General features: G+C 39.5%; 4 protein-coding genes across 5 annotated transcripts in view; 2 read left to right on the plus strand and 2 right to left on the minus strand.

The window, feature by feature from the left end:
* The first annotated feature begins 1,937 nt into the window (after positions 1-1,937).
* Positions 1,938-19,671, plus strand: cfap77 (cilia and flagella associated protein 77). Its single transcript, XM_058375105.1, has 7 exons — positions 1,938-2,111; positions 2,224-2,311; positions 11,048-11,147; positions 12,311-12,545; positions 15,200-15,305; positions 16,707-16,808; positions 19,305-19,671. Exons 2-7 carry the CDS (start codon positions 2,249-2,251, stop codon positions 19,425-19,427), a joined length of 729 nt encoding a protein of 242 aa, XP_058231088.1. The 5' UTR covers positions 1,938-2,111; positions 2,224-2,248; the 3' UTR covers positions 19,428-19,671.
* A 753-nt stretch (positions 19,672-20,424) lies between these two features.
* Positions 20,425-24,151, plus strand: barhl1a (BarH-like homeobox 1a). Its single transcript, XM_058375104.1, has 3 exons — positions 20,425-21,320; positions 22,353-22,575; positions 23,074-24,151. Exons 1-3 carry the CDS (start codon positions 20,948-20,950, stop codon positions 23,375-23,377), a joined length of 900 nt encoding a protein of 299 aa, XP_058231087.1. The 5' UTR covers positions 20,425-20,947; the 3' UTR covers positions 23,378-24,151.
* Positions 24,152-25,095: 944 nt separating this feature from the next.
* ddx31 (DEAD (Asp-Glu-Ala-Asp) box polypeptide 31) lies at positions 25,096-49,242 on the minus strand. Its single transcript, XM_058375103.1, has 21 exons — positions 49,115-49,242; positions 48,854-48,980; positions 47,130-47,371; positions 46,966-47,041; positions 46,843-46,886; positions 46,689-46,759; positions 45,633-45,697; positions 44,114-44,158; positions 43,979-44,020; positions 43,085-43,149; positions 42,885-43,004; positions 42,693-42,799; positions 42,062-42,282; positions 41,767-41,928; positions 36,234-36,293; positions 34,058-34,108; positions 33,760-33,899; positions 33,424-33,508; positions 32,625-32,736; positions 32,178-32,376; positions 25,096-25,568 (listed from the first exon to the last, which is right to left on the minus strand). Exons 2-21 carry the CDS (start codon positions 48,956-48,958, stop codon positions 25,424-25,426), a joined length of 2,157 nt encoding a protein of 718 aa, XP_058231086.1. The 5' UTR covers positions 48,959-48,980; positions 49,115-49,242; the 3' UTR covers positions 25,096-25,423.
* Positions 49,243-51,988: 2,746 nt separating this feature from the next.
* Positions 51,989-72,089, minus strand: part of ak8 (adenylate kinase 8) — a 28,005-nt gene continuing 7,904 nt past the window's right edge. For both annotated transcript variants that reach the window (XM_058375110.1, XM_058375109.1), the window contains exons 7-14: positions 69,294-69,375; positions 68,363-68,434; positions 66,841-67,044; positions 63,848-63,979; positions 62,860-62,949; positions 58,376-58,517; positions 53,523-53,603; positions 51,989-52,956 (exon numbers count right to left, since the gene is read on the minus strand). In XM_058375110.1, the coding sequence (XP_058231093.1) occupies positions 52,680-52,956; positions 53,523-53,603; positions 58,376-58,517; positions 62,860-62,949; positions 63,848-63,979; positions 66,841-67,044; positions 68,363-68,434; positions 69,294-69,375 (1,080 nt within the window). In that variant the 3' untranslated portion in view covers positions 51,989-52,679. The remainder of the gene's footprint in view (positions 52,957-53,522; positions 53,604-58,375; positions 58,518-62,859; positions 62,950-63,847; positions 63,980-66,840; positions 67,045-68,362; positions 68,435-69,293; positions 69,376-72,089) is intronic.

Consider the following 72,089-nt stretch of genomic DNA (forward strand, 5'->3'; position numbering starts at 1 on the left):
AAGAATGCTTATTTTGCTGATTGAAAACTGTTTGTCTATATGCTTGGATTTGGGGAGGCCTAGTCAAGAAATAGAGGAAACCATGAGAAAAAGTGGGCGGGGATATGGGTGGGGATAAACTATAAAATAACCATTTAGTTTTAAGTCTAAAATAAACTGCTTGTGGCTGTCAATCACAGCTTGGACTACTTTTGATAGATACTGACCACTGCAGACCGGGAACACCCCACAAGAGCTGCAGTTTTGGAGACACTCTGATCCAGTGGTCTAGCCATCACAATTTGGCCCTTCATCAAACTTGCTCAAATCCTTACACTTGTCCATTTTTCCTGCTTCTAACATCAACTTTGAAGACAAAATGTTCACTTGCTGCCTAATATATCCCACCCACTAACAGGTGCCATGATGAGGAGATCATCAGTCTTATTCACGTCACCTCTCACTGTTCATAATGTTATGCCTGATTGGTGTGTGTAAGCACTTACCAACTCTTTGGGGCACGTGTATAGACTTGTCGCTAGGGGTCAGTGAATGCTTGATTGGTTTCTCCAGAAGCCAAAGATAAGAAGTTAAATTTCATTGGTGTTTGGAGTGAAAAACAGGAAACAACCCTGAAAAACAAGTTTTCCATAAGGCTATACGTTTATGTCTTAAACAATAAAACAATATTATACATATTTATGAAGCATATATAAAAATTTATATACAAGATTTTTTTCAAAATATCTTTTTGAGGGAGCGTGAAAGGATATAAAGGATAAAATCCATGAATAGATAAATAGAATAGATATATTTATTTGGTGGACTGGGAAATATAGACTTATGTAGTCATTTTACTTTGCTTTGTTCATAAAATATTAGAATATACTGATAATATTTAAATGATACCATGAAGAAGTACACTATATTGCCAAAGGTTTTGGGACGTCTGCCTTTACATGTACATGAATGTAATATGGATTTGACCCGCCCTTTGCAGATATAACAGATTCCACAAGGCTTTCGACAAGGTGTAGGAGTGTGTTTATGGGAAATTTGACCATTCCTCTAGAAGTGCATTTATGAGGTCAAGAACTGATGTTGGACGAGAAGGCCTGGCTTGCAGTCTCCGCTCTAATTCATCCCAAAGGTGTTCTATCAGGTTGAGGAACAGGACTCTCTGCAGGCCAGTCAAGTTCATCCACACTAAACTCAATCATCCATGTCTTTATGGACCTTGCTTTGTGCACTGGTGTGCAGTCATGTAGGAACAGGAAGGGGTCATCCCCAAACTGTTCCCACAAAGCATGAAATTGTCCAAAATGTCTTGGTATGAAGCTGAAGCATTAAGAGTTCCTTTCACTGGAACTAAGGGGCCGAGCCGAACCCCTGAAAAACAACACCTGAATTCAATAATTTGGAGGGGTGTCCAAAAACTTTTGGCAATAAGGTGTATGTTACTAATAAATAAACTACATGTGTCACTGATAATGAAAGTGATAAAACTAAAGGACTACATCAAGGATAATCTGTCCAACAGTACCACAGTTTTCATTAGAACTTGACGAAAGGGTGAAACCATGGCTCTTTAAAATATGAATTAAATTTTATTTCTGCACATTTACAATATTAACAGATAACAGATCGAAATTCAAAAACTGAAGTCAGAAATCACTCATTATATTATTATTATTATTATTGTTGTTGTTACTATTATTATTATTATTATTATTATTATTATTATTTTGATCACCCTTCAGTCCTGGATGTATTTCATACAGGAAAACATTCTTATAAAACATTCTTATTCTTATAAACAGTGTAGTTAAATAATAGTTAGTTGTGTTTTGACTGAAAGAAACAAAACAAAACAACAACGCTAAAGTTAAAGCATGCAGCGTGTCACCAGGAGCGTCATGTCTCCATGACAACAGAGAAAGCACGCGGAAACGGCCTAGGATCCGGAGCAGTGTGCTGTGTTAGCTCGACTATTCAGTTTCTCATCTAGTCCTGAGAAATAAGTCTCTAAACACAATTATCTACCATCTTCATCACTAATAGGTTTATTTTCTAAATTCAATAGATTAAGTGATTATTTTCAGCTTTTAGGATTTTCCCCGCTGCTCCTCCAGGTAACTTAGTTAGCTTGTTAACGTCATGCTAGGTGATGTATTTCTTTGGTTTGCTCTTAGATTTAAAATAAGTAAGTAATTAAAATAAAAATTAACTTTGCGTTTTTGTAAGGGTATCGAAATCTCGTTGCGTGGAGATGAACTCTGCACAGGTCGGAGTGGTCAGAGACTCAATGGCCAATAATCCACTTATAATGAAGGTAAGAGTTTAAATATTAAATACACACACACATACATATATATATATATATATATATATATATATATATATATATATATATATATATATATATATATATATATATATATACACCGATCAGGCATAACATTATGAGCACCGAGAGGTGAAGTGAATAAGACTGATGATCTCCTCATCATGGCACCTGTTAGTGGGTGGGATATATTAGACAGCAAGTGAACATTTTGTCCTCAGAGTTGATGTGATAGAAGCAGGAAAAATGGACAAGCGTAAGGATTTGAGCGAGTTTGATGAAGGGCCGAATTGTGATGGCGGATAGACGACTGGATCAGAGCATCTCCAAAACTGCAGCTCTTGTGGGGTGTTCCCGGTCTGCAGTGGTCAGTATCTATCAAAAGTGGTCCAAGGAAGGAACAGTGATGAACCGGCGACAGGGTCATGGACGGTCAAGGCCCATTGATGCACGTGGGGAGTGAAGGCTGGACCATGTGATCCGATCCAACAGACGAGCTACTGTTGCTCAAACTGCTGAAGAAGTTAATGCTGGTTCTGATAGAAAGGTGTCAGAATACACAGTGCATCACAGTTTGTTGCATATGGGGCTGCATAGCTGCAGACCAGTCAGGGTGCCCAAAGCAAAAATGGTTCAGGAATGGTTTGATGAGCACAGCAACGAGTTTAAGGTGTTGACTTTGCCTCTAAATTCCCCAAATCTTAATCTAATCAAGCTTCTATGGGGTGTGCTGGACAAACAAATCCCATCCATGGAGGCCCCATCTCACAACTTACAGGACTTAAAGGATCTGCTGCTAACATCTTGGTGGCAGATGTAGTGGGGGATGTAGTGGAGTCTGTTTAGGCAGCAAAAAGGGTTATTAGGCAGGTGGTCATAATGTTATGCCTGATCTGTGTATATGATAAGACATGATAAATCTATCTGGGTTTATACCTGAGTCTTGTCGTATTTAATAGAACCACCAGATGGCAGTATATTTCCTCAAATAATAGGAGTTCAATAATTGTCTACAAATGATTTTCAAGCTCATGTTCCTCAAAGTCCACCTACTGTACCACCTACTGGTTTAGCTTAACTTGAAAACTGTTGACCTCCAACTATTCAAAATGATTCACATAGCTCCTTTTAATCCCCCATTTTCTCTTCTCGTTCCACTGCTGCGGTTCACGACATATCCTTCATCCAATTCTCCTTCAACTTCATCAACTCTTCCAGTGGAGCAGAAGGGAGGATGAAACAAATCCTTTATTTCTCCATTCCTTATCAGCATAACTTAAATATAATGTCCTGACACAGCCAAGCCCTCCCACCCCACCTCATTCCCATCCTTTTACAAGCCATTCTGATCTTAGCCTGGTCGCACCCCTCCTCTGCCTCTCACCGTTCTCCAGGGTTATTTGATATGCCCCTTTTGACTGATGCAGAAAATAGGATTACTGTATTTAAATGACTATGATAATGAACCGTGTGCGTGTTGCTATAGTCCCACAAGATCAAGGATTTCTCGTTCGTTTCCATTGTGAGCCGTTTTAGCTACAGCTTTTGGCCTTGCTCCGGAACAATGGAGGAGTCATCTGTGAGGATTAAGGCTTTTGTCATTTTGGCATTGCCTGATGTTTCTCTGTTTCTCCTCTCTTGTGACTTGGGTTTGAGCTGTAATGCAGAACATTCACCCTCAGACCTCCTAAGACTATTTGTGTTTTGTGAAAACTACAAGCATGTTTCCTCTGGACAGAGGTTGCGGGAACTCATTCGCAACTAGAGACAGGAATTTACAGAGGCAGAAGATCTAGCTTCAGGAGTGGCTTTTCTCCCAAACTTCTTTATTTCATGACTCCATATAGCTTATTTTATGGTGAAATGTGTATTAAGCAACAGATAATGTTTGATATAATGGCGGAAAGTGATCCAAACAACACCATGGGTGCCAATACTTTTAGAGAAAGCGGACAGAATGTCATGTGACTATAAAATATCACAAAAACACAAACCATTTGGTCAAACTATTTTTGTTGCTAAACCTGAAATGGGGTTTTCTTGTGCATGTAGAGCACTAAGTGAGGTGTTTGTCTTTAATATTATACTCATATAATAAGCAGCCAGTGTGAAGAAAACTGAATAAGAATCCATTTGGCTTATTTGTTAGATTTCACATAGCTCACAGGTAAAGAATTGACCATTTTAAAATATTAGCGACAAGAAACAATACTTTGAGTAAACAAAGAATTAGATACTAATATGAAATATTAGACTTAATGGCAGAATTCTGTGGAAAAAAACTCTCATGGCAGTAATGAAGCTAGTAAAGATCGCTGGGCCGTGCTGTCTGGTAGCAAAGAGACATTCTCAGGATGTACTGTGACAGGTCACATACTGTAAGAGAATTTTGCACTTACATACAGTAGCTGCTGTGGGATTCCTACTATACTGTGAAAGAGCAGTTTATCATAAGTGAAGTTTTGTGTGCTTCAGGCACTTTTGATGTATGGCTGTCCCGCCGGGAAAGGGGACATATATCACAGTAATATACACCAGTGCTAATGGTTCTCAGGGTGTACATGAGATGGATTGGACTAAGTTGTATGGAGTAGCGCATGTATCTAGACCAGAGCTTTGGCTTTGTGTCTAAGCAAGCTCATTTTATTGCTACATGATGAAACGGGTTGTGTTTTTGTGAGCTGAACAAGAAGAATGTTATTCTCCTGTCCTGTCCTGTCCTGTCCTGTCCCCTGTCCTGTCCTGTCCTGTCCTGTCCTGTCCTGTCCTGTCCTCTCCTCTCCTCTCCTCTCCTCTCTCCACACTTAATTCCCTTTTGATGAGGCATGGCCAATAAATCCCATTTTCATGCCTGCGTTCCCTGATGACCAGTAAATGAGAGATCAGGGGGGCAGCTTTGGGGCTTCTGTTGTTCTCAGGGACATGAATGGGACCTGCTGGGCAGCAGGCCGGCTGGGTCCCATTCGCAGCCTCCTATTCATACTCATTAGCATTAGCTTAAGCACACTGTGTTCTGTAGCATGTGTGAGGAGAAAGCAGACAATGTGCGCATTACATCTGTACAGTATGTAAGCAAAATGTACCGCAGTAATCAGAACACAAATCCATCAGTAACTTACGCCGATTTGCGAGGATGCCAGAAGAAGGTTATCCCAATGCGACCTGATGTCTAAAGCTTTCACAGACAGCTACATTTGTATTAAGGGCAACTGAAATATACGTCTTATAAACGCGGAGTACGTCAGGAATGGATTTAGGTTCACAAGCTCACTAACTCTTAGGCCAAACTATTTCATCTTCCATAAGGACGCCGTAGCAGTGCACTGGCTCATTATTTATGGTATCCAGCTGGGCCCAGTGTAGGTGCAAACCCAGCGACACAGATACATAAGCACAAAGCCCAATGCATAAACCATAAAGCGCTCACATAATAAATAACCCCATGCAAATGAGCAGTGTAAAGTGACCATTGCCCATGTGTAGTCTATCATAGCTAAGGGAGTGCAGGAGCATATACGTCACATTGCTTGGGAGACATAATGAGTGTGTACCTGATGAATCAATGTAATGAGGAAGTAATGAAAGGTACGCACATACATCATTGTGATTTACCAACTTACCAACAACTAAGGGGTGTGTGATATTCGTACAATTATACATTTAGGATTTTAATCCAACTATTTTTAGAGATGCCATCAAACACATATATACATACAAACCTATATCTTTAATATTTATTCAACAGGGTCTTTCACTTAAACAGAGAAACTTAAGGACAGATATTATGCATTATATACTCATTTTTACTGCAAGAGGTATCCCAGACACATGATGCCAATTAGCTGCTCTTGTATTTGGAAGCACCTCATCAATTATGCCCAGAACTGCAGGATTAGCCACTCATAATAGGAAGGGTGTGCATTTTAAAGGAGAAAGAAGGTCTGTGCATGTGTGTGTGTTTTTTGGGGGGGTTGCTGGGGTTGAATAGAATCGATATGAAGACTTTAGAGATTTTGCTTGTGGTGATAATGGAAAACCATGATAGTTTCATCTGGGCCTATGTAAAAAATTAAAACAATTTGGCTCATTATGCCAAGCTGATTAATACTGTTTACAGAGAAATTAAGATTTAAATGCTTTTGTGCTGTCGTGTGTGAACAGATTAAAATCTCTAATCATGTACTTTCACTATATACTTGTATGTTTGTGCTGATGTTTGTCTAGACCGTAAAAGTGAAGCAAATAGACATCTCCGTACAGTGATGAATCCGAATATAAAGAGAGGATTTATTATTTGTAATGCACACACAGAGTATTCCCCTTTTACAGAGTGAGAGCTGGAGATTAGTTTTAAGCCTGCTGTGCTCTGGCCAGGCACCAGATGGCGCTGATCTGAATGAGCGCAGACAGATCGGGACGCATTACTCGCCATTATCTTCTAATCATCACCATCGACTCCTCATCTCAGTGTGGGACTCTGGAAACGAAATTCCTGGTGCCTGTCTGTCAGGGAGGAGTCAGACGAGATGAGAGGCTTCAGGGGCAATAACTGAACGGATTAAACCAAACTTTGCGACTGCAGAAACTAGGCACATTTTGGAGGCCTTCTTTCCAAAAACCACATAATCTAGACGTTGGCTCGTGGCTCACTGTGTGTCGAATCTTAGGATGATCATCTCTGTTTTCCGTCCTCTTTCTTTCTCTTTTTATTTATTTATTTAGCTATTTATTTACTTACTGGGTAGAATTGCTACCTCACAGCTCCAGGGTCTTGGGTTTGATTCTGAACTCTGGTTACTGTCTTCTCCATGTGGGTTTCCTCCAGGTTTTTTCCCCACTTCCTCAACGCCTGTTGATAGGCAGATTGGCTACACTTAATTGATCCTGTATGTTAATGACTGTGTGAAGGTGTGTACATGATGCCCCAACATGGACTGACATCATTTCCAGTGTGCATTCTCTTACATTGTGCCCAGATTTAGTGGGATTAGTTTTGGATCAGATGGGCACAACCCTGGCTAGGATTATGCAATTACGTGCTCTAGATAAATCAGTGAATGATTCAATTCATTTATTTACATTATATTGCCAAAAGTTTTGGGACACTCCTCCAAAACATTGAATTCAGGTGTTGTTTTTCAGAGGGTTGGACTCGGCCCCTTAGTTCCAGTGAAAGGAACTCTTAATGCTTCAACATACCAAGACATTTTGGACAATTTCATGCTCCCAACTTTGTGGGAACAGTTTGGGGATGACCCCTTCCTGTTCCAACATGACTGCTGCACACCAGTGCACAAAGCAAGGTCCATAAAGACATGTATGAGTGAGTTTGGTGTGGAGGAACTTCTGACCTCAACCCCATAGAACACCTTTGGGATGCATTAGAGCGGAGACTGTGAGCCAGGCCTTCTCATCCAGCATCAGTGTCTGACCTCTGAACACACTTCTAGTGGAATGGTCAAAAATTCCCATAAACACACTCCTAAACCTTGTGGAAAGCCTTCCCAGAAGAGTTGAAGCTGTTATAGCTGCAAAGGGCAGGACAACTCCATATTACATCCATGTACGTGTCAAGGCAAATGTCCCAAAACTTTTGGCAATATAGTGTATATTTAAGGTATTTATATTTAAGTTCTTTTTAAAATCTTAATCTCTATGTACAGCGCCTATATTGTAATTTTGATATTCCCTGAACTGAGAAAAGTATGTCCTGTGTACTACTCATTAATTCATAGACTGGAGAATTCACACCTATCAAACACACACACACACACACACATGGATCTAATAGTTTTTATGAAATTATTACAATACAAATATGAGCTTATGAAACCTATTTCTAGAATTTTTTATTAATTTCAAGTTTAAACCCATCTTTTATCTATTGGCAATTCGACATTTACAGTATTTCTAATAAAAAGCAAATTGATCAGCCAAAAGACTCACATAGATTTAGCAAATATCTACATGCATAGATATCTTTTTGACAGTAATAAGATCAAGTCCTCCAGAAAATAAAAATATACCAGCCATTCATTTTATTTACAGAAGTTAATTAAACTAATGAACTGTTTAACTGTAAAGGGTCCACTCGTTTGAAATGTGTAACAAAATTTGCCAGATTAATAAAAGGGAAATTAGTTCATAAGTGAAAGTAAATGAGATTACCGTCTGAGGCTGACACACAGCAGTCTGGAGTCTGCACACTGCTTAATTATGACTGTCTAAATGTCTAAATCTTGCTTAGACAGTCACAGATGTCATCTGAAAGAGACAGCCTGTGTAAAGAGGAGGACCTGTGTGTGTGTTTGTGTGTGTGGGTGTGGGTGTGTAAGAGAGAGAGAGAGAGAGAGAGAGAGAGAGAATGAGAGAGTGATGTGACCAGAGACTGCACAGATAAACTCTTAGGGTCAGCGCTAAGCTAAGCTCAGCTGAGCCAAATCCTAAAAGCATACATGAGCAAGACTGGGACAAAGGCGTGGCGAAATTAAAACCAGCGAGAGGGAATAGACTGAAGACAGACAGAAGGGGTGTCTTCACTAAGGGATGATTATGTGCCCTATTCTCTGTCCCTTTAAGACTGTGTGAATAATATGCTCCCACTGACCCCACTTGTGGAGCAGTTCCATTCTCCCCTCTTTTTCAGCAGGTCCATGCCTGGTTAATCAAAACACAATAAAGGGACAGATCACCAGTAAATGAGAATATAAAAGGAGCTTTTGCTTAACATAATCCCCCTCCTGATTTGCCTTTTTTGTTGTCCCCTTCCCTTTCAAGGCCTTTATTGGTCCTGAAAGGGGACAATAATGTTCGGAGGGGTCCGATTAGCCATTTTGCGCCAGCAGTCAACACGTTCCTTCAAGCATCTCTAAATGATCCCTTCAAAACAATCTGCAGATTGAAATTGCTGAGAGGATTAAAGGGATGGCCGAGCACAACACAGTGGCGCAGATCCACAAGATTGGCCTTTAAAGATTGGAGAAAGATTTAAATGTGTTGCGGCAAAGATGTTAACTAAAGGTTCTGGACAGGTCAGGCTGGGCGTGAATCGGAAAAGGGCTACGGGTTTTGGTCGGTACCCGGAGGACACATTATCTTTATGTGATCCACAGTAGGCGTGTTCTCAGAAGCGAGGATCATTAGTGGGGGGTCCAATGATATTTAATCCATTTTCACACATAGGTAGTTAAACTGAAAACATTTGGGTATACAGCAGTTTTCAGGATAATTGACATTCCTTAAACTTTTTTGTACGTTTTTCTTTTTTGTTTAGCACCGATTGATGAACCCTTTTAGACTTTTAGAGTCACATATCACAGAGCTTTGTCTTCCACATGAGCATACTCACCTCCACAACTCTGATCTGTGATTGATGTGTTTGCATGCTACGTTTTATTCTAGCTTGTTCATGTTACAGTATAAGAAAGAAACGCCGGAGCAAAGCTGTTTTCTTTTACTGCGAAACTCAGAAAACATCAGTTACTCTGCGCTCACTCACCAGCAGTTTACTTGTCATCCTTACAAGAGTTTCAAATTTTAATCTATAGTGCATCACTCTTAAAACAAGCCCTTAAGGTGTTTTGCTTTGAATGTCAACAGAACAGCCAGTGGCTCTGCCAAGCAATCAGCCCCTGCAGATCCTCACTTACAGCCTCACGCTGTTCCTTTCTCCTGCTGTATACTTGTCAGCCACCTCGTAGTTACAAATCCTGTGTTGTAAATTGCGCAGTACATAATGTTAATGGGGATGTGGTAGCTTAGTGGTTAAGGGGTTGGACTACTGCTTGGAAGGTTGTGAGCTCAAATCCCAGGTCTACCAAGCTGCCACTGCTGGGCCTGTGAGCAAGGCCCTAAACTCTCAGTTGCTCAGAGAAATGAGATAAAATTGTAAGTTGCTTTGGGTAAGGGCGTCTGCTAAATGCCTGAAATGTGATATAAATGTACAACCTGTTAGGAAGGCAGAATGAGGCCTGCATGTTCTTGACTGAAGATCTATCATAATCACCCACTTTCTCTTACATGTTCCAAAAGTATATGATTTTGTGTGTTTATTGATAGATATTTTGTGAGATAGATAGATAGATAGATAGATAGATAGATAGATAGATAGATAGATAGATAGATAGATGGACGGACGGACGGATAAATAGATAGATAGATAGATAGATAGATAGATAGATAGATAGATAGATAGATAGATAGATAGATAGATAGATAGATAGATAGATAGATAGATAGATAGAAGCTTCCCTTTTTTATATGATAGCTACCAAGGGAGGGTGAAGGACACATGCTTTCTCTCACTGCTTCTCATCTTATGTCACAGGGCAGCCTAACACAGAGAGCACTATCTGTTCTCTTCCGCATACATGAGCTCACAGATGCCCATGATTGGCTAGTGTTACTGTGATTGACATGGAAGAGAATGTACTATAGAACACGGCTCCATAGGATCCTATACAACAGGGCTGTAGGACCGTTTGCTGGTAGTTTGGTAACAAACCTATATATTGCGATATACAACACTATATATCAAGTAACTTGAGTAATTATGATATTTTTGCCATTTTGCCACTTCCTAGTATTTATGTTTATTAACGTAGTAGATGCTTTCAACCAAAGCAACTTGAAATGGAAATGACATTGGCGGTACCTGGATTTAGACTTGTAACCTTCTAGTAACACCTAAAGAAAAATGTTTCTTCTTATCTTTCTGATCTATAGCCTAAACTTGGTAAGATCAAATCCAGAGGACTCTCCTGTCCAGGACCAGATTTTGTTTATGGTGCAGTGACCACCTTCCAAGATGGTGGAGCAGCAGAGGGTAAGTGAACAAACAAACCCTGAGCATCTTTACCTTTCTCTTTTTAAACTTTCTTTAAAACAAATCCACAATACTGCCTGAACTCCAAAATGCAGATACTGTATATAGCAGGAAGTGATATTCCTTTTTTTTTGGTGTTTTTTTTTAAACCTTAAAGAATTAAGTGAAAATGTGATTTTCTTTTTACTTTTGTAGTTGATTTGTGATAAAAACTCTCCCAAATATTACAAAGGGTTTAAAATGACTGACTTTGTCCATATAGAGGTTCATATGAATATTTACCATGATTGGTTTATGAGTGTATTTATATAAAATGCAGTTTAAGAGTAGAAATCACTGGAAATGTGTTTCATAAACACCCAGGATACAATAATAACAAAATATAGGCCTTTAAATTTAATTTAATCCAGTACATGCTTTATTGATGGATCCTGGGACTTTCGGGAACATTGAAAATACATCCTGTATTTATTACAGTGGTCAATATACTAGTGTAGAAGCAACTTAACTGTATATTTCTGGGAGTTGTAAAGTTTTTTGGTTTGTCAGTGGCTAGAAAGGGTGTATGTAAGTATCATGTAGCCTTAAAACACTCACATCAAAGGTGCAATAGTCACCTTTTCAACCAAACTGATTTCATTTTTTAAGAATACAAATAATATGGAAAATTATGTTGAAATGATAGTAATCATTGAAGTAATAGTTTTAAACTATTTTATTAGATCAAGTGTATAACACAGACAAAACAGTTTGGAAACCCGCCTTCTGGTCTGGGATGTTGTCGGTCATTTGATAGACACGCCCCCAAACACCACTTCACATCCTCTTGAATGATTATGAGATGTTAAAGGTTTATAGAGTTGTAACTTGAATGTCTGAGAGTGCTTGAAAGAGATGTCATGACAATGCTTGCTAATGGTAACCCTAGTTAGCATGCTGATCGTAGTTGAAACAAGTCTTGGAGGTGGGGTTTTATGTACATGGGTGGAAATTAGGCTCAGTGAGGGAAAAAATAAAAATCATTCTAATGTTATTTAACTTCACTCATTAAACTGTTAGCGGCCTTGGTATCCAGTCTGTGCCTCCAGCCTGTGAGCATAGATGGATGATGTATCTGTCACCTTGTGTATTTTCTCTCCCTGATCTCTGGCTTGTGCTCTCAGCCCTTTCCAACTGGCACACTCCTTCACTGTCCATTTCCAAGTCTGCGCAGTACAGGAAGGCAGAGCGGGACTTTGTGGCACTGAATCGTGAAGGTGTAAAGTCCGGCCTGGTCACGGCTAAAGAGCTGCATCAGTTCCGCGCCACTCACGACATCAGACGCCCAGTCGCTTCCAAAACCTACAAGTCTGCTCCAGTACAAATACCACAGGACATCACATTCGGCCTTCCTACACGGTAAGTGTGTGTTTGAAATTGTGAATTATTACACATTGTTCAACTGCTTCTGCAGAAATCAGTAAAGTCTATCCTTCACCTTTTCCTTTTCTCATTCATTTCAACTTAATTTAAATCAATTCCTTCAACTTAAGAAGAATTTATTTGAATAGAGACTTTGCAGGTATCTTTCTGTAGAGCTGAGACCTTGTAGTATCTGCATTATGTACAGTAAAGGAAGGAAAAATGAACATAACATTTTAAACTGTCTGGAAAGACGTCCTGTAACGTCCATGCAGTGCATTAATGAAAATCTACAAGGGTACCATGCTTATATGCTATGTAGTATGCAAACAGTGAATATGATGCTGTCAGGGGTTATGCTTAAACAAGATGGATTTCACTGAATCAACTGAAAAAGTACTGAAATACTGAATTGTGTGATAATTGTAATTTCACCTGATAAAGTAGACAGAAAGGGGGATTTAATAAACTTTGGCAGATGGTAAATGGCACACTAGTTAGTGAAAAAGGTGGCCATAGACATGCCAGAGTGAAAATCTATATTTATTTGTCTTTGCACTTTATCCTGAAAAGAAAAGTGGATCCTGGGAAAAGTGGATCCTGGGAATCCCAGACACAAGGCGAGAATACAGCCTGGCTAAAACACCAGTCCATAAGGGCACCATAAGCACAAAACTCCAAAAATGTCTTTTTTTTTCTCTTGTCCTTACACACGCAGACTATTTTCAGCTCTGAGCATAAGTGGGCAGATGGTTATCTTGGGAACAGCTTCACTATGCAAATGATCAGTATCCTGTCTGCAGACCCAGGGCAAATGGGTGTTCGTAGTGTGTAAAAGTGCTCCTGGGATGTCTTCTGAGTCGGGTGACTGAAAAAGAGAGAAGGAAAGAGGAGAGAGAACAAAAATGAAAAACGGGAAGACGTCTGACTGGGAACGCGTGCAGAGATACACTACGAGGGTTGTAGTTAGAGCAAAAGCAGGATTATCACAGCAGCAAGCAGAGTGAACGCTGCCCGGAGCTCCCTCTCTCTAGAAATCTACACTTACTTTTTCCTCCTTTAACACATAGGTGTTGCAGTGGAGCTGAATTATTCAAAATAATAACGCACATGAACTCTCTCTCTCTCTCTGTTACACACACACACACACGCAGACATTACTCTGTGTCAGATTTATTCCACGCTTGATGCATGGGGTGTGTGAGAGGCCGGCGTGTGTCTGTTCAGTCTGGAGAAAGGGATGGAGCAATAAAAGATAAGATCATGGCTCCTCAGGGACTTGTTTGGTCCTGTTCTCTATCCATCAAATGCTACTCACCAATGCCAAGGTCAGCCCTAATGAGGCAGCGCTACAATGCTAGCAGAGTGTCGTCCCGACCATATTTACTTGCACGCTCTACATGTATAATGCAGAATACACACTATACATGCTGTATATATACATGTATAATGCAAAACCACACACACAAGGCTAATTTACTGACATCCTCAATGTAAAATTCAGATTACCACTGGAGGTTGACCTTTGAACTACTTAAATATTTAAAGAAATTCTTAAACTAGGGCTGGGCATCATGGTGATAAACAAATTTAGGATTCTGATAATGCATTCTTCTGAGTATATCCCAGATATTGTTAAATCTTTGCTTTGCTTCATAAAGTGATATATATCTCAATATAGGTGTAACTACAAAAAAAGAAAAGAAATGTGAAAATGAAAGAAAAGTATCATTTAAAAATGTTCGTCTTGCTGTTTTGCCGGACATTGTTGGAAATTTAATAATGCTGTGCGTCTGATATCTTACTAAAATATCTTCGGTTTTCAAAAATATTAAAATAATGTAATACAAAAATTTAATAATTTCAGCAGTAACATTTAGTTCATAGGGATTTGTGTGGTTGATGATCTAAGTAATCTCTAACTAATAATAAACTGAACGTGGATAGCTGTTAATGATGGAAGTGACTACAGGAAATAAGCGTTTAGTGGATGTTCCAGTACATTAATGTCAGATCAAATGGAATAAAATGCTTCAGTAAAATGATGTTATAGGAAAGTATTTCATCATTTTGTCATTGAATACTTTCCCATATCATGCAGCATGTCATTTCAGAGAATGTTTTATTTTTTAGATATCGCCCACTCAAGTGCTTCCCTGCTCTCCTGAACCCTGCATGTCCTTCCTATCAAATATATCAAATATTCACCATATCAAATGTAGGGTCATGTAGCAGTAGAAAGCCATTTTCCCAATGTTTCACCTGTTCCTAACATCAGACACCAAAGGGTTGAGGGTAACAAAAAGGTAGCAGTAAACAAGCACACCCTTCTTAGCCAGTGTTTGGCAATATTTTCCACCTTTGGATGAAACTGTGGCCTAGAGCTTTCTTTGCTGTTTCTGTCCAAAGTCATCAGGATGTTTATCTAGCACTCCCTGAGACATGTGGTGTGTACTAATGATGCAATAAAATGAACAGCAGGGGGTGGAGCTGAGATCGGCATCTTACCAGAGATCATAATTAAGATATACCACAGGCCCCAGTTACTCAGCTGTGGCGTGGCGCTTATGGATAGATGAGCGTAAAGAATAAAAAAATTGTCGAGGGGGACGCTACGGTGAACTCAGAGCACATTTATTTATCCTCTGCAGGCCGTCCACTCCGATATCGGCGCTGTTGGAGTATAAGTACGGCCAGAAGTGGCTGGAGGAGCAACAGGCCAAAGACAGAGCACTGCTGGAGCAGCAGAATAAGAAGGTAAGATTATAGAATACTTTTTTATCTTTACAGGGATATTATACAATATCAGAACCAAACCCTGACTGTTTCAGAATATTCTCCTAGACTTGTTTGGAGTTGATAATGTTGTTTACTTAGTATCTGATCACTTGACACTTTATGTGACATTTGATGGCACCAGAATTAATTTAGTTAATTAATTTTTCCCTTTATTTCAGTATTATGGGTTATTTTGTGTAGATTCATGACTTAAAATCCCAAGAGGGTGTGAATACTTATTAGGGATTAGATTCATAGTAAGTAAGGCAAGGCAAGTTTATTTACATGGCTCATTTTATATACTGAGCTCATTTGAAGAGCTTTAGAAATAGAATGCTTAGGTTAATAACATAATAGTAAAGTCTTGAAAAAAGCATATAGATTAAAAAGAGATAAAAGCAAAGGGGGAAAAAGTATACACTGATTAGGGACAGCATTAAAACCATTGACAGGTGAAGTGAATAACATTGACTGCAGTGGTAAATGTAGGATATGTTAGGCAGCAAGAGAACTATGAGTTCTCAAAGTTGTTGTGTTGGAAGCAGGAAAAATGGACAAGTGTAAGGATCTCAGCTACTTTGACAAGAGACAAAATTGTGACGGTTAGACGGCTGAGAGTCTCTAAACCTGCCGGTCTTGTGGGGTATTGATACTGATATCTCGGGGATTAGCAATAGTGGTCCAGTGAAGGATACCCAGTGAAGCAGCGACAGGCTCATGGGTGTTCAAGGCTCACTGATGCGCACGGGGAGAGAAGGCTAGTCCGTCTGGTCAGATCCTACTCAAAAGCAATTGTAACAGATTGCTAAAAAATTTCATGCTGGCTATGATAGAAAGGTGTGAGAACACAGGAGACTTGCTGTGTATGGAGCAATATAGCTGCAGACCAGTCAGAGAGCCCATGCTGACCTCTGTCTATCACCAAAAGCATTTACAAGGTGCATGTGAGGATCAGAACTGGTGCAATGGAAGAAGACGGATTGCTCAGGAATCATGTTTTCTTATACATCATGTGGTGTGTGTGAGGTGTGTTCTTGGGGAAGAGATGACAATAGGATGCACTATGGGAAGAAGGCAAACCGGATAGGCAGTGTGATGCTCTGAGCAACGATCTGCTGGGTCTTGACATACATGTGACACCTAGCACCTACCTAAACGTTGCTGTAGACCAAGTACACCTCTTAATCGCAATGGTATTCCCTAACAGCAATGGGAAGAGTCCCGTCATTTTTAAAAATAAAAAAAGGAACAAAGCAGATTGCTCAGTCAGCTGTTAAGTGTGTGAGCTATCATGTTACCTTGCCCAACTTTCTCTTTATGAATTCAGTATTCTGATTTATCAGGTCGTATATATCTCTCTACCTTGTTTCTTTCTCACAGGTTCAGCTTAGGAAAATTCAGGACACTCGTACCACCCTTCTCCGTAAGAGTCGCCCTCTAGAGGAACCACCATCCATGTGGAAACTGCCCCGCTTCCAGCAGGTGAGACCCTCTGCACTCTTCCTTCTTTGAACAGCAGTTCAGGAGTCCTTTAACTCTACAATTTCTTTGTTTTTGAGGTGCGCTGATCTCTGACAGTCCAGAAAATATTGATATCTAATCTTATTTGATCTGTTTGCCCAGAGGGGAGTGTATCAGTGATGGTGATGAGAAGTTTAGATACTCTCAAAGCCAGGATAAATGCATGACTTTATCGCCTGTGTATGTGTGTGTGTGTGTGTGTGTTTGACAAGACATCTTGGGGTCAGAGGACGCATGGGAGGAAAATCAGCATTGAAAGTAATGATTTCTTTCCAGATTCCGTTACAACACACACACACACACACACACAGTGTAGTAGTCCAGCTCTCTCACCCTCCCTATCATCGGCCCGGCTCAAGCCACCAATTAAATCAAAAGTGTTCTTCTTCCATTGGTCTTTTGCGCTGTCGTGCGGCCGATCATCCTGACAGCTCTGGCTGCCGGTGAAGCTTGAAAATCCTCTATTGACAATACCCAGTGCTTCCAATTATGAGGGAATCAGACTCCTGCTGAGCTTCCCGGCTCCCGCACACACACACACACACACACACATGCTAAGCACACACATGCTTACAAAACATACACACTCCTTTTTTTTCCTCCCGCATACATATGCATGCACACACTATCTCTTGTCTGCCACCCTACACCTCTATTCTCCATTGCTTTCATTTTACCTTCATCCCGTCCTGTCTGCATGCGTCTTCTCTGAAATTTACCCACACATCCCGTAGCTGGGTGCACGCGGTCTCCCTCGTCCTGTCGTCCAGCCTCGGTCGGCTCTAATGAGTGTGTTGGGGATTGAGGAGGGGTGGGGTGGAGGGGGGTATCTTGCATCTTGTTTTCACCGCGCTAAATTCTGCCTTGTATGACAGCTGACGGTGAGGAGGGAACGTTAACCTTATAAAAGATTTACCTCCGCTCATTATGGCCTGTCAGCTCATGCTCCCGATGGCTCGGGGTTCGACGTTTGCATCTCCTGTGTGCTTTTTTTTTTTTTCTGCTTCCCCCTCCATCATCTGTTTGTTTGTGTTGCGGTTCTCCTTCACGCCTCTCTCGTTCTGCCTTTGGTGGGCCCCGTGTTCTTGCTCTGTAATTCAGAAAAAAAAAAAAAAAAACCTCGCACTGAAGTGCCAAAAGTGTTTGAGAGAGAGAGAGACGAAGGGAATTCGTACAAAATAAAGCTGGAAGAAACAACAAACAAGGAAATTATATAAATAAACCGTAGTGATGCAGTGACGTTTTTTGAACAAGCTGTTCCCTTAGATTTGATAAGAAAGCTTAGTGAAGCAATGTTTGCAGCGTTTGAAGCATCTATCAAGCATTTCAGATGTGTTACAAATATAAGCTAGCTTTTAACATGCAGAAGAAAAAAAAATAGAATAATATGCTCTGGACTGACAGGTTTGGTGTTTCTCAACTAAATGTGTTCCACTAGCAAGCAGTTTCCTGTTGCCTTCCTGACAGTATTCAGGCTGCTTTACTGGAATAAATGTTTGTGAGGAGCTTTTTACACCTTTTATGACTTGTTCCTATCGTCCTAAATATTTTTATTAAGAACCTTGAGCGGCATCCAATTCAGACAGTTATTATATTACAGTCCAGTAAGCTCACAGGTAAAGTGTTCTTCAGCTGTCTAGTTTTGCTGATCCTGTGGCCACTCTAGCCTCCCGGTTTGGTGATGCTTTTCTGCTCATCATGGATATAACAAATGGTTATTTAAGTTAGTGTGGCCTTCCTGTCAGCTCAATTTGGTCATTTTTTTTCCTGACCTCTCTCATCAACAAGGCGTTTCTGTCTGCACACTGGTTGCTTTTTTGTTTTTTTGCGACATTATTTTTAGAGATCTTCCTGGAGATCAGCCTTTCTGCGACAATCAAATCATCGACATTACATCTTCCTCAAACTCCTTCTGGTTTGATGTGAATATTAACTGAAGCTCTTGATCTGTATATGATTGATTTTATGCACTGTACTGCCATATGATTGGCTGATTGAATAATTACATGAATGAGTGTGGGTGCTCCTATTAATGTGGCCGGTGAGTGTATGTATTTATATTGTACCTTTTTGTCTTATACTCAGCACCACCCAAACCACCATGACTGCAGCTCATCAGCCTCTTGTGGTGTCCCACCTGCCACACACACACACACACACACACACACACTGTACAAAGAACACGTTTCAGCCAAGTCTTCCCCTGAACCTGTCTGCTGTTATAAAAGTAGCAGCCTGCACTATACTGAACATCTACACAGAAAAAAGTTTGTTATCCCCTGACAAGCCAAGAGACTTGTTTTTCACGAGAATCCTTACTGACACTCTAATTTAGTGTACCATGTCTAGGACAACCAGACAGCCAGCTGGTACAGTAACATGTTGCATGGACCTCACTCTGCTACACTGGGTTTATACTCACGTGGCATGTGATTATTTCTTTTCTACCTTCTGCAGATCGGACCAGCTCTGGACACCTTCCGAGATCCTGAAGCACGAAAGAAGGCCATGGCCGCACACTGCATGGACTCGGTAGCCAGACGAGGACTGCTAGGACAGGGCACTTACACTGTGGACTAACAGGCTGATTATTATCCATATAATCTCCCAGTTTATCCTTCAGATCTGGTTCTTTTTTGGTCTAACAGTCTGGACACGGAGACAGTGTTAGTGATATCAGCTCATATTGTCACTATTGATGTATGACATGAGATTTCGGTCCTGAGTCAATGCCACAGCTGTTAGTGCATTATTTGTGTAATAAAGTGTTGCTTAAATTGTTTGCTCGTTTTGTTTTTCACTTCAGTATTCCCTCGTTCATCACAAAGCTTCATTTTTCAAACATTTACACTGCTTAATTTCTTTGAGGTTACGGTTAGGGCCTGATCTTAGGAGTCCTGCTTTTTCCAAAATGTTTCAATTTATTATTAATTTGTATAAAATTATTTTTGCTTTATTCTGTAACACTTTTAAAGATCTCAATCTACTGTTAAATTTTTAAATTGCAAATAAATTTCACATTTTATCAGTCATCACTGTCTGGAAATTAGGAAAGTCATGATGTGTCTTCCACGTGAGTGTATTTTTTAATTTTTCTTTGACCAGGCAAAGTCAGTGTTTTTTTCTGTTTATAATCAATGAATATGAAGGGAGTGAATCCATTTTTAATTTATAAATAGTACGCTGCATGGGTGTTTTAAACTGGGCTTGACGTCTCTTATTGCTTAAAAAATATTTTAATATTTTCTACTTAAATTATTTTGGCCGTGTCATTTTTAAGAAGGCTTCCAACCTCCTGTTTTTACTTTACTTTCAATTAGATGAGTCAGTCCTTTACAAAGCATTCGCACCCTCTGTGTGTGTGTGTGTGTGTGTGTGTGTGTTTGTGTTTCTCTTAAAGGGAAAACTACCCCTCCCTCAGCATGTATATTATCATTTACCCCCACACCCTCTCAAAAAAAGAAAGAAAAAAGAAAAAAAGAAAGAAACAGCCAATCGGGACGTGGCGCTCCGGACACGCGCGTAACGGACACCCTTAAACTCATCCTTCTCTTCTGCCATTGGCTGTTCTCTTTAAGAAAGGATGGCACCGGAGGTCCTGTGAGATCGCTGCCGTTTCCTGTGCGTTATTACACTGGTTCAGTCTGCGCAGAAGTTTGAACTTCCCTCGCTACACGACTTGCTTGACACTGACATATCTCGGGGATTTGGTTCAGTCGATTTGAGGCATCAGCGCGCGCCGGTGCGGTACCTGGGTACCGGTCCGTGGTGCTGAAAGAATCATGCTGTTTCGGTTCGGGCTCGCGCATCTCGGTTTGTGGAACTGCGCCTGACTTTATTCATAATCGGCACCTGTATTACCGGATCAGAACAATTTAGGAGAAAATCGTTAACCTTGTTTTAATTTAATTGGGATTTTGGAAACTAATTTTTTTATATATAAAAGAAAGATTTCTCAAGAAGAGGATAAATCCATTCAGCTCATTTCCTCCATTAAAAGTCGATCCAGACGCAGGACACTTTGTTCATCACCTGATGCACAAATGCTCGTGTGAAAGCTCTGCTCTGTTTCTCTCTCTCCTCGCTGTGTTTACTGTACAATGGAAGTGCCAACAAACGGCTCAAGTTTTGGGATCGACTCTTTGCTCTCACACAGACCCACAAGTCCGCGCGTCTCCACAGCACGCGCCTTAACGGGAGACTGTCGCTCTCCGGCCTCAAGCCCGCGTTCGGAAATGGACAGTGACTGCTCGTCTCCACCGTCCCCGAGGCGAGAGTCTGACCCTGGGTCTCCGTTAGTGATGTCTCAACCGAGGACAGTGACCTCTTCTTTTTTAATCCGGGACATTCTGGCGGACTGCAGGCCGCTCGCCGCGTGCGCGCCGTACAGCAACAGCGGAGACTCAGCGCGCGAGACCGAGGACTACACTGACAGACTGCACAGCAACTCATCATCGGATAGCGAATACCGGGGTAAGAGACAAGAAGCACAGCTTAAATCATAATTTAATTAAATAATAATAATGTTTAATCATAATTATAACACTGTTTGACACACATAAGCAATTAAAATATCACTCTCTAGCATTTCTCCAGTATAAAATGCTGTGAACTTATGTAACTTATATTTACTTTATTTACATTATCTTAATTAACATTTATTCCATGTCGTGTTTAGCATTTGATGAGTTTGTTTTGTTTTTTATTAACCTAATCCAGCAATAAGGAACTGTATTAGTTATTTATTCTATAGCAAAGATTTACTTGTAGAAGATAGATTAATAATAAATAATAATAATAATATAATTAAAAGATAATGCAATAAAAATCATCACAAGTTTTAGGTGGATTTATCTTTATCTTTTTAGGTTTTCTCAGAAGCCTAAAAAAAATGCTTCTTCCTGGTGGTTAAAACAAAATTAGATTTTAATATGAACCTCCAAAGTGTTTTTATTTTTATTTTAGAGTATATTATTTACACAAGTATATCTTATATTTGACACGCATCTCCTACACGGTAAAGCAGGAAAAATCAGCTCAAATATGTTAGAATTTTCATGTCAAATTATAAAATATTTCTGTTCTGGTTAAAGTTACAGTTAATTTAATTGCGTGCAATTAATCGATGAATTGATTTATTATTTATATAAATGCGTTTAAATAATAAGCAACTTGGTTTATTTATTTATTTACGGAGATCAAATTATTTTTCTTAGCACTGACTGCAGTTTGTCCGTCTGCTGACCAGATTAATAACTCTAAGATCTTTACTGTAGACTCCTCATCCCCCTGAGACCCACTCAAGTGGTTAATTCTTTGCGTTTCCAAATTGAATTGAACTTTTACTACTCGAGATATCAGAAAAAAATGAGTTATAAAAAATAAACAAAACAAAACAAAACAAATACAAACACAACGACCAGAGAAATCTGACTGCGGTTTCCAAAACTATTTCTTTTTTACAAGACAATTTTTTAAAAAGATTTTTGTTTGTTTCTCTTGCAGCCAAAGATGAGCCAGAAAGAGAAATCTCCAGCAGCAGAGAGAGTCCATCCTCAAGGCTGAAGAAACCCCGCAAAGCACGCACGGCCTTCACTGACCACCAGCTCGCGCAGCTCGAGCGCAGCTTTGAGCGCCAGAAATACCTGAGTGTGCAGGACCGCATGGAGCTCGCGGCCTCTCTCAACCTCACCGACACACAGGTCAAGACCTGGTACCAGAACCGCAGGTGAGCAACATTAAAAAGTCATGCATGTAGCCTGCTTGTAATTATAAACCAGTGCGCGGCTTGTTAAAAAAAAATATTTATCTGCATATATAAATAAAGGCTATTAATCAGTGCATTATAACAACTTGGAAATTCTTGTTCAAGATAAATAAATAAATAAATATGCCATAAAATCTTTATTATTTTTTTCCCCTGCTGTAACATTTGTATAAACCGAACTCACAGGCTACAGTAGGAACCCACATATTTGGGCATGAATAATAAATTAGTGCGTGCGTATTAATAATTAAGCCGCCAAGCTGTAATTACACAATTGCTAGAATTCTGAATTATTTATCAGAAAATGGCTCTTTGCTGACTGATAGATGGGTTTACACGTGCTAAACAAAAACCCAGAGATAAACATTTATGTTGCACTGTCCTAAAATACTTCATTGTTTAACTATTTAGCAGAGCATTAAATACACCATTATCATGTTTTGTTTTTTCTGCATCAAGGACAAAATGGAAGCGACAGACGGCAGTTGGTTTGGAGCTCCTCGCCGAAGCAGGAAACTACTCTGCTCTTCAGAGAATGTTCCCGTCGCCATATTTTTACCCACAGAGCCTAGTGTCCAGTTTGGACCCAGGAGCAGGACTGTATTTATACAGAGGACCCACTGCGGCACCTCCAGCTCTCCAGAGGCCGCTCGTACCCAGGGTTCTGCTGCAGGGTGGAGCCGAGCCCCAGCTGTCCCCGCATCTGTCCACGCACATGTCCCCGCTCTCTGCCGCGCTACCTAGACCCACACCGCAGCGGTGAACGGCTCAGGATCCTCAGGAAGGACAAAAGTGAGCCGCGGGTTACAGCTGAGCAACAGCAGGACGCGTAATGGTGGACGTGCACAAGAACGTTTTCTGAAATGAATCCACTGGGCAAAGTTGTTTTGCAAAAAGTTTGTATAAACTTCTATCAGAGGTGAAATGAAGTCTTTTTCACTGGCTGCTGAAGCCGCGCGCCGATTCTGAACAGAAATGCGGCTATAAAGGCAGAACTGAAGGTCCGACAAACCAAATATTTCAGATTTCAGCTGTCTGATTACCAGAAACTGTCAGCCAAATAATTCAAAAATAACAAAAAGCAAGCTATAGTAATAGGAATGTGTACATAATAATAATAATAATAATAATAATAATAATAATAATAATAATAATAATAGGACAATCCATTACATTAATAAATTTATACATTTTTATGAATTAAATTATACATATTACTCCCCCCATACTAATGAATTTGCGACATTCTGCCACATACATTCCTTATTATTATTATTATTATTATTATTATTATTATTATTATCTCTTTTAAATTATTTTTGTTCGGGGGCTACCTGCTATAAAGATGCCTCTGATGGCATAATAATTTGAAAATTGTTTGTCACTGTGTCGTGGATATATCAGTAGTTTATAAACAGTTTTGTTGATGACGCCAAAAGTTTTTTTTTCTAATAAAAAATATAAATAAAATTATATGGTAAATGATACTCGGGATACTTCGAGTTATTATTTGTGAATATCATGTTTACGTGTGTGTGTGTGTGTGTGTTTGGGGAGGATAGAATTGCTAATTTATTTATTTTTTTATTATTGTTTATTTTTATTATTTATTATTATTTTATTATTCTCGTGCGTTAAAAAGGTTTTTAATTGATTAACAGTATTTTGTAAGCTTGGTGAAAATATCGGCGCAGAAATAAAAAGCTCTCTATTACAGAGAAGGCTAATTTAAGTCCAATACTCTTTTTACAAAACCGAATAGATAGATAGATAGATAGATAGATAGATAGATAGATAGATAGATAGATAGATAGATAGATAGATAGATAGATAGATAGATAGATAGATAAAGAAAATTGAGGCTCGAAAACGTATTTGCGCATTTGACTGAGAAACAGAGGAACTGTATATGCAGTTAACACTCAGTGTCATCGTTTATCACCGTACATGCTACTAAATAATATGTACAAATGGCACAACAGGTACCATAGTATTAAGGTGACACAGTAATTAGTAAAGAAGTTGAAGCGGCTTGTGATGCATCAATTATTATTATTATTTTTCTCGTGTCGCATCAGAGCCGCTGCTAAACAGCTGGTGAGCGGCACCGCGCTCTACTAAAGACAGGAGCAGCTGGTGAGCGAAACCGAGGCCTCTCCGCCGTGCCACACACACACACACACACACACACACACACACAAAACCTATACACTCTATACACACTCCTTTTCAGACTTCAGACCCTGCAGCCCCCCTGCAGCTGATCAAAAACGACTCTTGGTATAAATAAAGAGGGATAGAAAAGTTTTAACGGTAAAGATGAGGTCCTTTAGTCAGCTGCTTATTTACCTTTTTTTCATTCAATTTAATCAGGAACTAACAAATATGTTAGATTTTATTAATATTTTATAGATCAGAACATTTTGAAACCTGGTGCTTAAATCAAGGAAAGCGCAGATATTGATCACGTGACACATTGAAGAAACACAATCGTCCACATCTTTTATTATACAACAATTTGTCCAACGCCTCTAAAAGCTCCAGTAATGCAAAAAAAGGACAAATCCAAATACTTCCGAATGAACAAACCTTTCCCACATAGCGAAACTCTGCCCCTCTTCAGGCACTTGGGGATGAAGATGTTGACGATGATGAGGATGAGGATGGCGAGTTTCCTAGTGGTTTATCATGACACAGGTAAAAAAAAAAAAAGAAAAAAGTAAAGAAAAGGTCCAGCAATGGGTTTGAACACCTGTATCTCCAAAAGCTCTGTCCATGATTTTTCAACCACTTTGCTTCTCTCTTTTTTTCACCCTTCTGTCAGCTCATCTTCTGCATTTGCTTTCTTCTTCTTTCTCTTCTTTTTGGACTTGGACTCTCCGTCTATCCCACTGGTGTACTCGGAGCGGATCAGGCTGGCCACTCGCTCTTTGGCTGTGAGCTTATTAGCGGGCCTTGAATGAATAAATAAATAAATAAATAAATAAATAAATAAATGAAAAATAAATAAATACTGGTTCATTGCAAAAGTCCTGTTCTAATACATGTAAGCTTTCAACAACCATGAAGGGAATTTCTCATTTGGAAAAAAAACAAAAAAAAACTTTTTTGTTTTTATTCTGATATCTTTCTCTTGTTTATCCCAAAATATGACTGAATATATTTAATTAGATTAAACACCAGAGATATTCTTTAGTTGACGGTTACAATACCTGCTGATCACACTGCCGTTTCAGTAAATTACAATAAACATTTTTATGCATGATTTTTTTTCTTATTTATGTCAAAGTAACACAACATAACCTTTTTAATTTAATGATTTAATGTAAATTAGATTTGCTTGTAAAGTAATTAAATAACTTAAATAAATTCCCAAAAGTGGACACAAATTGATCAAGACTATAGACTAAAATAAAAAATGGGGGAAAAATACTGTGCAGAAATATCAATCAAGGATAAATCACAAAGCAAGTATGAGAAGTGCAGTATAAGAGACGAGCAAATTGTGTTAGGATTTCTAAACGATGGTAAGGACAAGTTTAAGCATGCTGGGATGGGGATGGAACGGGGACACGGTGGCCCGAGACTGCTGAGTACGAGTGAGAGAGATTCCCACAGTTGTCGATAAAAGGCTGCGGGATTCAGCAGCAGGAGCTGGTTTAAAACCAGTCTCTGTTTGTCTAATCAATAACTCTGCAGCCTTGAGCAGTGAGTTTTCCCTCTGGGGCTGCTATACATACATATATATATATATATATATATATATATATACACACATGCAAACACACTACCCTGAGGGCAGAGAGGAGCTATGAGACTGTAGTTATTGATCTTTTGAAAGTCCCTGAGCACTCTACAGGGATGTGGACATGAAAGATGTGGATGTAGAGTCACAGTAACTGACATACTGCACATATCACATGATCACACAATGTTGTGTTTCCTTATTTTTCTTGAAACTGATTTAGAACAGTGATTTACAGAATATTCATGTATATGTGTGTATATATACACACACACACACAGGCAGCACACTGATCCGAACACATGAATCCATCACAGAAGGGGATGAGATCAACTGATTTAAGTCATCAGTGGATTAAGCGCCAACTAGCTTAGACCTGAAGATTATCATCATACAACTATATATATATATATATATATATATATATATATATATATATATATATATATATATATATATATATATATATATATAGTTGTATGATATGTATATAAAATATATAAATATATATATATATATATATATATATATATATATATATATATATATATATATATATATATATATATATATAAAACGTGACACCGAATTTGTTTTAATTTATATAATATCAAAAAACAAAACAAACATAAAAGTCACCTTACATACACTGATCAGGCATAACATTATGACCACCTGCCTAATATTGTGTTGGTCCCCTCTTTTGCTGCCAAAACAGCCCTGACCCGTCCTGCACTGTGTATTCTGACACCTTTCTATCAGAACCAGCATTAACTCCTTCAGCAATCTGAGAAACAGTAGCTCATCTGTTGGATCGGATCATACGGGCCAGCCTTCTCTCCCCACATGCATCAATGGGCCTTGACCGCCCATGACCCTGTCGCCAGTTCACCACTGTTCCTTCCCTGGACCACTTTTGATAGATACTGACCACTGCAGACCGGGAACACCCCACAAGAGCTGCAGTTTTGGAGATGCTCTGATCCAGTGGTCCAGCCATCACAGGTTGGTCCTTGGTCAAACTCGCTCAAATCCTTACACTTGTCCATTTTTTCCTGCTTCTAACACATCAACTTTGAGGACAAAATGTTCACTTGCTGTCTAATATATCCCACCCACTAACAGGTGCCATGATGAGGAGATCATCAGTCTTATTCACTTCACCTCTCAGTGCTCATAATGTTATGCCTGATCGGTGTATATTAAGTCTCTGTACTGAGAATATATTATACAGCAGAAGATAATTTCAACAGATATCATCAATTTGTACAAATCTCCAGAAAAAGTGAAGATGCTGGATATATGAAGTTTTATATATAAACTAAAAAACCCACGAGGAAATAAAACTTTCTACAAACCTTAATGTAGAAATTGACAAAGGCCTGCCGTTTTTAGTAATTTCACAAACTTTATTCCTCCAGAATCCTGAAATCATGGTTTGTTCTGCGTACTTCACAGGTTTCTCTCGCATTTGGTAGCAAGTCTAAAATTATTTTCATCACCAACAAGGCCAAGAACTATCTAACTTCTCAACAGCCCTAACAACAAACACACAAGATGATCTTTATGAACTCCAGCTTCATATGAAAAGCTAAAATAACCTTATATGGTATATTATATGTATGTGGTATTACATGAACATGTTTCAGTCTTGTTCCATAATCTAATTTCAATATTTAAGATACTGAAGCTTGGGGCAAACGTGTACAAAACATCTCGGTTCCTCGGAAACCTGTGGGGTGGAGCATCTGAGGCCATCCTATAAGTTAATAATGAATATATTGTTGTCTGTGGCTGTGTACTATGTGAGGTCTACACTATAGCATACACACATTCTAGTCTGTGTAGTGAGTGGAGAAAGTGAGTGGGAAAATGTTTAATATTTACTAAACTTGCTACAGGGATTTTAACCTAAAACATTTTTTAAAGGGGAAAGAGTCTTTAAAACTGAGTAAACTTTCAGGGATAAAAATAAAAATAATGTTTCATCAACACACGCAATGGTGCTAATGGTCACTGTGTGAGGGGGCAGTATCAATTATTAGTATTTAATTTATTACTTTTATTTTATTTTAGTGTGTGTGTGTGTGTGTGTGTACAGTGCTGTCTAACTGCCCCAGTTCTACTGAATGCTGCACAATATATACCCTCGAACAGGTGTACACACTCCCCACACACTCTTTACCTATGAATGTCTTGTATTTCAAATGTAATGGGGGAAAAAACAGAGCAAAGCAAGCAGCAGTAAGTCTAACCTCACCCTGGGGCTGCTGGGTATTTTTAGCCAGTTCACAGTGCTAGGGCTGATAATGGCCACTCTCCTGAGCTCTTGAGGTCTTTGTTGTTACCCTGTGTGTGTGTGTGTGTATGTGTTTGCATGTGGATGTTGGTAGTGGTGTGATAAAGCTCATTAGAGAAGTCTTGTCTGGACATGGATGGCGTATGCCACAGACGGCCGTAATGAAGTCTCTACTGACACGCCGGTCAGTCCCAACCATGTCAAGACAACTTCACACTCTCACACGTGTACACACACACACACACATACACAGGAGATGGATGCTATAATCGGTGCTGGTTCTGCTCGGTCCTGGTTCAATTTAATGCGGACGAGAGGCGACCGTGGTGATGTTAGTTAAACGGAGACGCCGGCTCTCTGCTTTGACAGCTGATGAATATATTAAGAGAATCATCTGTTGTCTGGACATCAGCGTGTGTTTGTGTGTGAGGGATGGGTGCTTAGGGGTCTGACCCCTCAGGGACGGACTTATTGTCCTGCTCCATGGGTTCCCTTCACAGGTCCTGCTGCAGGTCACCTGCCAATTATCAGTGGTTAGACACACACACACACACACACACTCAAACACAAACACACAAGAGTGCACACACACACACGCTCACACGTACACAAACACGCAGGCACACAACTAACAGTGACATACTATTATTTCCTCGAATAAATATGAATATACTCCAGCACTTTTTATAGAGATTAACAACACAATTGTGTTCTTCACAGCATGAAGGGTTGGGAGTGTCAAAGAAGCGAGTATAAATCTACTTATAGGAATTTTATAGGAAGTTTTGACTTCTCCAGCCTGCATTATGGGGTAGGACCACCTGCTGCTTTAAATACATAATATAATTTATTATCATTAAAGTCATGATTATATAATAAACAAAAACCACATGTTTAAACGTTTACGAGACAATCAATTCCAAATATATTTCCTAAACCTTTTCTTATGGTCAACGATTGTGTGTGATATTGATCACAACTGTAAGAAATGTACAGATGTTGGTAGATTTGTAGCGTTTAGTCACAATATCAACTTATTTGGTAACACGATCTCTTTCATTTCCCTTTCATTTCTCCTCATCAGAACATCTAAACTGATTACTGTGTGTATTTTGCCTTCACATATCGGGTTATGCTTTTGTTTTACACTCAAACTACTAATTATTTAAAATAAACTTAAATAAATACAACATTAAAAATACAAAAAATACTTTCCTTATAATAAATAACCTGCCTGATTCATGAGGTTAAACACTTCCACACAAGAGATTTGTTCACGAGAGATTTGTAAACCGAGCTCTGATGCAATCCTATACAGAGGATACAGAAACAGGATTCTTCCTTCACTGTAACAGGATGATCTAATTATTAATAACACCCTCATGAAACATAGATATTTAAAACCGAGAGTTAAACCACTTTAACACACAACTCTTAGTTAAACGAAATCTTTCCGACGGAGAGACCGAACACAAAGGCTTTCATTCGTGTTTCCCAAGCACTCGAGTGATAAGAGATGAGATGAAAGAGAAAGCAGAATTATAGAAAAGGAAAATGACAGTGACGAGTAAGACGTTTCAGTTCGTTCGGAAATAAACTACATTTATACTGATATTCCAGCAATCTGAGCAGGTCAGTGATATCTCTCTCTCTCACACACACACTCTTGGTCTGTATGGTGAGGGTAATATAGACCACAGCCAGCCAGGATGACTGACCACAAACACGTGCTCACACACTCCCGGACCAGCCTGGACGCGGCCCAGCTGACCACACTCAGGTTACAGCTTGTGCATTCTGGATCCTAAGGGAGGCCAATCTGATGACCACTAATAATCTGGCAGCATCAAGCAGTGGCCAGAACTCACTGCTTCCACCTAGCAACCGTGCTGCAATGTCCACACCCAACAGATCAGGCTTCATCTAGCCGTTAGCCTTCATCTTCACGTGCCACCTGTACTCCAAAAACGTTCTCCTACATGTAAATCTTCCAATACGCTCTGGATTAAACTAGGTTCACGTTCAGGATTAATTCATCTGTGTGATAAGTGAGCTCTAGGTGTAAGGGCCAGCGCAGAGCGATGTCGGCCAAGCACGCTTGGCTCTGGTGAGTGTTAAGCACAGGAGACAAGCAAGACGGAAGAAGAGAAGTGTACCTGCTGCCAAAAAGCACAGAGGAAGAAAGGGAGAGTACAAAGCAGGTAAAGGTCAGGGCTTGACTACTCCTTTCTGACCTTCTGAGGCCCCAGGACAGAGTAAGACGGGTGGCTGCCAAGCCTGCTTGTGCACTGGCACAGAGCTTAACTCCGTGGCAGAGGAAGCAAGCGCGCCAAGACAAACCAAAATGTGATGCTACATTTTAAAAAGGTATTTTTCAGTGCAAAAACATTTCATTTTATAGATTTTGTAGTAAATAAAATAATGTATAAAAAACACAACAAGGGCAGGAAATACCGGTCACCTCTTACACGACACTGAATAACAAGATTATTGCTCAATAACAGATCAAACCTACCGTTAAAGTCTTGCTCCTCCTTGAACCTTGATTTTTTAACTTCTGTCCCTATTTAGTTTACTTTAGTCATATTTTAAAACTCTAATCTTTGCTAATCTTTTTTGACACGCAGGCAAAAGTAAATAGTGATTATGAATTGATCATGAAAACGTTGCCATATTAAAGAATATTATGACTGGCATATTTTCTAGTGTAAAAAATATATAATGAACCTATACAGCACTCAGCAGTGAAATATAAAGGACTATAAGTGGTAAATAATTTTTTAAAAATTGTTGTAGTAGTGTAATTAATATAGCGCACCAGGTAAAGGTAATTATTCATTCTGGTTATAAAAGGGAAATAAAGTACAGGTTGCACTGTTGTAATGTTAATGTCACAAGGTCACAGTGAAGAGAACAACAGCAGTATATATTATAATTAATATTATAAATATGTTTGGATAAAATATGTGTAAAATGGGGGAAAGAACTGTCTGATGTACTTCATTTAAGTATATAAAACAGGGGAAAAAATAAAAACAAAAGGAAAAAAAAACAATTTACATAATAAATAAATAAAAAAGATAAATGTTGGTTTTGGATCTATTTAATTTATTTAATTAATTCAATTAATTTAAGTAATTTAATTAATTCAATTAATTTAATTAAATTAATTAATTTGTACAATGCTCGTACTTTTACTAAAATATACGTTTTTATGTGCTGCACTTTCTAAAAAATATTTATATGTGAACAACCTCTTGAAAAACGTAGCTTAAAGTGCATGTCTATTTTTAAGGAAATGGCTTTTAATGCAAAGCACACTCTGAAAGAGAAAAATTAATAATAAAAAAAAATACTAAAATATATATCTGTATAAAATAGTCATATTTCAAATATTAGATATTACAAATGAAATTAAATATAATAAAAGACAAATATATATTAAAGTGCAAACTTGAATTTTACGCAAGTTATAAATCTTCAAATAAAGGCTTTTGTATATTAAACTCATCAACTTACCTCTTGTTATCCTTTTCTTTCGCTTTTTTCTTGGCCTTCCCGTTAGCTGTGGAGTCTGCGATGGCAGAGGACAGGCCCTGTGGTGCGTCCCGCAGGCCGAAGCTCTTGGCGGCGTGACCCAGGTGGAGGTGACGGATGTGGAAGATGTGTTTCAGAGCAGAGGGGTATGCCGTATACGCCCTCACGAACGACTGCAGGGCTGGAGGAATGATTAAAGATGAATAAGTCAGAGCTGATGGAGCTGAAGTGACCTTAAAGCTTGAAAGGAATAATTTAATGCAAATACAACAATCTTACATATTTTTTTTAGGTGCCACTATTGTTAAAAAATAAATGTTCAGGAATTTGTATATAATTCACCTCGTCGCCTCAGCCTAGAGTAGGATAATAATCTAGTAAAAATATCACCACAGCCAATAACGTGTAACCCCACTGGACAAGACTCACCTTTCTTAGCAGCCTGCACTGATTCTGCATTTCCATGGACATAGTTCTCAAAGTCTGTCTGTAAAACTGTAGCTCTCTCACGCATATCTTGCTCACGGGCACCGGCTGATTTCTGAACAGAAAGTAACACGTACGTTATTTGGCTTGGTGAACAAAAAGTAAAATAATTCAGCTTAATTTTCCACTGGAAATAATCTAAAAAATAATAATAATAGCATCCTTATAGATTAAAAAGAAAATATGACATCATATAATGCTAATGCACATCAATAATCTCATGTTTATGTGAAATCAACAGCTTTAGGATGCAGAAAAAAGTGTACTGAATATATTACATATATGTAAATGTAATCCCGAGTAACCTATTAAGCCCTGCCCAGTATAACACATTAGTATAAACAGCTGTTCACCTCGGAGACGTTCATGTATAAAAATAAAAAAAAAAAGGACATCGGTTAAACACACTGTATTTTCTGGGCCCCCTGCCGTCTCCTGACCTTTGGCCTCCCAGATGAAAAGTGCCCATGGGGGTATTAGTGGAGAAAGTCGATTGGTTTAGAGAGGGAAGGAGGAAATTAAATCAGGATTAAGAGTGCCTGAGAGCTGGCTGTCGTCCCCCCTCATTGTCGTGATACAGAGTAGAGAGAGGGAGGAGAGAGAAAGAGAGAGAGGGGAGAAAGAGGGAGAGGGAGCGGGAGAGGACATCTTTCTCAACACTCCCACATTAACACCTTACAACTGCAGGTCTGTCTCATGCCCTCAGTGTCCAGAGATCAATATAAAGGACTCAAGTAATGACCTTTTTGTCCCAATTCCCTCTGCCTCTGAAACGCTCGTCCTGCAACAGAGTCGACAAGATGTCTTCCATTTTCATCTCATGGAGACTGCAACACAGAGAGAGAAGGTCTGATGAAGACGGGAGAAACCATTATCACACTGCTTCTTTAATCATTCACAGTTTTATGATTTTTATTCAGAAAATGAAACTTTGTGCGCGTGTGAGCTCTCATGGGCTACGTTAAAATGTTGGTGCTTAAATAAAACAAAGAAATCTGATCACCTCTGCTTCACATCTGGTCACTTAGGAAACCTGACTTGAACCTGTAGAATGTATGAGATTAGCTATATCACAGACCTGATATTGTGATTGGCCAAGACATCCATGTAGGCGGTCTCTGAGGGGGTGAGGAAGAGAAGGCTGTTGCCCTGAGCTCCGATACGAGCCGTACGGCCGACGCGATGCACGTATTCCGCTGCAGAAGAGGGAGGGTTAAACTGCAATATAAATGGGAGAAAGCAAAACAATAAATTACATCTCCTTTTGCGCCTCAATGTGGAAGAATTTGCATAATAATTCACTTCTTTTTTAATACACATATATTTCCTCTAATTATATGGTATAATATAAAGAGCCAGACAGAAAGCAAACCTACCTGTACTATCCATGTGACTTGAGGAAGATCCAATCCACGCGCTGCCACATCCTTCACAAAAGATCCAAATAATAAGTTGGCAGAACAGACACGAACAACGTGACCCGCTTCAAACAGCTCACAGGCATTGCGAAAGAAAAACAGCCCCGTCTCTAAACAAAGGCTGTTTACTCTCTCGATTTTCTCCCCATTATCCTTTACAGATTTGTGGTGCACAGCCAAGATAAGCTCTTTATTAATAACTGATAGAAGACTGAGAGCCTAGTATTGAGCTCTGGGCCTCCACTCCTCCCTTTCCCGGTCCTGTGGCCCAGCTGGGATAAGCCAGAGTTGGGCAGAGTGCAGATGGAGGCCGGTGCAGGGCCAGGAAAGTCTGTCAGAGCCATTAAAACGACTCATTTAATCCAGGAATAATGCTACACAGTGACTGGCCTAGAGCTGATGCCAAACAGGAGACTACTACTTCTCTATCCAGTCACATTTACATCCTAGATATGATAAAAATATACCTAATCGTGTGAATTTAGTGAATAGCATGTTGCGCTGACGCATAACCGTCCAAATCCTGTTTGATTCGTCTTAATTAGTGAGGAATTAACGAAGTTTGACGTCCTGTGCTGATCCGCACCGAGCAAATGTCATGCTTTATAGAAGCAATGCTTTATCCAAACTTGTTTAGAATGAGTGTGTGTGATCGCCATCAACAAAAATCTCAACATTTTCCCCTGTACTGAGGAAACATACATTATACTGCATATAAATCTTAACATGGAAAACAAAATGCTGGAAAGCAAAGACGCCGTCAAAATAAATGAGGTTAAATGTTTCTACAACAGAAAACATTTGATGTGACAATAAACTAGTAGTATCAGGTATAATTTGCGCAGTTTTATAACAAAATTAGCCGATCGTTGTTTTTTTTTTTTTTTTACTAAGCATCATTGACAATCTAACACAGCTCTTCTGGAGACTTGCTTATTTTTTTAGATGAAAAACAAAAACAACCCCAGCAGCCTTCATTATGCTTTCTGTCTGATGGTCCGTTATGTAATATCTTGTTTTCTTTACTGACGTACAAACAGTTTTCTGTAACATTTTATGTAATGTTCGGAAATATAACATGTTTCTGTACTGATTCAATAATGCAGAGGTCATAAAATAAACATTTGTGTACTAAAAAATGGTGCCTTCTGCACAGTACTGTATATAGTTGTAACTCATTTATAATCAAAGTCTAAGAGTTGAGCTCCATGAAAATGAAAACTATCCATTACACTTGAAAGCTACACGTTAGATGCCTTACAAAATGTATTTCCTACATTAGAGTAATAAATAAAATGAATCTGAATCACACTGATTATATTGGTGAACCATAACCCAAAATTAATCTCTCAGAAAAAGTCGCCCAATCGATAATATTTGCATCACGTGAACGACCTCCTCTATTAGAAGTTATGAATTTGGTGAAATTCCACTGAGGTAATCACACATACACTATATAATTAGTGGCTAGAGATTTAATTTTTGGTGAATTTAATTCAGCCGCACATCCCAGACAGGATCTATGCTCTTGTGAGGATACACAGAGGTTAGTGAGACTGCCGGACAAGAGAAGACACATGTGGTTTAGTAAGCAGTGCAGCCAGCACTGTCTGTGAGACCTTTCACATGCAGTGAGAAGGAAACACTGCTGCTGCTGCTGCTGCTGAGGAGGAGAGCAGGCCAGGCCTGGCAGCTGTAGCCTGGAGAGACAATCCACACTCAAAGCCAGGGCTAACAGAGCACTTGCTCCCTCAGGGCTTCCCCTTATGGCCCTACTGCCAACAGCTGTGCCAGAGGGGAGCAAGGAAAGAAAGGAGGAAGAGAATATTTCGAGAGACGACTGGTCAGGAAACGATGACAGAGCAATTAAAAGATGATTTAGATATGTTATCATCATACAACTGAAAAAAAAAAACACTTGCAGTGCTATTAATCTGGAAATTCATTATGATTATTAAGAAGGCTTAATTGTCAATTGTTCTCAGGCTTGGAAATAAGCTTTCCCTTTGCTTCAAGAGCACTCTTTAAACTGACGAACCTTATGCTTCGTTAACATAAAACAAAAAAATAAATAAATAAATAAACAAGAACCTCTCCAAACCCTGGGTAAGGGCTGATTTACAGGAAGACTCACCGTGCACAGCAGGACACCGGTCTTACTCTGGGAGAACTCCTGAAACACCTCCGTCCGCTCCTGTTCACAAAGCAACACACAATGTCTTCTATTAAAGTCTGGTTCAGAGTCAAGTCAAGTCTCAGACGTTCGTGTTTTTCCCGAACAGATAATGTGTAACAACCACAATAAGCATGAAAAAATATTCATGTGAGAAATAATGAATGACTAAAATGTACACAAAGTAGCCGAGTTATTTAATGCTAGCTGGAATAGACAGAGGAGACGGTTAAACATGATATTATTAGTTCATTATTTTTCCTTTCTTTACTGAAAGATTAGAAAATATGAAGGTTTTTTTTTTTTTTATTTATGGGCAATTTATGAATAATAACATGAGACTAAGGACACAAACTAGTCGACTAAACAAGGTCAGAATGGCCCTGATCTACTTTACTTCACTGTTCATTATATCAAAGTGGCTGTAGAAGCCGTCCAATGAGAGAATCGTGATTCTTGGTATGATTCCTTCAATCCAAAAAGAAGGACAAAGATGCAGTGCCAAGTATGACTGTCGAGCCAAAGGACATCACTGCTCTCTCCCTCCTGTAAGTAGAGCACAATCTGTTAACTGTGCTGGAACAGCTGTGTGTCTCCTGTCGTTTCCTTCACTGGAAAAGATGGCCAGAGCTGTCACATTACCAAACCCATCCATAAAGCTGCCGAAGGCCTCTCCTTATTATCTAAGAAGGGGGAGACAAAGAAGCCTCGAGCGGCTGTGCCCTGAGCTCGCCAGCCTACTTGGACCATATGAACAGCCCTGGTCATTTCCATTAGCACGGCTGAATGAGGTCTGAGGCCTGGGCAAAGGTGGCTCATCTTGCAGTCCCATGGCACTGCCGCAGGGCTCCCGACTGTTGCAGCCACTCCACCAGCTGGCTCATTTGACCTGACTTACTCGAACGAGGCAGGAAGTGTACAAGAGTCCGCTGTAGTGCAAATTGTGACATGCAGGCAGGTTCAGAACCTGAGCTAGGTTGAATCAGGCTAATAACAGTGTGAGAAACTACAGACTGCCTCAACCCAGATTCCACTCCATAGTACACATCTGAAAGAGCTCAGGCTTACATATCATATAGAAATATGTTTAATTCAAATCAGTTTATCTTTATGGTATTTTTATATTGGCTTAAAGCAGCCTTACCAAACACTTAGAACACTTAATCCAATCAATTATTAGTATGGGAGCGGCAGCCAGACATCAAGGACCATCACTGAACAAAGGGTATACGTGACCATGATTACCATTTAGTATTGCCCGACCATTTGGGTGATAACACCTAGAATAATACCTAGCCAAGGTGTATGTGACCGTGATGACCATTTAAGGACATCCAGCTAGATGACAGTATCACCCAATCTTACACTAATCCAATCAATTATTTTTCTTACATTGGCGAGCCAGCCAGGAGGGAGTTCCAAAAAGCGGGGAAAGGTAAGAAAAACGTCGAGTAGAAAAAGAGTAGAGTTATTCAGCAGAAGCAGGAGGAGTTCTTAAGCCTATTCTGTTACATTTCTGTTTCTAACGGAACTGAATGAACCCGACGCAGTGTGGTGACAGAGTTGTATTGGAATCGTTGTTTCTAAAGTAACTGAAGCAAAGTGCTTAAGTCTAAAGGTTTCTAAAGTAACTGAAACTTGTTGTGTAGTTGTTATAATTCTGTTTAGATTCTAAAGTAAGTGAATCAGCCCGACGCAGTGTGGCGGCCGAATTATAACTAGAAACTGAAAGTGGTGATCGTGTAGCGAGCCAGATGCACCGTGGCTCTGTGAAGTTTAAAACAAAAACCCGACATAGTGTGGTTTTGTCCGAAGTACTGTGACCGTGTTAGATTTTAAACTCTTTAAAGTAATTGAAACTTCCTGTGTGGTTGTTATAATTTTGTTTAGATTCTAAAGTAAGTGAATCAGCCCGACGCAGTGTGGCGGCAGAAATATAACTAGATAGTTTCTAAAGTAAGTGAAACTGTAGTTAGCCTGAAGCACCACGGCACTGTGAAGTTTAAAACAATAACCCTAAGTAGTGTGGTTTTGTCCGATGAACGGTGACAGCGTTTTAAACTTAATTTTAAGCCCGAAGTACTGTGGCTAATTAGACTGTTTTAAAATGTAACAGAAAAACCCGACGTAGTGTGGTTTTGTCTGACGTACTGTGACGGTGTTACATTTTTACTGTTTGTGAGTGTTGTTGTTTGTGAGCTGTGAGTGTTACTGTAGTTAGACTTGAGGCCAGACGGAGTGTGGCTGTGTCTGGAACAGTGAGACTTTAGAGTTGAAAAGCCTGACGTATTGTGGCGGTTTTATTCAAGTACTGGAGCTGTGAATAAATAGGTGTCTTAAACGGGTGTCGTAAAGTAACTAGATAACGTTTAGTCACAAAAGTTTTGCATACTAACTCTATTTAATTCAATAAAATTGTGAAAATGGAAGAGCTGATTGTTAAGTACACTACCAGTTAAAAGTTTGGACACACCTTTTAATTCAATGTTTAGGTATTTATTTTCTACATTCTAGAACAATACTGGAGATTTCAAAACTATGAAATAACACACATGGACTTAAGTAATCCATATGTAATGACAACAAAAAACAACAGTCAGTTGTTATTTTAAGACACGAAGGTCAGGTGTTCTGGAATAGTTCTTGCAAGAACAGTATTGTCAAGTGCATTTGCAAAACCCATCAAGCACCATGATGAAACTGGCTCACATGAAGACCATCCCAGTAAAGCAAGACCAAAACTTACCTCTGCTGCAGAGGAGAAGTTCATTTAGAGTGACCAGCCTCAGAAATCACCAATTAACAGCACCTCAGATTAGAGCCGTTATGAAGGCTTTACAGAGCATCAGTAGCAGACATATCTCAATATCAACTGTTCAAAGGGCATTATTGTGTATTTCGGCCGCCTTCAGCATTGTTTTACAATGTAGAAAGAAATAAACATCAGGAAAGACCATGGGATTAGAAGATGTGTCCAAACTTTTGACTGGTAGTGTATAACACTAAGCTCGGCTCTCAGGGAATGTTCGATGGAATCGAGAACGTTGTTGATAAGCCTTATGAGTGGGCTATTGCCAAGTTTGGAAATGATCCCAAAATGCCTAAGAACAAAAAAGGAAAAATTGCCAATGCGCTTCAAGCAGTTCTTGTCACATACAAAGTAACTAAGAAGACTCTAGATGTGTTAAAGGCTGAAAATGAGCAACTTCAATCTAGACTGGATGACGGGCTAATTTGTAAAAGAAATTTCCAGTCTAGTGAAACAATCTGGAAAGATGAAAAGGCCAACATGAAGAATGACATTGCATTTCTTAGAATTAACAACAGCATGCTAAAGTCATCTGTGGAAACATTGTCCAATGAATTGGAGGAAACAAAGAGTGCTTGTCAATTTCTGATCAAAAATGGCACATTGTATAACCAAGTTCCAGAAATTCTAGATTTGTGTGAAGAAAGCAATGAGAATTCAAAAAGAGATTCTCAGCAAGTCCTTGGTCAGTACTCTGACGGTACAGTTGAATTACCCATGGCACCAATTTGCTCTACTGCAGCTGTGTGCACTGGTGAAGGAGGGGAGAAACCTTGGCACCAATGGCAGTAGGTGTTAAAAAGCTCTATAGGAATACAGGCCACAAGGCTTCCTGTAGAAAAGTGGACCATGCTATTGGAGATAGAAAGGAAAGATCACCCCCTTATGACGCTAATAATCTCCCAGTGTGTTATTCATGTGGCAAAGAAGGACATATTTCCAGAGAATGCAAATTTTCCCATAAGAGAACCGGCCCCAAAATTGATTTAAATCACTTACAGGCCAATGTAAACAGACTCAGTAAAGAGCTCAAGAACATGCATTCTTTATTGCCAAGCTACTCAGCAAATTTGGAATAGTCAGAATAACAAGATGTCTTTTGTTCAGGAAGTGCATCATCACAAATTTGAAACTAGAGATGAGGTAATGGTAAAGAACTACCAACCTGGGGGCCCATGGGCTGCTAACTGGGTGCGACCATGCAGAGATTCAGTTTACAAGCTCTGCCACAAAACTAAATACCAACAACCTGTTAAGAGATGGTCCCATAATGATCAGTTAAAAACCATAAAAATCTGAAGCCAATCATACAGGGCCATGTAAATAGTCAAGTGTATATTGTAAGTGTTTGTAATGTTTTCTGTCGTGTGTAATGGGGGGGATAAATTCATTCTGTTTGCAAGTATTTTTCAGATTACCTAACAAAACAGAAATAAAGCTGTGGTGATGGACCAGGATGGCAGACACTACCCCTGACCCATTGTGGGTGGTGACGAGACCCCATCCCAAAGCGCTAATCAATGACCTACAATGGATCCATGTTCCAGTCCTGGTGAATCTTACAGCATGGTCTCCAGACATGGATGAAGAGTGCCACAGAGACAGTGTGACAGGAATGTAAAGGACTTCTGGACAACACCATTCCTGATGTATCACAGTGCTGCTGCAACCTGCTCACCCACAGACCACCTAACAGAACTTCTTCCAGTAAATCATCCCAAGGAAGCCTTTTTCAGTCAGAAATTACTGGAATTTATGGAGAGGGCACTGGGAGTCACTGGGACTAGAAATATCAATTTGATAAGTTTGCCTAGTGGAATGGAGCCATAACCAGTGTGCATGAGGTGATGTTTCGATGACTGGTGAGATTCTCTGAGGGCCGAAGGAGGACAACCCACTGCAGGGCTTTACCGCCACTGGGCACCTGCCCGAAATGGGAGGTGTAATCTGTGTAAAGGAAGTGCTGTGATGCTTCAGGGCCAAAAGCATCAAAGGGGGGGACTGTAAGAAACTACAGACTGCCTCAACCCAGATTCCACTCCACAGTACACATCTGAAAGAACTCATTCCCAAAAAGGCTTACATATCATATAGAAATATGTTTAATTCAAGTCAGTTTATCTTTATGGTATTTTTACACTGGCTTAAAGCAGCCTTACCAAACATTTAGAACACTTAATCCAATCAATTATTAGTATGGGAGCGGCAGCAAGACATCAAGGACCATCACTGAACTAAGGGTATACGTGACCATGATTACCATTTAGTATTGCCCGACCATTTGGGTGATAACACCTATAACAATATCTAGCCAAGGTGTATGTGACCGTGATGACCATTTAAGGACATCCGGCTAGATGACAGTATCACCCAACCATTTGGGGGATACTCAGTTCTTACACTAATTTACATTTAACGTGAAACTCATTTAAATTACACACGGGAAACACAGTATAAAATGTTCGAGCAGGATTTGTCCTGCGTTCTTGTTGACTCCGATGAACCCAAAGTACTTTATGTATTTTGTCACTGCGATGCTGCAATAAACTTCTACATTAAGATCTTCGACGCCCTCATCGTTTTATTTTTCTTACAACGGAGTGAGGAATAACTAAGGCAGTGTAAGTCCTAAAGTAAAAGATGTACAGCGCTCAGGGTAACATTTCCATATACAAGATATCTAACCTCTTGCTCCATGTTGCCATGGAGTCGGAGAAAGTTGATTGACAGCTGCTGCTTGTTTGCAGCGCTGGATTTGCCACACAGGACAGTGGAGAGGAGTGTGACGAGGAACTCCACCGCCTCGCAGCTGGATATGAAGACGATGAGCTTCTGATCTCGTTCAAACTAACAGAGACGAGGAGGGGAAAAAAAATGTAACCAAAGAAGACATCCACCTCATTTATACTACAAAACTTAAATCAGTATAATCCACACTGAGCTGGGTTATAAATCTCTGACTGTGCATGTCTGTCATTACCTTACACCTGGCCAGAATAAATGCTGCAAGGCAGACCAGGCGCAGTTTGCTAGGCACCACCACCATATACTGTCGCAGCTTGTCAGGCACGGCGTAGCTGTCGGCCTGCTGAGACGGTGGAGAGTTGGATGACAGAGAGGGTTCAGATGTGTCCAAGCTTTCGTCCGAGACCTGGATGTACATGGGGTCGTTCATGCTAATGCTGGTTAAACGAGACAGCCCTGAAATAAAAAGTGTGTTGCCAGATGTTTTACACTGCACAATTAAAATATTTATAATAATAAGTTAAATCTGAAACAGGTGCTTGGATTAAAATTGCATTCTAAGTAATTTACTGCACTGTGAAATTCCTTATATTCCTTAAATTCCTTATATATATACACACTTTGCATATCCCATCCTTGGAGGTTGGGGCCAGAGCACAGGGTCAGCCATGATGCAACACCCCTGGACCAAGGTGGGTCTTTTGTCTGACTTCCTTAACCGCTTATGAAGTGGCTAAATATTTTTTTTGAGGTATGTATGTGTGTTATTTGGTATGACACACATTTCATGTGACCAATCAGCAATGAACAGTTAGACCCACCCACCATGTACCACTGGTCCTATTAGCGCCTTGAGGCTGGCTTACCCTCAGTGAGTGTGGCAGAGAGCAGCACCGTCTGCCTAGTGGATCCGCCAGCATTCAGAGCGTTCAGTATTACAGTCAGGTCCTTCTCAAAACCCAGGTCAAGAGTCCTACCAAAAAAACAAAGAGCATGGAAGCTGACAGACCTGATGAGGTTAAATAAAAGTGAAATGAGATTCTCTGTTATACACAAACCTGTCTGCTTCATCCAGAACAAGCCAGCGTACAGCGCTAAAAGCGATACTAAGAGTGTTCTTGATGTGGTCTACCAGTCGTCCTGGAGTGGAGATCAAAACGTTTATGCCTTTCCTCAGTCTGAAACAGAAGAAACGCAGGTTTAATACTAAGATTAACTGTATAAAAGTATCCAAACCTATTTGGTGTGATGTTCTTGCCTGGCTTTTTCTGCTTTCCTCTTTTCTCCTCCCATCAGGACACCAGGTACAATCCAGGTGAATGGCTACAAAGAAAACAGGAAAAACAGAAAGTTGCCCAAATTTATATATATGTATATATATATATATATATATATATACTCAATGTCCACTTTGTTAAGAACACTAGAATTAGCCAATCAGGATGGGAACAGTGCAATGTATGAAATCCTGCAAACTCAGGTCAAGAGCTTAATTTAATGTTCACTATTTTCAATTAATGAGTGTAAGAAATCTGCATCCAAATCTTAAACAGGTCAGTGGTCAGAGTTACACTATATTGCCAAAAGTTTTGGGACACCCCTCAAAATCATTGAATTCAGGTGTTGTTTTTCAGGGGTTCTGCTTGGCCCATTAGTTCCAGTGAAAGGAACTCTTAATGCTTCAGTATACAAAAGCATTTTGGACAATTTCCCTGCATTGTGGGAACAGTGTGGGGATGACCCCTTCCTGTTCCAACATGACTGCACACCAGTGCACAAAGCAAGGTCCATAAAGACATGGATGAGTGAGTTTGGTGCAGAGGAACTTGACTGGCCTGCACAGAGTCCTGACCTCAACCTGATAGAACACCTTTGTGATGAATTAGAGTGGAGACTGTGAGCCAGGCCAAAACTGGGACCTTTACATACACATGAATGTAATATGGAGTTGTCCCGCCCTTTGCAACTATAACAGCTTCAGCTCTTCTGGGAAGGCTTTCCACAAGGTTTAGGAGTGTGTTTATGGGAATTTTTGACCATTCCTCTAGAAGGACATTTGTGAGATCAGGTACTGATGTTGGACAAGAAGGCCTGGCTCTAATTCATTTGTAAAAAGTCAATTTTTTAAATAGGTATCAAGTCATTTTTTTACCTTTAGAAGCTTCTGGAAGATTTGAAAGCTCTGTTGTGCCAACTGAAGATCAAGAATGAGAGATGAGAAACATTATGTAATTGTCATTAAATGACTATGAAGCATCTTTAAATAGAGTTTATATTATCTGCCTACCTCTCTTGTTGGCACGATTACAACTGCCAATGGCCCGTCTGATCTCTGAAACAGCATTAGAAGAAGAAATTTCAGTCAAATAATATATATAAGCAGTACATTGGGATGAAAAGCAAAATTTTGGAAGCACAATAATCACTACAGTACTTGTGCATTTGAAGGAATTTATTTTTCCCCTAATAGCTTTTATTAAGTTTTCTTCCCTAGTATAGTCATTATAAAACAAATAATTTGGGGGGAAAAAATGCCCTATTATATATATATCCAGTTGCGTTACACAATCCAATTTAATAATTCAGCTCAGATGTTGTTTGTATTATTAATATATTGAATTTCATTACATGCAAGCCTGTATAAAAATTTTATTATAACATTTAGTTCTTCAACACTGATTCTTCCTGGAGACAAATCCACTTTTATAAAAATTACTCTATTCTATTTTGGATCTTATCCGCAAAGGGCTGGTGCGAGTTTTCATTCCAGTCAAGCAGAAGACTCACCTGATTCCACATGTTTAATCAGCTGATCCTGGCTTTTGATAGACAACATAGGTGTGGCTTCTGCTTGACTGGAATAACAACCGGCACCTACACCGTCCCTTTGCAGATAAGATAAGATTGGACACGATGAATTTTTCCAAAAGTATTTACAATGATGTTGAATCACAGACACTGTGGGAATTGAGAAATAGCACCCAGATTTTAAATTTGATCTCTTGAGGCATTGAAGCAGTGAGAGGTAAAATGGTATTTTGACACGGCTTGGAAATACAGAACGTACAGGAGGAAAGATTCAGTGAGCTTCGGCGGTCTTTAGTTTCTTTGTTGAAGAGTAAGAATCACTGTAACAGCTGTAGTATACACCAACCAGGCATAACATTATGACCACCTGCCTAATATTGTGTTGGTCCACCTTTTGCTGCCTGACCCATCCTGCACTGTGTATTCTGACACCTTTCTATCAGAACCAGCATTAACTTCTTCAGCAGTTTGAGCAACAGTAGCTCGTCCGTTGGATCGGATCACACGGGTCAGCCTTCGCTCCCCACGTGCATCAATGAGTCTTGACCGTCCATGACCCTGTCGCCGGTTCACCACTGTTCCTTCCTTGGACCACTTTTGATAGATACTGACCACTGCAGACCGGGAACACCCCACAAGAGCTGCAGTTTTGGAGATGCCCTGATCCAGTGGTCTAGCCATCACAATTCGGCCCTTCGTCAAACTCGCTCAAATCCTTACGCTTGTCCATTTTTCCTGATTCTAACACATCAACTTTGAGGACAAAATGGTCACTTGCTGCCTAATATATCCCACCCACTAACAGGTGCCATGATGAGGAGATCATCAGGGTTATTCAATTCACCTCAGAATGTTATGCCTGATCTGTGTATAATATGGTATTATAAGAAGTTCGGACACATCTTACAAGATTATAAATCAAAAACAAGCAACAAAACACTATTTCAAACTGCAGAATCAAATGAAATGAATAGTTTCACAGTTCAGGTTTCACTTGCCTTGATTTTTGGTTGCACCGCCTGCAGAGACTGGATCAGAGGAATCCCGTACGCCAGCGTTTTCCCTAATCGATGACAGACAGGACCAATTAGCCCAACAGGTTACCACTGATTCATAATATTTCTTTTATTTATTTTTATTAATCAGAGAAGAAGTAGTCAGAAAGAGCTTTACTGCCAAGTATGTTTGCGCATACAAGGAGTTTGTTTTAGTGTCACAGCTTCCAGGACACAGAGACAACAGCAACAAACAGACAATAAAAACAGTTTGAGACTAAAAAAATACATATATGTAAATAGAAATGAACAAAAATAAATTTCACGTACAGAATAGAACAGAATAAGATGTAGGGATGTACCAGGATGGTACCAAATAAATCACAAATAAATAGAAGGTTATTGCACATATTTGTATTGCACAATGAGAAATGAAACATGATTATAAATGTTATAGGTCATGCTGTTACAGGAAAATAATCTGTGAAAATGTAGTGTCATATTAATTAGCTAATCATTTTCCAATAACAGTAAACCGTTGCAAATTATTAATAAACACACATCAATTTGCCAATTAAAACAATTATATAGATTTATAGGTATGTTTAACGGTTTGGAAAAATCCAGGAAATAAGTCAGTTCTCGGTTTTGTCTCTCTTGAAGGTAACACCACAACAACAACAACCACTTATTACCATGAAACCTTTCCTTAAACTTCAACCTTTCACCTTTGACTGTAATAAAATGCATGCGCCTGGAGACTCCTTCCAAAAATGTTGCATAAGCATCTCCTCAGTGTCAACAATTACGCACATTTAAAAAGAAAATAAGTTTCTGTGGTGCATCCACTGTACAAACTATGGAAATGATTTAACACATTAAAACAATTGGGATCATAGAAACCAGCATAGAAACAGCTGTGAGAGACTTTCTGACCAATCAGATTCGAGAATGGAGTAAAGTGCTATACATAAAAATCTGTCTGATCTGATCTAACTGCAGCCTGAGTGTTGTAAAAACTAATCAGTCACTGTGAATTAACAGCCTTGAGAGTCGTACCTGATCCGGTTTGGGATCGAACAACAGCATCTTTTCCTGCCATGAGCACTGGAATGGTCTGCTTCTGTACACTGCAAATACATACAACATATGAGAACGCAAGCAACATCTCTCCAGATGCTCTCAAACTGTATAAAGGCTCCAGAGCATGTACCTGGTCATACTGCTTATGTTTAGCACTTTGTTAAGTGTGGCTACCTGTAGAGAAGAGAAAACACCGGGTTATGACTGGTAATTAACTGTAAATTAACATCGACAGTCTTAGAAGTGATCTTACTAAGTGAGGATGCAGGTCTAGTTCTTGAAAGGAGTTGCTAGTAAAGACCTTCTCCTTCACCTGAGTCACAGCAGGACTACAGGGAAAAAATAAATAAAATCAAGTTACTTTCATTTTAACATCCAGGAGAAACATGACGTAGGGACAGATGACGTTTTACTGACCTGAGCACATCTGGGATCTCAGGGTTGTTCCGGAAGAGAGACGAGGTTTTAATAAAAGGTCGGTCATGTCCCTTGTGTTCCTCTTGTCCTTTCTTTGGAGATGCTTTTGGCTTTGATGGGAACTTGGACGCTGCCTGGTCTTCATTCTTTGTGTTGTTCTGGGCATTCAGTTTCCGTTGCTTAGGAGAGCCGTAGTCTTGATTTCCTAATGAAGCTTTCCTTTTTCCATTCTCTGCCTTTTTCTGAGAAAAAAAACCCAAACCGTAGGCAACCATAAGGGACAGAATGTCCAGAGAACAGATCTGAGCCGCTTCATATCCTGGTGCATAAAAAATTTTTTACTTTTCTCGGAAAAAAAAACCAAATGACAAAATATCTCTCTCTCTCTCTCTAAAAGAATTATTGCCCTTATTTTTATTTGTTTTTTATTTTTAATTTCCGTATGCATTTTAACTTTCCATGTTCAGTTTTCTGTATCCATACAAAAATTATTGGAATGTCTACAGACAACAGACATAAACACGTATAAACCTTAATCTCATAAACCTTGCCATCTTTATAATATTACTGAACAACACATCATTTAGAGCAGTCTCTTCAAAGAGACTCCTTCCATAAATAATAAATAACCCCAGAATTCTTCTTAAAGAAAACTCCACGTTAATAATCACACGCTAAATAACAGGTTGTAATGCGTTTATTACAAGGCATTATATTAGGTGGAGTGTCCGAGTGAATAAGTTGTTACTATGGAAACGGCAATGTATTAAAAAAAATAAGATAAAGGTGTGGTTTTAATTACAGTCAGCACTTTCTGTTGAGAGCTGCAATTATAGAAAATCAATCAACAGTCTTCAACCAATCAGAATCGAGAACTCAGCAGCACTGTAGTGTAAGTATATTTGATTAATATATATTCTGCATATATTACACTGTATACATATATATTTACTAGTGAATAGAGTTATATGTCATTGCTTGGACAGAACAGTGTTAGTGCTTGTACCATTGATGTCTATATACGCTATATTGCCAAAGGTTTTGGGACACCCCTCCAAATCATTGAATTCAGGTGTTGTTTTTGGCCCCTTAGTTCCACTGAAAGAAAGTTTTAATGCTTCAGCATACCAAGACATTTTGGCCAATTTCATGCTCGGAGACTGCAAGCCAGACCTTCCTCGTCCAACATCAGTGCCTGATCTCACAAATGCACTTCTAGTGGAACGGTAAACACACTCCTAAACCTTGTGGAAAGCCTTCCCAGAAGAGTTGAAGCTGTTATAGCTGCAAACGGCGGGACAACTTCATATTACATTCATGTGCATGTAAAGGCAGATGTCCCAGTTTTGGAAAGGCTCACGGTCATTCATCCTAAAGGTGTTCTGTCAGGTTGAGGTCAGGACTCTGTGAAGTTCCTCCACACCAAACTCTCTCATCCATGTCTTTATGGACCTTGCTTTGTGCACTGGTGTGCAGTCATGTTGGAACAGGAAGGGGTCATCCCCAAACTGTTCCCACAAAGTTGGGAGCATGAAATTGTCCAAAATGTCTTGGTATGAAGTTGAAGCATTAAGAGTTCCTTTCACTGGAGCTAAGGGGCCGAGCCCAACCCCTGAAAAACAACACCTGAGTTCAATGATTTGTAGGGGTGTCCCAAAACTTTTGGCAAATATAGTGTACCTTGTCATTTTGACGGTGATGTTTAAAGAAGTGTAATAACTCACTGCTGCCCATTTCTGCCCTGATGAGTACTTGTTGTGTTTTTTCTCAGAGTGTAAGTGAGGAGGTTCCTGGTTGGAGATGTTGAGCATCAGCATATCCTCAGCCATAATGAACACCACACAAGTGTCTCTAGTAATAACCAGACAAGTAAACAGATCAGGTTCAGGAATTGCTAAGCACGTAAGCAAATAAATAAGATTTAAAGTTTATTACAGTGACAGTGTAACAGCATAAAAGTAAACCTTGCTTTTAAGTAAACTTACGCTAAGGTTAAACGCTCAGCAGTGGCAGAAAAACATCAGTAGCAGGGGTTTTGAGAGCCCTCGTGTGCCTTCTCCTCGTGTACATACCAAGCCGAGAACTTCCGGCTCCGGCGCGTGTCAAAATAAAAGTCTACAAACGCTCCGGACAATTCATCTGTAAACAGAATTTTATTTAATTTTATTTTTTTGTCTCTTTAAATAATTCAAAATTTATTTGAGACAAATTGATAAATTTTTTTTCGCCTTTTCTTTTATTTTACATTCACACTGCATATAATTAAATTAAAAACCAAAAAGCACAAAAAATATTGTTCTCTCAGCACTGTAGGGCTGATACATGTTTATGAATATCGTTCATCTGTCAAAAAATGTTAATATTTGTAAATATCTGGAAGTTATATATATTATTTGTAAATATTTTTTTAAAACAGCAAGCACCCAAACACAAATGTGTGCTGGAATAAACGATTAGATCAATTTTATTCTGACACCTTTCTATCAGAACCAGCATTAACTTCTTCAGCAATTTGAGCAACAGTAGCTCGTCTGTTGGATCGGATCACACGGGTCAGCCTTCACTCCCCACGTGCATCAATGAGCCTTGACCGCCCATGACCCTGTCGCTGGTTCACCACTGTTCCTTCGTTGGACCACTTTTGATAGATACTGACCACTGCAGACCGGGAACACCCCACAAGAGCTGCAGTTTTGGAGATGCTCTGATCCAGTGGTCTAGCCATCACAATTTGGCCCTTCGTCAAACTCGCTCAAATCCTTACACTTGTCCATTTTTCCTGCTTCTAACACATCAACTTTGAGGACAAAATGTTCACTTGCTGCCTAATATATCCCCAAGCATACGAAGACAATTTCATGCTCCCAACTTTGTGGGAACAGTTTGGGGATGACCCCTTCCTTGCACAAAGCAAGGTCCATAAAGACATGGATGAGTGTGTTTGGTGTAGAGGAACTTCACACTAGAGTCCTGACCTCAACCTGATAGAACAACTTTGGGATGGATTAGAGCGGAGACTGAAAGCAAAACCTGAATTCAGTGATTTGGAGGGGTGTCCCAAAACTTTTGGCAATATAGTGTACAGTATGTATACTGCTGTTTTCCCCCAGGACTGTGCTGCTCAGTTCTATTTCTTTTTTAAACTCCACTTTTTTTTTGTTTTAACAACACTTCAGTGCCCCTGCTGAGTTGAAAAAGAGTCCATAATTCCAAACACGGGACCTGAGACAGAGTAGACTGCAGTCAACAGACCGGCAAAAGTAAACTAACTAACAAGTGCACAGAGAAATGACAAAAAGATTGAGATAATTACTATATAAATTGCCACTTTTGTAGATATTTGTAGTAAACATCTACTTAAAAAAACACCCACACACATCCGGGTTAGTCTCTAACTATAGGGAGACTAACAAGGTGTGTGTGTGTGTGTGTGTTTAATAACATGCTATAATCATGATCAGAAGGTAAAAAGAAGGACACAACATCAGTATTAGCTAATATTTTATATTCTATTCTGTTGCTGATACCACAATCTGAAAAATCTATAATACTATTTTGGAAATGTCCCTGTGACGGACTGGTGACCTGTCCAGGGTGTACCCCTGCCTTTCACCCAATGTGTGCTGGGACAGGCTCTGGCAGATCCCCGTGACCCTAATTAGGAATAAATTGGGTATAGAAAATGGATGGATGACTATTTTGGAAATGTAATATATTTTAATGTAAATGTTCTTATACATAGATACTGTATAAGAATAATGTAGTAGTTTCTTGTCTATTACCAAAACTCTGTATTGTTTTCTAAAGCAACCGGAGATCATTCATTTTTAATGACTGCTGGTGAGGTCCGATGACATGAGCAACAGCGACCGTTGAAGACTAAATGTGGGTATGTCTGGCAACGTGATTGAAACTTAATAGAAGTTGAACTTTATGCAAATATGGAGTGACTTATGGAGTGCAGCGTCTACCAATAGGAGTGAAGACTGTAGAGCACATGTGATCCGTGGCAAAAAAAAAGTACACGCTGCTTCTCCTTCATCTCGTGTTATATGATGAACATATAAATTGGTGAGTTTTATATAGAAACACCATTCGCCCTCCAAAATGTTTCATTATCTTCTTCTTCCTCTTCTTTCAGCTTTTCCCTTCAGGGGTCTCCACAGCGAATCATCTCTCTCCACCTATCCCTATCTTCTGCATCCTCAACACTTGCACCCACTAGCTTCATATCCTCATTTATAATATCCATATACCTCCTCTTTGGCTTTCCTCTTTGCCTCCTGCCTGCCAGCTCCATGTCCAACATTCTCCTACCAGTATACTCACTCTCCCTCCACTGAACATCTTAACTTGGCCTCCCTAACTTCGTCCCCCAAACGTCCAACATGATGTACTCGTTCCTAATCCTGCCCAACCGTGTCCCTCCCAAAGAGAACCTCAACATCTTCAGCTCTGACTCCTGTCTCTTCCTCAGTGACCAAAATATTTCATTATAGAAGCAAGAAATCTGATTTGTTGTGAAGTGGACCACTAGGTGCGCCACCCTCCGATAAACGTTATTACTATGGCAACCTTTAGATTGAACGTGTACTGACGTCATCATAGTACAGTGACAGGAGACTATGTTTAGGCTGAATATATCAGTTTAGAGCATTATGATGGATTTCCTCATCTTTCACCTCTTAATACCTAACACTTTAAAATTCGTGTCACACACATGCCCGAGTTAATATCTAGAACCTACATGTTAGTAAAAGGAAGGATTATTATTATCTCAAATTCTGTTTAATTAGATACTAAGCTGCTTAATGAAAGAGACAGATGCAAGACATTTAAATACATTTTAATTGTCAAGAATCAGATAAGATCATGCCAGATGATGTGTTCAGAGAAATAACGTGTTCGTCTTATCTAAACATTTGTAGCATCTGTGCAGGAAAATAACCGAGCACTAAAAAGCATTTCTCATTTAGTAAAGTTTATTTCATCATCTAGCAATGCTGTATTCCTTCAGATATCCTCTAAAATCTTTGTTTGGAGAGTAAACATACTCTTCCTGCCACAGAGCGGGCTGAGATCATTTAAAAAAAAATAAAAAATCATGCCATTTCTTCTGCTTACTCCCTGTTTATGTATTCAGAGCTGATGCATATTCTGGAGCTCATTCGCTCTAATTAAGTCAATGTCTGCCTGTCATGGCACGGTATCTGAGGGGAGTTTGAAGGCTTGGCTGTTAACACGTCTCGCTAACCAGTGCACTTAACTCCTTTCCTCTCCATTGGGAGCCAGCTGACTGACCTCTGAATATGTGTGTGTGTGAGAGAGAGAGAGTGTGTGTGTGTGTATGAGAGAGAGAGAAAGAGAGAGAGAGGGCTTAATAATCAGAGCTTGCTCCTTAGCATGAGACTACTGAAGCGGGACTAATACTACCCCTGACAAAGAGCCCGGACAGGCTGCCTTTTATTGCAACATTAATTAAACATGTGTATAATTAGCTGGTCTGCTGTACTCCCCTGTGATCAGCTGGGGTCAACAAGCGGGGAGTGATTACGGACCAGAGGAGCCTGAAAGGGCTTGGATGTTTAATTCAGGCAGGACTTTGGAAGGACGGCCCACCGTCCCGCTCTCCAGGCACTCGAACACGGTGTGGGGTTGCTGATCAGCATTGACCTGCACAGCCTGGGGGTAGAAGGCCCGTAGGGCAGCCGCATGGCTCCGGTACTCCTTCAGCCTCTTGCAGACTTCAAACTCAGAGTCCCGTGGGTTACGCTGTAGCCGAGCCTGTACTTTTGCACCCGGGGCAGGATTGTGTAATGAGTGATATCTGGATGGATCAAAAAAATAAGCATTTATAATTCCTCTCAATAAGGAAATAGTAAAATGTTTTTTTTAACTGTTGACCGGCACGAGTGGTCTTCAGCTTCTGTAGGCTCATGTTGTGTGTTCTGAGATGCTTTTCTGCTCAGCATGTTTGTAGAGAGTTATGATTATTTGAGTTACTATAGCCTTCCTGTCAACTTGAACTAGCCTGTCATATGTCCTCTGTTATCAACAAGGTATCTCCTCCAGTGGAAATGGATGTTTTTTGTTTTCTGCACCATTCTGTGTAAACTCTAGAGACCATTGTGTATGAAAATTCTAGGAGATCATCAGTTTCTGAAATACTCGAACCAGTCTCTGAGATCACTTTTTCCCCTTTATAACATTTCGTGTCAAGCTTTTACATTTTATGTGCATGATTTTATACATTGTGCCACAGCCACATGATTGGCGGACTGGACGACTGGCTGAATGTATGAACATGTGTACAGATGTTCCTGTTAAAACTGCTGGTGTGTGTACAAACTGTAGATGATTAATAGATAGATATTAGAGCATATGAGATGTTACCTCTCCCCCGTCACAGGCTCGGTGGACCTGAGTGTCAATCGCTCCAGAGCCATGTCATCACTCATCTCCAAAAAAAACACCCTGTCCAAAACATCACAACAATGACTTCTTCAGGAATCTATTTGAAGCGTGTGGTTGTAAAGATAATATCTGCTCTGCATCAAATCCTCAAATAAAACAAAATTTACAGTAATGCTTTATGCTGATTAGAAGGTTATGAGAAAAAAAAATGGCAAGACACATTGAGGTATTGAGGATGGAATAATTATGACGTGTGTGTATAAGAGCTGAATAAATGATGGACTAAATAATGGAATAAAAAGTGAAGCTCTCTTGAGTGGTGGTACTTTAACAGAGGAATGTTGGGGTGTTTACCCAGGGGGATCTCCCTGAATACACAGCCTCCAGACACAAAATGGCTTTAATGGTGGAGTCAGGTGGGGAAGCACCAATCAGTCTGCCTTGTCACCGCTGACCCCCATCAGAGCTCAGGCCTCCAGAGAACCGGCATGTCGGAGTCACATCTACAATATCATACAATTTTTACGCTGGAGGTGATGCTGGGGCTGAAGACGAGCAGCGAGATTTGGTGAGACAGAATGAGAAAAAAGGGTGGGAGATCTGAGATCTGCTTTTGATAAAATATTTAAATGCCTTTGTCCTTCTGGCTCTCAGTGATGTTGTGAAATCGTGAGCCCCTCTGGAATGGACAAAGGATCCCTTTAAGTAAGCCTCAACTGACCACTGTCCTCGACTCATGTCACATTTGAAGGGTTTCCTTGGGCTCATCATCTGTGCGCGCACGTGATGATTTCGGTGAAAAGGCATTGCTCAATTTTTAATGAATATTTGTCTTTAAAAAGAAATAATAACTACTCTGCAAAGCTATTAGAATTAATATTAATGCTTTGGCATGAAATATTCATGTAGAGCAGAGAAAAAGGGGGTTGGGGGTGTCTGAGAAAAGTGCGCTCTTGTGTGTGTGTGTGTCTCCTTTCCTTCCCCCTCATTTTCGAAGTGTGTGTGTGTGTGTTGAGGGGGTGTAGAGTTTACATTTGATACTGCTTACATGACAGCTTGATATTCTCAAACAAATGACGAACTAAAACAAGGCAGCTAACAAGCATTTGTCAGTCCTCTGCTGCTACAAATGATCCAAACAGCAGACATGATAAATATGACAGAATATCTGTGTGTCTGTGTGTGTGTGTGTACACACGTATAGTGTGAAAATCATTCAACTGGTATCTTGACTAAGTACACACTTCCCCTCTTAACTATCCTCTCAGGGTGATCCGAATAGGTCTCTGTACACATCCTGCCTCCCTATCCCTCCTTTTCCGTCTCTCCAAATTAAGAAATTAATGAGGGATAGATTCCTTACAGGCGGCTCTGCAATGTTTACCACTGATTAAATTATAATGTGGCCCCTGCTGTATAATTCATAAGCCAATTAGTGGAAGTGTTGCTTGATTTGATGGGAAGCGGACACATGAAATACATTTAACTAATAGGGAGCAAGAGATGAGCGTGGCAACAGGGAGAGAGAGAGATACAAATATCTATAAATATATATGTGTGTGCACATATATATATATATATATATATATATATATATATATATATATATATATATATATATATATATATATATATATATATATATAAAGAGATGGGGAAGGAGAGGAGTAGGTGTTTGTGATTGGCTGTCCTTTTCTAGAATTACGTGGCTAATTGCCCTGCTTTATCTGCCTGTCACGGATAGCTATGCATATTTCAGTGGCTCCAAAGACTCTGATTGTTTGTGAGCGTGTCAGGGCTGTAAGAGGCAGCTGACTGCCCAAACTAGAGTGTAGTTAAAGATTGGCAGGAAGAGCGAGAAAAAAATATGCAACAAGACCGGTGATGGCCACAGGACGGCTGTAGCATTAAATAATCAACCTGTGGATTTCGGATCCTTAGCAAAAGCTTTGGATGAATTCGGGTTTAGCCACCACTCCTATCTCGGGGTAAATTAATAAACACTGTTCACAGAGACGATCTATTAAACATCCCTTACAGGTTCTATACATTGGTGTAGCGCAGAGGAATTTTTATGATAGTCTCAATTTGTTCTGGTTAAGATAACACATACAGTCTGTAATGTTGTTCATAAATGCTCCACCATTATAAAATAGCCATCATTACTGCTCTCTATAGTTAACCATCGAAAATGTCAAGCATATGTGTCCATAAGTTTGTTCTTGGTTCGTTCACATGTAATTGGCTACCAGTTGCTACAGTAAGAAACAGGATTAACCAATTAAAATTGTTTATTTTTGCCAAGTCTCTTCTCTTTCAAGAGAGTTGCAGATCTCTTTTTGCAGGTTTTGTTTAAATATGGGCTTTGGCGCAACAGAAAAACACTTGTCCTGGGAGATTGGTAGATTTCATGTGTGAATTCTGAAGATTCATTTGCCCGTGCTGTCTGGGTGGAAATGATGTCATACTCGCTCTTGGGCATCACATCGCTGCCCTGTGATGTTGCTTTAACAGCAAGGATGCTTCTTGTCTCTTGTCTCAGAGCACACACGTGTAATCTGTGTGATTGAGGAGAGCTGGATGATGGGTAGGATTGGGCAGCGGAGAAAATGGGCACCTGTGGTCACTGGGCTTGATCAGATTGTGATGAGGTAACTAGGAAGTCAGAGCAAGGGCATTCTCATGTATCTGATGGGATCCTGTTTCCTGTCTTCAGCTTTTGTCTTTTTTTCCACGATCAGGTAACTTCTTTTATTCTGAACTTGAAACTTTTATTTAACAGAAAACCTAAGAATTTGTGGAAAATGATGTAGAAAGGAGTTTTTGTATCTCTTGCAACAACCAGACTTTCACCAGTACACACAACCCAGCGGTCAAGTCTGTACAAGCTGAACATTTCACACAAGCACTCACTCCAACAAACCCTACTGCAGGATCTCCTTTCAAGAACTGGGTAAATAGATCCTTTAAGATTAAGCATTCGTTCCATCTCTGCCCATGCTCCTCATCCTCCTTACCGTCCTTCACTGCTCAGTGGTGGCAGATATAACATGCCCATGACTTGGCACTGATCCACATCGCTGACTCGACTAATTCATTTTCTCTAAAGCCTGAGTAACGGGATAGCTCTTAATTAATAAAGCTGTCAGTTAGAGCACGACCGTCAGCTATCAGCAACTCATCAGTAACGTTCTCCTCATTGTTTCGGGGCCCAGCCTTTCCACTTACCGCTGGCCCCCAAAATCAATTACGCTAATGCTATGTAAATAAGGTCTCCCGCCATTAGAGGAAACGGTGGGGGCTGCTCATGGAGTAAACAGAGACGTACTGTGGAGACGATGGGGATGATGGTATTCAGAGCAGTTCCCGGTTGGTATTTTACGGTTAATCTCTGAGAATAGAGGTCCGTGAGTTTGTTCTATTCTTCCGGTGAGTGACTGGAGGTGTGATACACAAAGGCAGGCGTGTGATGACTAATTCATGAGGGGTTTAGATTAAACAAAGTGAGTGACGTTACCCAAACCTGTTCACCCGCCTACTTTCTAGGTAAAAATCATTCCTTTTTTTGATCCAAGTTAAAAAGTTCTCACAAAAGAAATAAAAAGAAGACACTGAGTGTCAAAACAGTCCTAAAATTAGTAATGAAGTGTCTAAACTAGTGGTTTTAGCTCTAGCTGGGACTACTGAGCCAGACACATTGAAGTAGCATGTCAGCACACAGGCTGTACAATCGCGCAGTGCCATCAGATCTGCTGAGTGTGAGTAATCTGAGTGGCCATATCCTGCTACACTCACTGTTTCACAGATACAAACACAAATCATACAAAACACTGAACACACCTGGCTGATCCGGGTTTTGTGTTGCTGCTGATTTGGCTTCTTATAAATCTTAAAACATGCGAAATAAATGTCAGCACATTGTCAGCTCTAACTCACCTTTAAAGGTGCAGTCTGTAAATGTTTTAAACACAAATTTAAAATGTTTCTAGTCTTGTAACAATCATATACTTCTAGTTCTATAACTAGAATCAAATTATATGATTTTTAAGATCCTTTAAATAAATGACAAAATTGCAAATCAAAGGATGTGATACATTGATATTTTTCTCCTTGTACGTTTTGCAAATATTCCATTCTGTAATTAGCTCCGCCCACAAGATGGGCTGATAAATTACGATAGTTTTCCTTGAAAGTCAACCTACAAGATGTTTATAGTTTCAACAAAAGGAGTGTGGTTGGTTGGGGAGCGGGAAAGGTCAGTGGTTAAGGGGCCTCCTGGTGGTCCAGTGGCAGGATCCCATGCTCTCATTGCCGCGGCCCGGTTTTGATTCCTTGGGCATGGTGCTAACCCAGCCACTGAAAAGTTAACTCTCAGTGCTGGTACCAAGCCCGGAAAAAAATGGAAAGGTGGCGACAGGAACGGCATGCGGCGTAAAACCTATTCCAAATCATGCGGAAAACAGCGGACCCTGCCACCGTTGCGTCAGTGGTTAAGGCATTAGCCTAGTCATCAGAAGGTTGAGAGTTTGAGTCCCAGAACCACCAAGCTGCCACTGCTGGGCCCTTGTACAAGGCCCTTAACCCTCAATTGTATAAACATAAGTTGCTCCGCATAAGGACGTCTGACAAATGTAAATGTTTTAGACAAAAAGCCTGTGATTATGATCTTTTTTAAGGAAATTTTCTGATAGACCTCTGCTGTAGGGTTTAATTAGAACCTTTGCGCTCCCTTTCAGTAGCTATACCCCCAAAAGTAGTATACTGTAAGTATATTGTGTACTGTATACTGCACAATGTGTTTCACATGTACACCTTCATGGTAAAATAAGTACCTGCTAGGGACAATGTTGGACTCCTGCAGCCTCTCGGCCTGTTCTACGTCCCGAGGGAAGCCGTGAAGGACCCAACCGCATGTGGTACAGTCCAGCCGGCTCAGTCTCTTAGTCAGGATCTGTAGCACCATGCTGTCCGGCACTGTGACGAATGAATAGAAATGTTAATATTTTGTTAACGAGTGAAGAATATGTCGCTTTATTATGCCTTATTTATAATTTCACAAAGATGATTTTTCACAGGTGCATGAAAAGGGCACAGCCATGATGGCTTCCAAGACGTGCACTCTGAATGACACTTGTTCCAGATACGATAAACAAAAAAGACATCTTATGTTGTGCTAGTTCAAAAAAAAAAGTGCTGTATCTATAGTATCTCTATGTGAGTTGCACGGGGTTAAAAGGTTGAACATCTAAGGAAACTGCTGAGGTCTTGAATTATGTTGTTTACTTCCAGGTTACGTAAAAAAGTTATGTTTCCGATCAGCAAAAAAACTTTTTTAATAAGAAACTTTCAGATTGGAACCAAAATTGACACAAAGGCAAAGAACGAATTGCAAAAAAAAAAAGAAAAAAGTAGTGATCTTATCAGTCAGCATATGTATGGATTTCGTTTCATGTGTGTGTGTGTGTGTGTGTGTGTGATTTTTGGGTGAGGTTTTATGCACATAAAAATTCAAATGATGAATAAATGAGTAGGAATGCTGTCATTTAAATTCATGTATGTACATTTTGTCTTGTGAAGCTTTTCCAGGGTTTTCTCTTTGAGCACAAAAGCAGTCAACAGCTTCCTGACAGGCAACATAAGTGAATTGTTTAAGAGGATGATACCGTTATAAAGCCGGGAAGAAGACACTTCACACTTGACATGCGGAATGAAAACACAAAAGCTGGGGACGGCATGCAGGAAGAACTGAAAGGAAAGTGAAGGCGACGAGCGTTGTGGAGGACAAACAAATAATGGGGGTGAGGGAAAAAATAGAACGTTCTTTAAGGAAAGCGAGTGCGCACTCAGGGGGGTCTCTGTGGATGCTGAAAAATTAAAGTTGACGGTTTCAAACTGTCCAATTTCCACATCAAACACATGCAGCCTCTTGCCTCTCTCTCCCCGGCTCGGCTTCAAACGCCAGGCAGCCTGGAGAGAGCTCCTCTCCTCTTTTCCTTGTTCTCTTTCTCTTCTCGTAAGACTACTGTTTTTTCATTTCCTTAATAATCCTGCTCCCTAAATCCCCAAAGCACTGTTCTGGTTCCACTAGCCACCGTCTCTACATCGCCTAATTATACCCCAGCGAGCCCATTAATCAACTCGTAAATTATTTAGGCAAGCTTCTCTGCTTGAAACCTTCACTGTCACAACGCGAGAGGGAGGGAGGGACAGAGTCGGAGTCTTCAGACGCGAGCCGAAAGCTCTCCCCTAGGACAAAAAAAAGCTCGGTTCAACAAGCCACGGATGTGCCAACTAACACAACATTTACATTACATTCTTTATGCATTCTTTTCTTGCAAGCATGAACTCATGAATGCATTCACCGTTGCAGTTTAGCAAGTAGTCAACAAGCAGCGATGCAGTCTGACAGTCAGATGTTGTGGGGGGGGGGGAATAAAAGTCGTGCGAGGTTCACAGCCACAGTATAGAGCTCTTAAAACCATCATGACTTTTATCTTCTCTGCTCATAAGACCTTTGATGCAGGTCAAAAAGACATGTTGGATGTTATCCATATACAGCAGCATCCAGAATTTTCAAGCTTCTTTTGATCCCGTAAATCACACACACTCTTACACACACATCTCAATCCTACACTTTCTTCTTCCCAACTATATGGATAGCACTTTTCTATGGAGCCCATACTGATAGACAGGCATGCTGTGCTAGGAAAATACTCAACAACAGCATGGTGTGATGTGATGTCAGCCAGTGTGTTGATTAGTTTCCTATAACAGCAAGCCCAGAGGTGTTTAATTCCCCTTAAAGTGAAAAAAAAAATCATCTGCGGTGGAAAACTCCTTCTTATATCCATCTTAACTCCTTGTTTTATAGCAACTACCACTTTCAAAATTGCTGTAAGAGAAAATAAAACAACACTTCTTGACCAACCAGATTCCAGAATTCAACAACACTGTGATATGTATCATTATAACTCAGATTGACTTACATAAGTATAAATGAGTCAAAGCAAAGTCACTGTCCTGCACATGTATGAAATCATCCACTTCTCAATCTTCCTTTCGCTTTCCCAACCACTGCAATCTTTGCCGTTCTGTACATCATAGACACACAGTCTGCACTTAGACTTAGCTTTGTGTAAATATTACTATAAAGAGATCTTGGTGGCTAGCTAGTCCAGTGCCCTCCTAGTCATTAATTGCCCTGTCAGCTGCTTCACTGTAAACTCCACTGTAGATGATCACACAGCAAGCAGAGGGCAGTGTGATTCCTGTCCCAATGGACTTCTATTAGCACTTGTTGCAGTTCCCATTTTCGACCACTAGGGGCAATAACAACTCAATGGTTAGAACTAATGCAACATCTAAAAAGGTGAGCAAATCAATGGCTGCCAAATAGCAAAATGTGTGCTAATTAGTATTTCAACAAAACTAAAAATATATGAAAAGGATGAGGATTTTATGAAGCTCTTGTTCAACTGCCCCTATGGATGAGCCATTCCTGACAGGCTTCAAGGAAATTCCTTCCCACTATTTGCTGCTTTAGTAAACTGTCAGAGTTTCTAACAACTCCTTCAAAACGATCTTAGCTCATTAAATGATGTCCACTCTAGTGTTTCCTAAGCCCTGAGGTATCTCTTGCCTTTGTGTCACTACGCACACACACACACACAGTGGGAGCAGAGCTAACTGCAGGAAGCTCAATTCAGCTGTCAGCATTCAGCACGTTCTCCGTGGCCATGCTGAGGACAGAGAGCTGGGCGAAATGAAAAGGCGCTAGAGAGGAAGCACCTCTATGATAAGGCGCTCAGGTGTCAGTCTCATTAAACGCACACGCGCTTTTGTAGCTCGTCCGTTCTCAAGGGACGTGTATTATATTAATCACATCTTGCTCAAGGCAAGTTTAGACACTTGGCAGCGGTGACTGGCAGATGCAGCAGACTGGGATGTGGTGTGAGGGGTGGGTCTGTTTGGATAATCTAACAGTGGATAGGACACAGTGGCATATTTACAGCTCTCATGATTGAATTAGTTTCCCTTTGGGGTTTCACAAGGAGATGTGGACGTCGACATATAGCCTTTATATTAAAAATATATACTTTAACACTAGGTCTATAACAATGAGGTTAAACGTGTAATACATATAAGTATATATAAACATATAAGTGTATACAAGAATATATACTTTTCTCAATATTAATACTTGATGGATGCAATATAGAATTGAGAATAAATAATAAGTACATTATATTTGATAGTATAATGCCTATTTGATCAAAAAATATCATTAACCATTTATTTTAAGGTGTATTTTTATTACTTTTTTCTATAATGATTCATTTTCCTAAGAACTCAGATCCTTTGTTTTGTAGATCTTTATGAATCATTCTTAACTTTGGGGAAATATCTAATAGATATTAGATCATATAACATTACAGAAAATACATTATATTAAAATATTACTGATATTTTATATATCTCTATGAGATTTACAACTGACTAAGCTGCTACACCACAAGAATTTCCCCTTATGGGATCAAAAAAGTCTATCTATCTATCTATCTATCTATCTATCTATCTATCTATCTATCTATCTATCTATCTATCTATCTATCTATCTATCTATCTATAACCTTCACTGCCTCTACACTGTAAGGTTCCTCATCTACTCCTTCCCTCATTCCTCCTCTTTATTTTCTCCTCTTCCTATCTCTCTATCTTGCTTTTCTTTCTTAATTCCCAACTCTCTTTTTTTTCTCCTCTCTTTCATTCTCTATTATTTTCCTTTGTCTTTCTCTCTCTTTCTCCTTCATTTCTGTATCTTTCTTTCTTTCCTTTCCTGCCATTTCTCACCTAAATTCAAGTCAAGTCAAGAAGCTTTGACAATTATTGTATAACTGTACATATGTGGTAGAAAGAAATACGACATGATTACATATCCAATCATACGCTACACTAAATCTAGAATGGCTGATAAAAAAACAGGATATTGTGCTATGTAGCGAAATAAGAGTAGCACAAGCCGGTGTGATGAATATCATTTTTAGAAAGTGAACGTTGCCTGGTAACGTTATTGTAATACTAACCGGAGAGGGGGATATTACAGGATTGTTTTCACCATACCATTATACATATGCAAACATCATGATGTAATTGGACGTACCGTGCATGATGTGGGTGGTCTAATTATTTGCCTGAAAGCAGAAAACTCTAACAGAGTCAGCAGACTCCAAATAGGCCCCTTACACTTCAGCTTCAGCTCTCCTCGGTGCGTGACCTGTTTGACAGCGTGCGTGTGTGAGGAGGTGAAGAAGTTTACCTCGCCGTCCTGACTCCAGAAAGGGTTTAATGAGCTCTCCCATACTGCTCTCATCCGCCGCCACTGCTTTCAAAAGTTCACCACAACAAACTACAGAGGGAGAGAGGGAGACAGAAAAGGCAACAGAAAATGAGAAAAGGGAGACAAAGAGAAAAAGAGTCAGGCAGAGAGCACGGAAGAGAGAAGAGCAGAGAAATAGAGAGGCTTTAAATTTTAAATAAACAGAATGCACAATGCTCGGAGTGACCTTTACGACTGTTTCATGGCAGCGTGAAAAAAAAGAAAGAAAGAAGAAGAGCAGGACAGAGATTGTATCCAAGAAAGGACAGGAAGTAAAATAACGTTCCAACACAAGGGTTCGGAAAAAAATAGACATTAATAATAATAATAATAATAATAATAATAATAATAACAATAACAATAATAATAATAATAATAATAATAAAACACTGACAAAAATGGTTTAAACAATTAATATAACACAGCAAATTCTCATTCTCAAATCTGATTGGTCAGAAGATGTTGATTCATTTTCTATAGCACTGACAATGTTATGCAAATTAAAAGTTTAATTGATTTAAATATTGCATTTATGTCATATAGAGCACAGTTATTGAAGGGAATTACTTTATAATCACAATCTCTGGATGAAGAAAGCGTCCCGTTTAAGTCAGGTTTCAATCAAGGAGTCATCTTCATATCATCCTCTAGAGATTTTCCACACCAATGACAGCTTTAACTTTTTACATATAAAGTATATATACAGTTTTTTTCTATATTTCTGTATAGCTGCTTTATGACAATGCCTGCTGTTAGAAGTGCTATACAAATAAAAGTGAATTGAATGGAATGTTCTTTAATTAATATAAAGTTATTAAAATAATCATTGGCTGTGGAATAACCTTGATTATTTTTCTATAAAAGAATACCTCTACATATTTTATGCCTTACTTCATTATATAAAAAGAATGGTTTAAAAACAGCTTACTATTGACTAAGCTGTATTTCTGGGCAAGCAGGCTGGCCTGGAGACTCTTCCCACAACCTGGTGGTCCGAACAAGAGGATTCTGGGAGTGTGAGGTGCATCAGAGCGATGTCTGGACAGAACGTAGCTCATCACTGCAGAAAGAAAAAGGAACAGAAAGACAAACTGATTTATTCAAGTGAAGATTTCTGATTTTGGATCTGTAGCACCCTGTCCTATAGAACAATCCGGCTTTGTGGCTTTGTCCTGGGAAAACGACTATATTTGTCGTCGCAAATGATAAACCACTGTGCCATGTAACAAATGCAACTAATCAATAATAAACCGCTAATGCTGGTGAACTTAATTGTAGTTAATATGTCAGTGCCATTGAGCTAATTATACAGGTCACAAATGACTTATGTAATTAAACCTAGCGCATCTATAAAATGTCGTTTTATGCATGCTTTAAGATCTGATCTGATCTGCTTTGTGATGTTTTTGTTTGTCCTCAGAAACCCAGACTGCTTTATTCCACAAATTGGAGATCAGTGTTGTCTCTAAGAATGGAAGAAATCTTCTTTAGCCATATGATGGAGATGGATAACACAGCGTTTATGTAGGAGTGGTGAAAATGTGCTTTTAAATGCCACATGCTCAGATGATAAACAGCCATCGTGGCTAATCTGAATATAAGGAAGTCGGCTTGATTAATAAATCATTAGAGGCCTCGTCTGTGCTCCGCGAGGGCAGCGAACATCTGTTTGCAGCTGGGCTTCACCCATGACAATGCCTTTCATCTGTTCCCTCTAATGTGTGATAATTAACAGTGGCCTAATTATAACTAATGAGTCTCTCTCGTCCTACGTTTTACGCTAATTGCCAGACAACGGCGCCGATAAATGGTTAATATGCAAAACATGCTAATGTGTTAAAAGGCTACGTCAGGGGGAGGCTAGTAACGTCGCAATCAAACCGCATGCTGAATTAGCAATAATCAATATTTAAGGCGACATCTTTACCGCAGTTTATTGCTGGCTCTTGAAGCCATGAATGTTTTATAGAGGAGAAAGATTGCAAATATTTGTTTTACTTCCACCGTTTAACTCAATCAGTGGGATTAAATAAAGACGGAAGCGCAGGAGCACGTCCATGCAAGCCTCGCATTTAAAAATCCGAGCTGAAATCTTCAAACCATTAGAGGAAGAGTGTGGAGTTGCTCTCTTGGTGCTCTATATGGCAGTGTGAATGCAATACTAATGCACTAATGCTGGCTGAAATACCGCAATGAGCTCATTTTCAGCTGCATATGCTGGTTAGAGAATATGAATATGAATTAAGACCATAATCTGGCTACATAAAGAGAGAGCAAAATGTCAGAAAAGTGGAATCTCTCATTAATTTAGTGGTGGGGTGAAAATATATTAGGTCTATTTATTTATTTTATTTATTTATTTAAACAAATAAATAATCTAAAAAGACCTAATTAGGGATGAACTATTCAGGTTCCATTTCTAAACATGAACATATACACAAATAACAAAATTTCCTCCGAATCCCCCCATAGATCTTTCCTCACTCTATAATCGGATGATATATGCAAAAGAGAGTTAAAATATTCAGCAGACAGCGTGCTCCTTATCCCCACAACAAAAGGAAGCGCATTATTATTTTGTCAAGTTGAGTGGTGTAATATTGAGACAGGTTGTACTGGGACGGCTTTAATGGCTCTGGTGAAGGCTGCACGCCGTTGATCGGGTCCTCGCGGGACACTAGGCGCCTGCAGCATTGCCCGAGGCGAAGTCCCCTAACCAGGCCAATCACTGGATCTCAGTGGAGCGGCTGCTATGCTGAGCTCTGACCACAGCTCGGGTCAGCACAGCGGGGAAATACTATCCTGTACGTACACTAAGGACTGGAAGTCTTGCAACATGTGTACTAGAGCAGGAGACTTTGTGGATGACTTTAAACATGCCGAAAGGTCTTAAAACAAAGGAGGACGAGCTAGCCTGAGCTTATTTCAGACTTTTGAAATGAAATCAGTTCTTAGTTTTTACTAATAATATCTTAAACATCGCATTTTGAAATATTACTATATATTTTTTAATCTTTGTGAAACCTTAATTGACTAAATGTCTTGCTGCTATACATTAAATGTATTATTTTTACATCAGTGCTAAAGCATTAACCAATCAGGAGGTGCTATATTTTAAAATAATTATATTTTATATAAATTTTTACATTTTATCTCATTCAAATGAAAGACCTGCACTTTTTGTTTATTTCGGTTTGTTTGTTTTATCAACCTCAAGACAAAGGAACAAGTATTTATATCTGTTGTGATGCCAGCAATAACAGGAACTGACACACCATTAAATGTTGCTGAAAAATGTTAAAAAGCATGATTTGATTGATTCATTGTTGTGGTATGAGGAATAAAAACATTTTGGGACATGTTTTGGGGTAATACAATCATTGTAATGGTACTTAATGCCTCACTTGTGCTCTTCATTAAGTCATAAGGGGGGTGTAAACTTTTGCACTCGGATGTAGAATTTGAAAAAATAAATAAATAAAAATGAAAAAATATAAATTTTTTAATGCTTTTTAATAAGGAGTATTTTTATAATGAATATTAATTTAATTAATTTTCATACAGTATATGTTATTTTTTCTTTTATTTTTTAAACACTTTCTATGTCATAAATCCTCCCTTCGATACCTTTAACACCTTTAAACTTCTAGTTAATATTTCTAGACTTCTGTGAACAATTCATATACTAATATTCCATGTAGTTACTAATCCATGTGCATTACATTCTGTAAACATGATTTAATATCAATAACTAAATAATAAAAAATAACAAAATAATAAACCAGGAGTTCAAGGATAATACACAAAAAAAGTTGCTATCGAAATAAATTCTCCCGTCTCTGTTAAAATAAATGGATGGATAAAATCCAGCTAAACATGGACAGATTAAAGAGTAAGAAGAGAATCTGAAGGTGTTCTCACCTTGAGCAAACACGTCTACATGAGGCTGGTCAGCATCGATGGTCTTCATGCAGTTACTGTAAGTGTCCTGTAGACCCTGGAGCTCCCGGTGGTATGCCTGCAGCTGACGGGTTATTTCCTCCTCCGCCGTCTGGCAGTCTGGCCTCTCGAGACGCTCAGCCACCTCAGCACTCTCGGGCCACATGAAGGTAAGGTGGTACACATCTGAGGATATGAAACTTCACCTGAATAAATCAGGGTGAAATACTCCAATTTCATCTAAATTCAGCTATAACACATGGAATCCTGCTGTAATAACAATAAATATTACATTTTACCACATCATAATGGCAACTCAGAAAAACGTTCAGGAATTAAATGACAAAATCCGAGTGTATCCCCCAAGACCCAGAAAAAGGTATCTGCCCACATCTGCACCCACGACACCCATAATTGCCTAGATTCACTGTAACATGGCTTTGTGGTTAGCATGTTAGCCTTAAAGTTCCTGGGTTAAGGGTTAAATTCCCATCGTTTTCATGCTCTCCCCATTGCTTCAGGAGTTTCTTCTGGGTACTCTGGTTTCCTCTCCCTCTTCAAAGACATGCAGTAGGCTGACCGGCATCTCTAAATAATCTGTAGTCTTTAACTGTATGTGATTGTGCCGTGATGGATTAGCACCCGGTCCAAGACGTCCCGAGTCCTTGTGATAGGCCCCATGATCCTGTATAGGATAAGTGCTACAGAATATGGATAGATGGACTTCAATTTCCAGAAAATACGACAAACAATTTCTCCTGTTTATCATATTTTAATAATAAATGGAGTAAAAAAAAACGTATTCAGGATAACGATATAACTAACAAAATAAACAAAAAGACAGAAATAATATATGAAACAGTGGGAAATAAATTTCTGTGAAATCTTCACTTACTTATTCAAAACACTGCTTCATCTCAGATCTAATTGAATTTGCATCAGTATATAATGGATCCTACTTAACAAATAATAAAACTTAAATAATTTAGCTCAGGTCCATACATAGCATCTCAGCAGCATAGATAAATGTAAGCAAAAAAGTAATTCAGTTTCACTGTAGCTCACATCATGACTATGCAGAGTATATCGAAATGAATAGAATTTCTTGCAAAATTATTAAGAAAAGCGCTGCAAAAAAAAAAAACAAGATAAATGTGCATCATGTGTGCGCCGTTAATGCTGTATTGTTTTTTTTTTAATTATGCTTGCAATAAAAAGTGAACCGGCTGATTAAACCAATTAGCGTGCTTTAACATGGTGTCAAAGTTCTATTGTGAAAAAGCAGAAGATTGCAATTACACTACAGGGAGTGAGGGCTTTTGCTTCATTATAATGCGCCTTTGCTATACCCAGAGGACTTGCCAGCATAGTTGGGATTCAGAGAACAGGTTCTGTTTGGTTGAGGTCTACGGTTCATGAAATTCTAACAAGGTTGCGTCTAGGCTGTCTGTCTCTCCGCTCGGCTCTCTGAACTGAAAAATTGCAGTAATGATCCAGACATTACCTCCTGTGACAGGGTCTATCCTCTTGCCCAGACTCCTTTCGGTCAGGACGTCGTCGCGTGCCTGCAGCATCACTGAGACGTGAAATAAATACGTTTAACAAAGGCAGATTTGTTCTCTTGCATGGATAATTTAAGAAGTACATTATTAGATGAATGTATTAATAGAGATCGCTATAGCGGAGTGCAAAAGTTTGTATATGGTTAGGACCATTGGGTGTAATTGGTAGGTTCACAGCTGTTAGTTTATTATCACAAGTTGCGTCACTACTTTATGAATGTTGAATGAGCAGAAATATTGCAAGCCCACCCTTTGCTTTTATGTATCCTCTGAACAGATTTTATAATCCTCCCTTTTGTAATATTTCGTAATATTTTATGTTCTAGCTCATAGCCTTCTCAAAATAAGGCCTGGAGACTGAACATTTGTTCAATCCATATTTCTGTTGGTTGCACCCACATTTCATTTTTAACTTCTTGATATTCTACTACTTTTGTAGATTTTCCCCTAGAAACAATGTGGATGCAAACTTTCGCACTCATAATTCATGATGTTTTAAAAGTTCAGTACTACTACAGAGTTCAGTAGATCAAGTGAGCTGAGATCCACTTGTGCTCAAACTCATCGTGGCTTAAATGTTGATGTTGATCTTACACTGGACGCTGCAGTACATTTTGCAATCTACAAAAAGGTAGAATTATAGAATAGTATAGAGTTGTGGAGTCAATGTGATGGTTTGGAAGGACTTTGTCTGTGTGAAAGCAGACCTTCGAGCCTTGAATGGATCCCGGGTATAGACTCGAGCATTTGGGTCAAGTGTGAGCCTGCTGTTTGTGTGTGTGTGTGTATATGTGTGTGTAAGAGAGAGAGAGAGAGAGAGAGAGAGAGAGATACAAAGAGTGGGAGAGAGATAGATAGAAGTGTAGCACTGACCAACATGCTCGGGGGCAATGCCGGATGCCTGAAGACACAACGCCTCTTGTCTGCTTTTGGGAATGGCCTCTAGCACCCAACCCTATAGATACAACACACAGTAAAAAAAAAAAAAAAACAGAAAGACAAAAAAGGCATTTCAATGTGAACACCTTAAACAGGCAAAAAAAAAAATCAATACAAATCAATAAAAGAAGCTGAAGAAGAAGTACGACTTCGCTGGTGCAGTTCTTTAACACAATTATTACCAACCCCAACATATATTTCATATAAACCACATCCTCGTATGAGTGTGAAATGACAAAATGATCAAATGAAATCTTAAAAACACTAATATCAATATACACACTGAAAGTGGCCAAAAAGCAGGGTTAAATCTTGAAAATGTGTCTCCAGCTTCTCTTCATCCATCTTACAAAGCCATAAAAAGAACATAAGAAGAGGGAAATCACATGCATATCATTCATTAACTACAAATCCATGGAAAAAAGAAAAGAAAAAAAACCCTCTCTCTAATAGTCTCCTAAATCCCAAAGCTTGCTGCTCAATGGTGCGGCAAAATAAAGAAGCCTCAAAGAAAAGCGTCTCCCTCAAGTGCTTGTTAGGGGCCAACTTATTACCGTGGCAGATAATCTTCAAATAAATAAGTATATTCAACAAACATTTATAGATCTAAGTGTTATCAGAGGAGTTGTGGGTTTTCGCTGCCGAGTTTCTTGCGCTTGTTTGAAATCAGTCTTTGTTTCTGGCGGCTTTGATCTCTAACAGAGATCTCGTCCCTTGTTTAAGGTAATCTCAGAGCGCGAGTTTCCTTCCGCTTACTTTCCCATTAAGCGTATGATTGTACCTGTGTGCAGCGGGAAGGTCCATGGGCTGGGCCTGCTAACTTTAGCGAGACTGACTTGGAAGCATTAATTAAAAAAAGATCTGAACCGAAGGGGAATACAATGACAGAATGACAAATAAATAAATAAATAAATAAATAAATAAATAAATAAATAAATAAATAAATAAATAAAATCAGCCTGGACAGTGGGTGAGGATTAGATCTTAAAAGTAAGAGAATTATAACCAGTAATATTATTACATTTTAATAACAATAGTAATAGCAATATAATAACAATACTATTAATAGTAATAGCAATATAATAATAGTATTATAACATATTATGAGTAAACTAGCCCTATTTGGACTGATTTAATTTAAAATAGAGAGATTAGGTAATAATTAATGTGTATAATGATAGTGTATCTCTGCATGCTTTTTTCATATTAATCACAAATTATTCAATTCTGTTGATTCTCACGTCGGTTTCAAATACTTCACATTTCATGTTTTAGACACTTTATACACGCAGGGAACAAATCATTTCTATTCGCACGTGTGTATTTGTATTTGAGTGATAACGTGAACAAAGTAACTGTAAATGTAACTGTGTATTATTTTAGATATAGTACAGTATAATATATTAAAAATGATGCTCTATAGTATTTATATATTCTATTTACAAGTATAGGCTATATAGAATTCTTCCAGCTTTTCATCTGCCGTGCTTGACGGAGTTTAGACTGTGCACTGACCACACCAGAAACAGGAATGCAATGCAAGATACATGTGCAGGAACCGTTCTCCAGGTCTCAGCGCTCGTGGTGCATCTTTTCTGTACGAGGTGAAGTCAGGTGAGTCAGAAAGAGTGAAGTGGCTCTTCAAGCGCCTAGTTCTGGAGGGCCGAGGGCAGGAGGAGAGTTCCAGGCCAGGTCCCAGGCCTGATTGAAATTTTAATGAGACTGCCTCTGAACACCACACACACACACACACACACATACACATTCTCCTCCAGTCCCCAGAGCCCTGCAGTGGCTTGCAGGATTCCTTTTCATCCGCACATCAAAAAGACGACATGGTGCTCGGGTGCTGCGCTCCAACCGGGACCTTAACGCTGGAACATCTGCAGTGATGCTCCCTATCACAGGAGAGACATGTGGGGAGCAGATGTCACCATCTCAACAGCAGGCAGGGCAGGACATCGAGAGGCAAACCCTGACACAACTCCCACCTGACCGTGCTACTCAGCTCCACAGACAAAGGTCACGTAAAGCTTCGTTTCAAAGCCATTATTTGTGCTTAAAGCAAACACACACACACACACACAGACACACACACACACACCAAACTTTCTGAATCTACTTCAATTGCTAACTTTCCTGCATATCTCCTCCATCTCTCTATATATAGAATTAAAGGCATTATGCAAATTCTGACAGTGGAACTTTATTTGCAGATCTCATTAGGGACCTGGATGACTGCCACACTTGCGACACGATCTTTCATTCTTTCTTTCTTTGCCTTTTTTTCCCAATTTACTTTTCATGTTCTTTGTCTGGGACTGCGAGGGCGTTCATTAACTTGCGACTTCACACTAATTCTCTATTCATTACCTGCGCTTCCTAACTTTCCCTACTCTTGATTTCCCTCTAGATTACGAGTCGGGGTTGCGAGCGGCAGCCTCGCGAGAGAGAGAGAGTGAGACGGTGTACATACAGTAATGCGGTGTAAGAAGCACTGACAGGAGGAGATAAACTATATGACCTAGATTAGATATTATTATATTCAGAGTTGTGTAGTTGGAAGGGGAGGGGGGGGACTCAGGTACAAACGCATATGTAGCAAAAAAACAAAAAAAACTGCAATTAAGCTTAGCTGTGTCTGTATCAGTGGCGGTGTCAAGCATTTCTTTTGTGCCTTAAAGGAAAACTCCATCTGAATGACTTGTATATTAATCTTTATAAGTAACA

This window comes from Hemibagrus wyckioides, linkage group LG22, assembly GCF_019097595.1.
Source record: "Hemibagrus wyckioides isolate EC202008001 linkage group LG22, SWU_Hwy_1.0, whole genome shotgun sequence".
Taxonomy (NCBI): Eukaryota; Metazoa; Chordata; class Actinopteri; order Siluriformes; family Bagridae; genus Hemibagrus; species Hemibagrus wyckioides.

What these genes read in the sequence shown, in the direction of transcription:
- cfap77 (XM_058375105.1), top strand. Translation starts at nt 2,249, where the DNA reads ATGAACTCTGCACAGGTCGGAGTGGTCAGAGACTCAATGGCCAATAAT. An exon ending in ATAATCCACTTATAATGAAG is followed by an intron (nt 2,312 to 11,047) that starts GTAAGAGTTTAA and finishes TCTGATCTATAG; the next exon opens with CCTAAACTTGGTAAGATCAA. An exon ending in ACATTCGGCCTTCCTACACG is followed by an intron (nt 12,546 to 15,199) that starts GTAAGTGTGTGT and finishes TATCCTCTGCAG; the next exon opens with GCCGTCCACTCCGATATCGG.
- ddx31 (XM_058375103.1), bottom strand. Translation starts at nt 48,958, where the DNA reads ATGGCTGAGGATATGCTGATGCTCAACATCTCCAACCAGGAACCTCCT. An exon ending in CGGTGCAACCAAAAATCAAG is followed by an intron (nt 44,159 to 45,632) that starts GCAAGTGAAACC and finishes ATGCTGTTTCAG; the next exon opens with AGATCAGACGGGCCATTGGC. An exon ending in GAGGGAATTGGGACAAAAAG is followed by an intron (nt 32,737 to 33,423) that starts GTCATTACTTGA and finishes CTTTCTGTTCAG; the next exon opens with AAATCAGCCGGTGCCCGTGA.
- barhl1a (XM_058375104.1), top strand. Translation starts at nt 20,948, where the DNA reads ATGGAAGTGCCAACAAACGGCTCAAGTTTTGGGATCGACTCTTTGCTC. An exon ending in ATCGGATAGCGAATACCGGG is followed by an intron (nt 21,321 to 22,352) that starts GTAAGAGACAAG and finishes TTTCTCTTGCAG; the next exon opens with CCAAAGATGAGCCAGAAAGA. An exon ending in ACCTGGTACCAGAACCGCAG is followed by an intron (nt 22,576 to 23,073) that starts GTGAGCAACATT and finishes TTCTGCATCAAG; the next exon opens with GACAAAATGGAAGCGACAGA.